The sequence below is a fragment of the Bactrocera dorsalis genome, chromosome 2 (genome assembly GCF_023373825.1).
Source record: "Bactrocera dorsalis isolate Fly_Bdor chromosome 2, ASM2337382v1, whole genome shotgun sequence".
Classification (NCBI taxonomy): domain Eukaryota; kingdom Metazoa; phylum Arthropoda; class Insecta; order Diptera; family Tephritidae; genus Bactrocera; species Bactrocera dorsalis.
Window position 1 is genome coordinate 104441347 of NC_064304.1, and position 72089 is coordinate 104513435.

Genomic DNA, 72089 nt, shown 5'->3' on the forward strand with positions numbered 1-72089 from the left:
ACGACCTTCACTGAAAGCTTTGTGGCACTCAAATATTTGTGTACGCGATAAAGTAGACTCCTCAGTACAATATTCTGCAACATCTTCAATGATTCGATTGAGGTGTTCAACTAATTGAAAATACCAGAAAATACCAGTAACTTAACCACTGTGGACTTGTGTCTTCTTTAATATTTACGAATTTAAAAAGTTCACAATACCACTCTGTAAGAAGTGAAACGCTATAATATCCAGGAATATGAAGATGAATTTTTCCGACGGGGCAGCTCAACGCATCGGCTCGTTACTTCGCTAAGCAAGTGACGCATCGCTATATTAAATAAAAGACGTGCATGCAAAAGCGAAAAAATACAGCGATTCTGCGTTGAATGCGGCAGTGACTAGTCAATGTCGCGCGCTCTTATCGCAACGCGGTTTTAATGAAAAGAACACTTGAATTCTTCTACAATATTCAACAAGTGGCATAGTTTAGTTATTCGTATTCGGTTTACGCCATGCGCATAATGGACCGGAAGCATTAAGAGCTTTTAGTGAAAAAGCATTCAGATCAGCTAAATTTTGTTTTTGATGTTTTTGTCTGCTCTCATTTCTTTATCTGTATCCAATTTTCCCAGGAAATAATGTCATATTTTAAATACAATTCTGCAGAAATCGCTAAGTAAGTTGGTTTAACCACTGTTGTAGAGAAGGATATTAATAAAAAAGTTTCAACTGATATTTCGTGACATGCATCATTTAGACAGTCGAGAGTTGTTCTCAAGACATTTCTTTGTAACCCTTCATGCATTCTTCGAACATTATACTAATTAAAGAATTTCTAGTTGTTTTGTTAAATGGAAGTTTGATAAGACACCTTCTTCAACAAACATTCGCAAGGCATCGTTGCTTATAGTGGTTCATAGGAGCTCCGAACCAAACACAGTTTAGTAGTATTTAATAAAGTTGCTGATTTTTCTATGGCAAATTTGTATGTATAATATTGTAGCTTCGAACATTTTGAAAATTGCTACATCCCAATCAGGAGAGATCAGGTCACTAACAGAGATAGACAGAGATAATACTCTTACACTTCATGGTGATTTCGTTCCCGTTTTAGTACATACTATGATAGTTTTTCCATACATAACTCCACTGCTTTAAGTTTCATATTATGACGCTGATGGGTCTAGATTAGTCGGTGGTAATATAGACGACAACGATTCGGTATACATTTAATCAACTGCTCTTTTCATATCCAAAAATTCTGGTGTCGGTATTTTCGGGGTCTTGGAGCAAAACATCACACGTGTCTTTCGCCAGTTACCAGTCGAAATGGTCGAACGAGTCATCGAAAATTGTTACTACGATGGAACAGCTTTAAACACTCCTCAGCATCATCAATTCGTCGTTGTTTTTGTTTAAAATTGAGCACGCGGGGCACCCTTTTTGCACACAGCTTTCTCATATCCACATACATATTCGTGAATTATATGACGTACACGTTCAGTTGTTTATCTTTGCAGTGTCTACTATCTCGAACAACTTCACTTTATGGACACCCAAAGTTATCTTGTGGACTTTTTTGACGTTTTTGTCGATATTAGCGTCCACTGCCTTTATTGTTCTCGGTGCTCTTTTCGGGTCTTTCAAACTTAACAAACCACTTTTTGATTTCTCTAGAGCAGAGTACAAATAATGTTGATGAATCCAAACCTTGGAGAACATTTGATAATAGCTGACGATTTCTCGAACTGCTCTCTCTACTTTCCATGTATTTTATTACTAGAACTCGGTAGCATCATAGGTAACGGTTCCTATTTTTGTGAAACTCCTTTTGACCGATAAAAAAGTCATTTTTGCCATAAACAAGTTATTTAGTAACACGTTGGTATTTTGATGAAATACATATTATCTGAAATTTAAGATAATTTCACCCATAAAACGATTGTCTCCTCTTATATTTTCCTGTCCCCTTACATGTTTTAAAAACTCAATGATTAAAATTAATCTACAATTATATATGTATGTATGTATGTACCTTAATCTATATTATATTCTCTATCTATTGAGTCGTTTATGTATGAGTATGTACATCCATGACTTAGTCCAATGATATGCGTTTAGATATCTCTTCATTATGTCTAATAAAAACAATCAAAGTAATTAATAATGCTCATTATTTATTTATTATTTATTTATACATATATACACATGTATGTATGTATGTAGGTATTTGCAAACAAGCGGCATGCAGTTGAACCCGGACGATGGGGTTCAATGCGTGCAATTGAAATATTTTATTCGTCATTCATTTACAGTAATGTTTCAATGAATATTTGCACTAAGCACGAATGTAGTTCATGTGTTTGTGCACTCTCTATATTTATTTCATAATTATTTATGCGTGATTGTGCGGTATGTATGTTTGTATGAATGCTTTCATTCGCTGTGTCTAAGCATTAGCTAGATGATTCATAATGACGTTGAATTTTTCTTCAGCAAACAAAGTGCGATATCTGCAGAATACCCTTCAAAAAACAAATAAAAATAAAGAAGAACCAAATACAAACAAATAATTAAAAATTAAACCGGAAAAAGTATTTCAGCATTTAACATAAGTATATACACACCCAAATATAAAGAAATATACAATACAACTATACATAAAGACTTTCTTAGTATAATTTAATAACATTTAAAATATTCATTTCGTTTTGGTTAATGGTTGGGTAATTATAAATACTTTGATTTTTTCTCTTTTTTGGTTTCTCCTTTTTTACTTTTTAACTTGAGCCGCATTAACCCTTACATAGACAAGCATTTAAGAGCATTTATGAACAGTTAAATTTGTTTGTATCACAATTTTATTTAAACATGTTAATTTTTGTACTCTTGCAACATGTTGCTACAGAGTATAATTGTAAGTATCACCTAAAACTAAATAAGATAGATATACATAAGGTTATATAAGTATACCAGTGGCGGATTGAAAGGGGGGTTGCAGTGTTATACTCCCTCCGCAGATAGTTGGTTAAGATATTATGACTTATTCTTCTTGCGATTTTATAACATTCGAGGAGTGTATGCTTTGATGTTTCTGCCACCAGGTCGTAGAAATAAGCCTATTCTGCCGAGTACATCGACAGCTTAAATTGCAGTGACCACACAAATAACTTTCTTTGACGAACGGTAGGCATTATCAACCACTAATTGTCTTCTTCTTCTTGCTATAGCCAGAACCCACTGCAAAAAAAAAGCTTCGGTGCTATTGGCTTGGTTACCATTATCCTAAAATACATCTTAAAACTACTAAAATTTCGCACCCCTGATCGCATATGAGAGATAAGTAGTTCAAAAGCTTTTGAAATATTGAAATACATATGTTAGATCTCAAAGGTCTCGTATTTAAAGTTTTGTTCTCGAAAGTAAGGCTTTTTAAAGTGATGAACCAGACCTCTGAGCGTTGGTTAGAACAACGAAAGCGATGACAAGATTCACCCACCAACCAATTCATAGTTCAATAGTCAAAAAATTATTTCTTGGTGAGTTCTTAAGGTCGCTACAATAAGCGTTGTTGTTGTGAAAGCGACACTGTGAATTTTTTTGTTTTTTTTTGAGTGGAGAAATCGCAAGTGAAATTTATGAGCTTCTCCAAAAAACTCAACATTTCGGAAATGATTGTTTACCGCGCTTTTGATTATATTCGAAACCTTCTACAGGTGATAGTAGAAAGCGAAATGTTTGTTCCGCCATGAAAACTATTCGAGAACGCAGTCGCGGAAATCTGCTTCGAAAGCAATGCCAAGACTTATTCGACATGATCATCGTCCGACAATTGGTGATCTACTAGTACTGACCACGGGCTGGAAACAAATTAAGTTCAACAGGTGCAAGCAGAGTAGAACGCGATCCACGGCCATGAAAACATATTTTATACATATGAAAGAATATCTAAGCAAAAATTTTGCAAAGACGCAGAAATGTTATTCCAAGGCAACGCAATCACTATCCAGCTGCTATAATGATTTGGCGGGCAACCTTCTGTAAAAGGCATACATCTCTTTACTTCTGTGAAAATTAGGTTAAAATAAAGACAAAAATGTGTTTTCAGGATGGCTTAGATTGTTAGTTCTTGAACAATACTCTATTTCATTGGACATTCTAATCCACACACCAGTGGCTTAATGGCAATATTCCTGGTTTCAAAGCTTCAAATGTTTGGTTGTGGGGCAGGCGAGATTTGAGTTTTGTAGTCTAGGACTGTAGAATTTCGAAGAGTTTCAAAAAATCTGTGGTTCGAACAGCTTCGGCAATACCAATAGAAACTTATGATGCTGCTATTGATAGTTTGGAAGCTTGTGCGAAAGCCATCAAGGATTGGTATGCTAAGTTTAGACGTGATGAAATGAGCACCAAACACAGTGGATGCCCAAAAGAGACTGTTGCTGATGAAAACACCAAAAAAGTTCTAAAAATAATTCCAAAACACCTAGTGAAGCTGTTCGAGATAGCAGACCGTTTAAAGACGTTCAACTGAACGTGTACATCATATTATTCATGAATATTTGGGTTTGAGAAAGCTCTATGTAACGTGGGTGTCGCGTGAGCTAACTTTTGACCCAAAACAACAACATGTTGATAATAATGGAGCAGTGTTTGGAGATGTTCAAGTGCAATAAACCCGAGTTTTCGAACCGATTTATGACAATGGATGAAAGATGGCTTCATCAAATCACTCCGAAGTCCAATCGACACTCATTCGAGTAGACTGCATGCAAAGCGAAGGAAAACGCAACAGTCGTCTGGCAAGGTGTCTGTATGTTGGAATACTCATGGAATAAATTTTGTTGACTACGGTAATTACGTAGCGTTATTAGACCATTTGAAGGACGAAATCGTCTAAAAACGGCTGCATTTGAAGAAAAAGAAAGTACACTAAAAGAAATGAACCGCGGCACAAGTCTTTGAAAATGATGGCAAAAATCCATGAATTCGGCTTCGAAGTGTTTCCTCATCCACCGTAATCTCCAGATCTGTCCCTCAGCGAGTATTTCCTGTTCACGGGTCTCAAAAGAATGTTCGCTGGGAAGAAATTTTCGGCAAATGAAAAGGTGAACGCCGAAACTGAGGCCTATTTTGTAGCAAAGGTCAAATCGCACTACAAAAATAGTATCGAAAAGTTATCTTTTCATTATTGGCGAGAGACTACTTTACTTTTTCAGTTGCCTAATCCGGCCGAGTGCGATGACTGTTTGTTTGATGACAATAGCTATTTCGTCTACCCCTCGTTCGCTTCCAGACCCATGTGCATCGCTTCATTATCCAGTCGAAAAGTTGGAGGATGGCAATGATCAATGTATTACAGGGTTTGTCCGGAAAGTAATAGGACTGTGCCAATTTATGCATTGAAGAGCTGCCGGATCTCGATTTCAGGCAAAGAAACAAAATAAGGCCGGAAGGGCCACATCTGCGCTTTAAAGCGGCTGCGGAAGCGTTGGGATGCCGGCCTTGGTTAGGAAACTGTGCAACTTCCAATCGGCTGCGATGTCTTGTCGAACCCGATTGACACTTCGTTTGAGTCTCTTGACGACTTCCGCGTAAAACTTGACGTTGACGGTTTGTCCAGGAGGAACAAATTCTTGGCGGGCGATACCTCTGCTGTCAAAAATGACAATGAGTATTGTTTCACTTCGGGCTTGCTCATTTATCAGCGACCTCTTCCCGCCCCTTCTCCTGCTAAAGGATAATCTGGGTAAGCCTGCTTGAACGCTGCATTTTTGGCTTGCACGACTCACAGAAACGCGTCGGGCGAAAATGTCTATCTTGACTTTCCAGGTGCTCGGAGACAACTGACCAGCCGTTCGCCAGCTGGTTACGCCTTTTTCCGAATCCAGTTGTTGCGCCCCTGCTCCGAAGTAATAACGCTAATATTTATAATGGTATTGAAAGGGTTGAATCGCTAAAATATGGTTTAAGCAGCTTTGTTTTTAATACTTGCTGAGTATATTCAACTCAATTTGCTGTTTCTTGATTTCCTTTTGACCTGCATTCTTCGGCGCAATAAAATTAGGAATAACACGAAAACATCAATATGTAAATGTGTATGTATGTATGCAAGCACTCGAAAGCAAGTTGATTACCCTGCAATTTACAGAAAACAGCTACTGCGCCCATAACACCAACAACAACAAATTCGTTAATTCACCAAATAAGCAATAATTATTGAATTAATTATAAATCGCAGCGCGTTTGAACGCATATTTTGCTAATGACATAACCCAACACCTCGAGTGCTTAGACGCCTTCGCTCAAACATTTTAGGCGCTTGGCATACTATTTCTTGTTTAATATTGATTGTTTTAATTGTAATTATTTTATATGACTACTTAGTCATGGTTTATTACCCTTTCAGCACAAAAAGAGTCAAGAAATATATATGTATATAAATATAGAAGATATTCTTAGGCACGTGCATTCACTTGACTCACCCGCTTTTGTGGCGGCGGACACGCTTTTTAAATGCCGCGCATGCGCGCGCACACAACGCCGGCCAATTTGGCCATTTCAGGGGCAGGAGCAAGTGATTTTTATTGCCAGCATTAAGTGGGCGCTGTACCAGTCGCTAATAGACATTAAAACTTCAAATGTCTCTGGACAATCTAACATATAGAGATGGGCGCTAGTATACTAAAGAAAAATCGATTTTTACTGTTTTTAGTCGAATGTGAGATCATTAATGTTAATGGCGATTTTAAAACCGATTTGTGATTTTATTTGATTTTTTTTAATAGCTGAAGTAAATTTTTTTTCATGGATTTACAAAATAAATTTGCTCAGATAAACAAATTCGTGATAATTGTTATTTAGTGGATTTTTCAGCTTCCTTTTTCACACCTTTGTTTCCAAGGATATAAGTGATATTTTCGCAAAAAAAAAAACGAATTTAGTTCGATCATTTTTTCTCATCGCTTAATGTTAAATCTAATCTAATCTATGGACTAAACATTATCGAAAGGATTAGAACATTTTTCGTAAAATTTATCACCATGTTTGCTTTCAGTCTAGAACTTTTTTAATTCCTTTTAAAGATAAAATGCAATAGAAATTATTGTTTTAGAAAATTTCAGTGAAATTATAATCATAATTGATTTTTATACATATCTCTAATTTGGAGTACGAAAACCTACATAAATCTAAAACCTTTAAAATATCATAATATCAATAATAATATTAATAAAGATAACAATAATTCAAAGAAAATCGATATTTCGATATTTTTTCTGACCCTCCACTAATATCATGTCCATATGTAGTAAGTCCTCGCTAAAAACAACGATAAATTTTCAAAAATGGAAGGCCAGCGAGCCAGCATTGCCATACCGCTAAGTAATTATATGTATGTATGTAATAACATGAGTATAAAACACTTAGTTTAGAATAAAAAAACATTATTAAAGAACTATTGTGAGGGCCCTGTTGGAAATTTTTGGGGAAATTAGGTTCACATTGCGAAGAAAAAATTTGAATTTCTAAAATATTTATGAAAAAATACAGTTTTTTTTAATTTAAAAAAATTTATTTTAATTTAAATTTTATTTAAAAAATTTTTTATATTTATTTTTTTGTAACAAAATATTAATTCTTAAGTAGATCTTTTACAACAAGATTGCTTGTGATAATATGAAATATTATACACGAAAGGACTACAAAAATGTCTGAGGAAGCAAAATGAATAGCTTAAACAGTTCCAACTGTGAGAACTTCAAATACTACTAAGGAGTATTCTTTTTAGACTTGTTATCAATGAGATACTACTTTCTTTGAAGTTTGCATTTTTGACACCTTAATTAATCATTACTTAATTTATACTAAGCTTGAATTGCCATTTAAAGAATTGAAGCCAAACGGCCACATGTTCGGTGAATGAGCCCAAAGCGAGATGTCCACCGTTGCCGATTTTCACAAGAAATTTTTTTAGGTTGAAGGTTATTGAATTTTGCATGTTTACATTTTGTTTTCTCTCTTTGTAGAGTCTAAATCAGCTGTGATAATGTAATAGATCTCCAATGCTGACAAACAGATGACACTAAATCAGAGTCGCATAGGGAGATTTAGAGTAGACTATCTTCAAATATCCTTTGGTGACAAGATTAAAAAGTGTAATTTTTTATGGTGAAATCTTGTTAAATCTAGTAGATTAGAAAGATAATCTACTCAACAGCTTAAATCTGGTGAATAAGTGTCGATTGGAACGTGGTATTAGACAGATATTTTATTGTTGGGTAGAGAAAAATCTTTGATAATAAAAATGACGATTTCAATGACATATGAATAAATCGTTATAAATATACTCATAATTCAAAAATAAACTCTCAAATAAAACGCGGAATACGCAAGCTGGACTGTAGACAATGATAACGTTTTACTTTATTTATTAGATTATGTAGCCATTATTTTTATTCTAAACCAACTGTTAGTCACTGTTAATAATAAAACTTAATTTTTTAAAAATTAAATACACCCATCGCTACTCCAAATTTCCTGCTGGGTATTCACTTACACTACTTATCCATATTTACTTATGCGCAAGTTTACAAGCATTTATCCATTTGGCAAGTGGCTTTGGTCATATTAGTGCTAAACCACTCAGTCGCAATGGCTTAGTACGGTGCATATACCTACATAAGTACATATGCACATACGAATCACTTACATACATACCTATGTATATATGTATATACTATATTTTTTTGCAAATGACCAACAATACTTATTGGCATATAACCACAAGCGCTGGCATTCAGCAGCGCTGTGGCATTGACGTGCTGACAAAGTCAATTAAAAACCAAAAAGGTAAAGCCATCAGCGTGCTAGAAAAGTTCTTAAGAACCTTACTATGGCATATGTACATATGTATGTATATGAGTATGCATGCGCGCACATGTGAGTAATTATAAGTGTAAGTCAAGATCATAATCGCTCGCCTTTGAATGGTGTTAATTTTGGGGCTATAAATGTGATTAGTCCAATTTGGCAACAATGGACTTTTCCGCTTATATGTATGTGGGACCCTATATACTATATATACATACATATGTATTGTATAGTATATATAAATATATGTATATAAATGCGTGCTTATGGATAAAAAGTACACACGGATTATTAATATCACCCAAAATAACTAAGCAGATCGTTTCTATAGATACATAACTTAACCTAAAAATTAAAGGAAGAGAAATTATATTATAATGTCATATTCGGAAGTAGTGTGGTGATTTTAAAGTATTAGTAACTGTTGGAAAGTGCTTGAATCATAAGATTTGGCTTTGTACCAACCAGATACCATTCAAGCCATAAAAGTTGCATCGGTTCATCCGTACAAAGCTTCCCACGCCACAACTTACAATTATTCTATATGTATTGCGGGAATATAGCTCAGTAGTTCATGACCTAGAATAACGAAACTTACCTTTTTGGATCGGTATAATACCGATCTGGATTCTTATCAGACTTCCATCGTACTGACGACAATACATCTGCAAAAGCTTGGAGTTTACATGCCTACTTTAGAAAATCGACTCGGCATCGAGTACAATTCAACATTTTACATAATCAGCAAATAAAAGACTCAGATCTCAGTTTTCGGCTTACGGCATAGGAAAATGACATTGTCAGTTAATTTCATAGTTGTAAATCGAAGACCGTGTGCTTTTCCTAATAAAAAGCTAAACACGCATAACCTGCATTAACGATAATAAAAAATAAAATATAAATAAGCGAGGACTAACCCATAAACTATTCATAATAGAAATAATTCGCTTGTAGATTAGTCTCATCAGTAAAGTGTAGATTCTGGCTATATAAATACGTGAGGAACTTTATATAATACTACTCGCCCAGCGGATGCTTGTGCGGTGGGTTTGCGACCCGCTACGTAGAAATCGCTTCTAATGAATAGGAAACAACAGCCTCGGATGAAAGACTGCACTTTCAGTGACGACCACAGCAAACCGAGGTGCCGATGCCCAACTCTCCGAGCCGTTCAATACCAAGCGAGGTTTCAGATCTCTCCTTTACTACAAGATATTGCAACCTCTATGTTAAGTTAAATTCATTTCTTTTGATTTATTTAACTTATCTCTCAAAACAGTTCAGCTGAGGTGTGTAAGACAAACTTTCTTGAGAATTGCTCTAATGTACCTAATGACATCAGTATAATTGCACTTAGTCGGCAAATGCATACTTACGATTTTCATGAGATCAGCTAACAACACTTGAAACAGCTTCCCAACCTGTAGTAATGCAAATCCAAATATCGACAGTGAACCCCCGATAAGCAACCCCCAAACCAAAGTTTGCAGTAAAACACATTATTTTAAGACACATCATATATTATTTTTTTTTATTTCCGTTGTTTTTCAGGGTTTAGTGCTTCCTTTAGTTTTATGTTTTTTTCTTTTTTTTGAGAAATTTTTCTTCATTTTTCATTACATCGTTTATTATGTAGAATAAATAATTATTATAATTAAATGTTTTTTATGCTTAAACACATTGTTTTGTCACATATTAAATATCACTAAATTAGGTATTAGGTCTGTGGTTTTTCTCATATTCTCGTTTTCACATTTGAAAAAATAAATTATTAATAAAAAAGCTTTCAGTTATCAACAATATGTTACAATTAATAGTTTAGCTTAAAAATATTTACATTATTTCATAGACAGTCATCGAGATAGTTGATTTGCTTACAACTCTTTACATTAGTACTAGTTCATTATTATAAATAATTAGTTGGTAAATTTGTGTTAAAAAAATAATTGTTGTAACATCACATTTGGCTTTTCATTTGACATTTCGTATTTGTATACACGTTTCATACATTTGCACTACTCGAGTCCTACCTGAACGTTTTAATATTTAGAAAAATAATTAATAATTTTTTAGTAAAAAAAAAATTAATTATTCTGTGAAAGAAATATATACAATGAAGAGTACATAGTACTAATAAAATTGTATTTTTTAGTCAATTAACAAAATGTTTTTGTTGTTAAAAAGATAGTAATTATATTATAATTTTCTTATGTTTTGTGTGTTTGTGTTGAACTTAATTGTTAATTGAACTTAAATACTCGTATAATAGTAAAGCTATATGTGTTTTGATATTATGGCTTGAGATGTTTGTGGATTTATTTTTTGTGTGTTTTTTTATTATAATTTTTTTTTGTTTTTGTTAGTTTTGCCTATTTTATTGCCGTTTGAATATTATTATTTGTTTTTTAACTCATATCAGCAATTCAAAGACTATATTGCGCTATATTGTTAAAAATGTGTTATTCAGCGCTATTGAAATGTATTCAGCACATGTATCGTTTAACTTAAATAAAACAATAAAGATAATTGGTGTTATTCAGCGCAGTTCGACATAATTTAGCAACGGGCTTTATTGCTCTAATGTTAAACTTTAATTTTGTTTGCATATTTGACCACATTTATGTACATATATCAATCAGTGCTTGTGTTTTGTTTTTGCTAAACAAATAAGACAAATCGTATGTTTTTCGTAAGCTTTCAGTGCTTTTTAAACAAATTCAGCGCAGTTTTACTCTAACAGTACCAAGTTTTTATGACCAATTCAAGCGCATGAAATAAAATTTAGTGTTTTAACTAGTATTCAGCGCGTTAAAAAAATTCAGCGCAGTTTATTTCAAACAACACTAAGTTTTTTATGAATTTTATGTGTTTTAACTAGTACTCAGCGCCTTTTAAACTAATTCAGCGCAGCTTTATTCAAATAGCACTTAGTTTTTATGACTAATTCAAGCTCATGAAATTAAAATTTAGTGTTATTACTAGTATTCAAAGCATTTTGAAATGACTAATTTGAAATTTTACTGTTTCAGCGCCTTTTAAATTGATTCATTTTTAATACAGCACTAAGTTTTTGGGACCTATTCAAGCATATCAAATAAAATTATAGTGTTTTAACAAGTATTCACTCTTTTAAAACTAATTCAGCGCATTTATTTCAACAGAACTAAATATATCTTTCGTTTCTAATTGAAATTTTTAGTTTTTGCTGCCCTTCAATGCGTTTTAAACAAATTCAGCGCATTGTGTTTCAAACAGCACTACATTTTTCTTATTTACTTAATATGTTTTAGTTTTTATTTGAAATACTTAGCTTCAGCTGCTATTCAGCACCTGTTTAATTTATTTCGCATCTTTAGTATAACTTTAGTGCATTAAATTTCGCTAATTCCAGCTATTATGTGCTAAACTTCTAAGCGCTGTTGTGCTCCATATTTAATTGGGCCTTGCGCTAATTTCTCGCATCAATGAACATTTACTATAATACATAATTTGTATTTATGTGTATTCGCTTCAGTTTATGCATTTTGCTTCATTTGTTTCAATACTAGCGGACAGTTATAATTGCTGTTTCGATTTTTTTTATTTTATTTATTTTTTTGTGTTTTCATTTGGACGAGTGCCTGCTTTAATATAGTCATTCATTGCTACTCATTTGTTTCTTTGACTTTGGTTTTATACACACATACATACATATTTATAACTAATGAGGTATTTTTGCCTTCTGCATGCAATTATTTATTACAATAATAAATATTTCATGATACTTATTCAAATGTAATCACAACAATAAATTGACTATTTCACATTGATGCTAATTACATACAGACATACACTTACATATGTACTTGTACTAATTACACTTGTCGACAAAAGTATGTTAAGTAATATGCATCGCGTGTGCATATTTTTTGTTGTTTTAATTTCTGTGATTTTTAAATGATTCGTAATCGTCTACAAATTGTTCAGAATATAAGTATTTTATTTCAGTTGTGAAATTAAAAACTTTACAGACAAAAAAAATGATTTATTTCGCCCTTAGCGCCTTGGCTAGACTTTCAATGTGAAAATCAAATCGCAAGCTTGGCGAAATTTTGCATTAATGAAAGTTAGTGAGGATAGTATTTAGTGTGTGAGAATGAATGAAGTATGCGTAGTAGGTACAGTGGGCCAGTAGTGATTAAAAATTTAGAAAAAGGCTGTCGTTTGAATCGCAAACTTCGATTTTTCAATAATTATTCTCTAATTAGGATAAACATGTTTAACTAAAATTTTACTGAATGTTACATTTTTAAATTAAAAAATTTCAATTTAATTTAAAATTAAAAAAATATAATTTTTGTTGAAAAATTAATTAAAATTAAAATTTTAAATTTGAGTAAAAAATAATAATCAGTATACGTATAAGCTTTTGAAAAGTTTTGATATGAATATTTTGTACTGCACTTAATACTGTTTGAGTTTAAATATTGTAGAATCATTGTCAGACCTTTTTGTTAAATCATAAACATTTAAGACAAAGCAAATATAAATGAAAATGTTTTTTTAATTCATTTATTGATTTTTTTTAATTTTTTTCGATTTCTTTCTGCTTTTGCTCTTGACCAGCCCACTGTAGACTTGCAAGTCATTGCAACGCACCACTATTTACTTAAATATTAAAAACTTCAGACGCACACCACAAATACGTATCTACATCTATACATACATATATACGTGCATACATAATTTACATACATATGCATATATGTAAATGTTTGCAGACTTGAGTATGCAATGCAATACGTCAGGTGAATGTTAAGTGGCAGCTCGCAGAAAAAGTCTGATGCGCATACATACTATACATACACATACATTTGGTAAACTGTCTGCGAGTTGACTGACAAAACTTTTAATAGTATTTAAGTATTGGAAAAAATATTAATTAAAAGACATACTTCTATCGTAGCGAGTGCGTACGCTGGATGGTGTATGATTTGTTATAATCGAATTTTGTAATTATGGGAAAAATTATAGCAAAAAAATGTGGAAAATTTTTACAAAAGTTTTATAATAGAAATAATTTAAAAAAATGTAAAAAAATTATAGTAAAAATTATAGGAAAATTTATAGGAAATATTATACAGAAATTTTAGGAAAAAATATAGAAAATTTATGGAGAAGGGTAAAGCAAAAGATATAATTTTAGCGAAAACTTATAGACTCAAGTTAAAAATGCACATTTAAAAAATTATTGCAGAAAAAAATTATATTCATAATTTTCAATAAAAATATACACCGATAGTAAAAATTAACAAATTTACATATATCAAAAATCAAACAAATATAGCAAACCCTATAGTGGTAAAAATTGTATGAAAATTAAGCTGCTAAAAATGTTAGAAAGAAGTAAAAAAGTTAAAGTTAAAGAATTATTGTAGAAATTGTGGTAAAAATCATAAAATAAATATTGTAGCAAAAATTATGGGAAAATTTATGGTTATAGTTATAGAAAAATTCAGAGGAAAATTTTACAGTAAAAATTAAAGAAAAATTTATACTTGAAAACTACAGAAAAAATTAGTCAAAATTATAGTAAATATTATAGCAAAGATTATAGGAAAATGTAAATTAAAAAAAAACGGATTAAAAAGTTAAAATTAAAGAATTAACACAGAAATTATGGGAAAAATTTATGAAAAATAATTTTTTTTAATTTATAGTAAAAAAATGTATAAAAAGTTATTGTCTTTTATGAAAATAAAAACAACAAAAAATATAGCAAGCATAAAATATTACAAATTAAAGCTCTGCTGTTTGTGTTTGTTAGCTTTTTTGCTTAAATTCAATTGATCAATAATGGTTTTTGTTAATATTCCTCTCAAATGCCGGAAAACTTTCCATTTCAAGCAGAATTAGAATTTTAATGGATTTGAGTAAATAAATGGCGTGAAAAATTATACTAAATGTTTTCTCATATATTTTGTTGTTTTTATTTATACACTTAAAATGTACTGTTCTCTACTTCGGCGCTGTTGACTTTGTTTCTTTGCTTGCTTGTATGCATGTGTGTGTGTTCGTTCTATGTACACATGTATGTACATATATAAAATAATTTTATGTATATAATATATATTTATGCACATATACAATAAATGTATATTAATTAGCTACGAATTTTAGAATGTTACTAGTTTAATTAAAGCTTTGTTGTTGCATTAAATGGAAAGTTCAATTGAAGTTAGCATTAACAGCGTTTAGTTATTGTAATTAATCATTCGAAAATGAAGCGTGAACTACTTTTCTTCTTCTCTTTTAGACATCCACTACCTTAACTATTTACAGTGCAGCAAAACATGCAAATTTGGTATATATGTATAAGTACATATATAAACATATACGAGTACATAAGTAGTATGAATGTAAATCTGTTCTGCTGTCTATACATTCTTGTGTTACACTGTATTTACCGTTAATCTAGACTTTTACCTATATAAACACATACCTTAACATTAGATTCTAACTTTTCCGCTTGTTAAATATTTTTTCTAAAGAATTTTGCTAGTTAAAAGCTTAGTCGTTAACTTTTTCTCCTCTCACTAAATAAGTATATATTGACTTTTGTTTAGTTCTTGCCATTTAAAACGACTTATATAATTTGACTTTATTTACATATACAAGTAAATTCTAGCTCGCACGGATTTTAATACTCATACATATGTACATGCACGTATATTTGTATATGTTTTTGGAAATTATTTTATTTTTCAATTTTCTAGGTCACTTTCACTTGTACAAATAAGACAAAAAATATACCCAAGCAAAGGTATACAAATAAAAATAATCAATTGAACGCCTTTCTTATGTTTTAAAATAAAATTTACGCTTGACTTTTGTTTTCTGTGTAGCCATAGAAGCACTTGCGTTACAAGCAATGAGTGAAATTATGCAAACACACATAATTTTAAGTATGTATTTTTAAATTTTTATAAAAATAAGTAAAATATTTTTTTTGTTTACCGAATTTCGATACAAATTGGGTATAAATTGGATACGAAATGGATACAAATCGAATACAATTCTGGTATATTTTAGGTAAGGAAAAACATTTGTTGAAAATTAAAATATACTGGTTACTAATAGCAACATCTTCGGTACTGATTCACACCATACGGTACGAAATATATACAATATCTGGCCAATTAAGAGATTTAGGTACAAAGTAGATAGATTTTCAGCACAAACAAATGCAATTTGATACAAAGTACTACAAGTAGATACAATTTCGGTAAAATTTAGATATATTTTGTGTATGAATCAGCCACAATTTGTATACAATTCGATTACAATTTAGGCAAAAATTAGCTACAAATTTCTAATACTCCGTGCTTTGTATGGTTTCATTATTTTTTCACAATTTCAAATCGTGTAATCTGCTTAAGCTCACTTTCTTATTGGCAAAATTTAACATTTGTAACACACTTTTCGCGCTCAAGCCCATATTTTGGCCTTCTTATGTTTTTCATTTCAGAAAAAAACTGTTATAATATAAACTTTAGACACATACACAACTACCTATATATGCAAACTTGCTATGAATTCAGTTGCTGAGCGCGCGCGGCAGCTTAAAACGCCCACTAACAAAGCCCGTGGTTTCTTGTTAGAATTTTTTTCAAACTAACGCTAGCATATTTAGAATCTATTAGCACATAAAAAACATATGTATATATATGTGTGGATAAGTATATACTTAATACTGACTGGTTGCTGCTTGTTTGACTGCAATGCGCTTACCGCTACGCTGTCATTTGTTGTTGCTGCTGCTGCCATTGTGTTGACGACTATGTCGGTGTCCATTTGCGGACTGCTGTAGCACTCGATTTACTGCTTTGTCAGCTGCCGGCCGTTTATGGACTGCACATTCGTGTCTGCGTTGCGCAGACCGCTGTATGCGCCTCTCAATATCGGCTTGGTACATACTCGTAGCATAGCTAAGCTGATGATTGACACAAGCAATGGTGCTGATACGCTGTCGGATGACGCTGTACCTTAGACTTTCGCTAGGCCTTCTGCCAAGGCTGTGTTGCTGCTGCACAGCTCATACGTCGGCTGGTTCCACTTCAGCATCTTTGCCTTGCGCGCATGATTGCGCTGCAGCGCAGCCCAGATTCTTTGAACCTTGAAAGAAGATCTTAAATAGACTGCGCTTTGGCGTGAATTTGCCATTCGCTGCTGGCAGCGCTTCGCTAATGCGCGCGGTGCCATTCGGTGAATTGCCATTCATGTTCAATATGTATGTGGCTTTGAGAGCGGTAGGTGTGTCACATGACTTGGTTGCAGTCTTTGGTGTAGCCTCTACTGCTGTTGTTTGCTGTTGCTGCTGATGCTGTGACGTTGGCAGCGCCTGGTCTTTAGCTGGTGGCGCGCCGAAATTGATGATCGTGCTGCAGCTGCTGTTCGGGCGTAGGCCATGTATGCGCGCGGGACTGCTGTGACGGTTGGCAGCCGTTGCTGCTGGCGGCACAACGGCGCTGCTGAGCGAATTCTGTGGTGTTAGAAATTTACAGGAGTTCAACGAATATGTGGACACTTTGCTGATGTTGCGTCGAATGTTGGCGCCGTTGCGCGTGCCTGCGCAATGACGATTGAGAAAGCCACTGCCACGTCCGCTGGAACTGCTCTGACGCTGCAGCGAACGCTCACGCGTGCTGACTTCGAAACCGAAGAGACGTTTAACGCCGCGACGCACGCGCTTATTGCGATACGCAAATATGAAGGGTGACGTAAGATTGCCCAGCAGCAGCATGAAGATGGCAAGCTGTGTGGAATGTTCAAAGTTGGCGCTGGGCAGTCGACTCTGCAGCAAGACCAGGAAGCCGAAAGGCAAATACGAAACCAGGAACATAATGATCACTAAAATGCTGATGCGCACTGTGCGCGACTCCTCGCGATACTTGAAGAGCGATGAGGCGTTCGACAGGCGATGGCGCAGCGTTGACATGTAGCTAAGCGCTTTCGGTGAGCTATGCGGCAGGCAAGGTATTTGCAACACATGCGAGTGTTGGCGATTGTGCGCGTTCGGTGACACGAAGTGTTGTTGGCGTATGCCGGTGGTGGTGTTGTTGGTAGCGGCATCGTGTGGATGCAACTCTGCATGCCCTAACAGGTGCGGCGAACAGCTGGTCTCCAGCGAATCTTGTGTATACTTATGTAGATTGGGCGAGGAATGCACTTGACGCACACCTTCTAGTCTGTTCGTTTCCAGCAAATCCTGCGAAGATGTGCCGAGCAACGGCAGCTGACGCGCCGAATAATTGCGCTTGATTTCACCGCTCGCAGCTTGTAGCGTCAGTAGGATATTTTGATTACGATCCGCATAGTTGGGTTGCTGTGTGAGTGGCACCAGTGGTTCGGCGTTGTAATCGCCGGATTCGAGTTGCGCCGCCTCATCTGACAAACCATCATCGGAGATGGTGGGCAACAGCACTTTGGCGGCGGAGTCGCGACGCGCACACACAGGCGAACTTTTACGATGATCAATCTGCATTTGCAGGCCGCCGCGTTCACAAGCGCTGCCGCCACCATTCGAAGACGCCGATGAAACGGAGTTGCGATGCGCGCACATATTCGCATATTGCAGCGATGAGCTTTGCTGATGATGTGTCAGATTGAGCGCGCTTTGCAACAACGGCGATGAACCATTCTGGCGCATGCGCAAGCCATTCTCACGCGCTTCACTAAATATGCGCCAATACATGCCACACACGAAGCCGAACGGCAGCAGTATGATGATGACGAAGTAAACGCAGGCGAAGCTGATGCCAAAAATACTATTCGCCGAGCTCAAACTCATTTCCGCAAATCCTTGCTGCTCGTGCAGCACAGTTTTGGTGGTAAAATCGATCTCACGAAAGGCAGACAGCGCGCCAAACATCAAACCCACCACCCAAGTGAGCGCAATAAATATCCACGTCTTCAAACTGGATATGCGCGTATGATAGCGCAGTGGATCGGTGACGGCACACCAAGTATCGCCGACGACAAGCAGCACACCAAGCGCGCCCAAAGCGGCTGTCATATCGATGGACCAGCAGCGTATATGTGGACGCGGCAGCAGCGCTGCCACGACATCCACAGGCGCTGCACTCGCCGTCTCAGCATGATGATTCGCCTCTTCGATTTCGGTGATAACAATCGTATCGGTGCCTTCATCGATTGTCAACTCCTGACAATAAGTCGAATTGCACTTGTAAATTGTTTCGATTGTGCGCGCGTCCTGTGCGCTAGTCAAATTACGCCGCACAATAACGCCCTCCTGCTCCACCAATTTGCCATTATGCTTGATGGTCATCTGACGATTACCCGGTTTGGCCAGTATCTCGATGCGATCATCACTCGCCGTCGCGGCCAGTGACAATGTGGACGCATTAGCGCCGGCGGCGGCATCCTTGCTAGCGACGCGACGCGTTGCCTGACTGAGGAATAGTGTGGGCGCCAGTATGAGGCAGCCGATCAAATTGATCACCAGCAAATTGATGGTAAAGCGATTGGCAGTGGTGCGCAGACCGGGCGTCACCCAGAATGCGCCCAAAGCCAGCAAATTGATGACGAACGAGAACAGCAATAGCGCGAGTATTAGAAAATCTATGGCCATTATTTGTTGTAGCGGCGGGTGTTAGCGTTTAGCATGCGCTGTGCGCTGTGCGATTTAACAAATCAACGGTTTTCTTGTGGACACTTGCACTCAGCTGCACAGAAAATGTTCACTTTTATTTGTTAACGCTCTGTAATGTTTTTGCTTTTCTTGTTTTTGCTTAAATGTTGTAAATCTGTTGTGTGTTGGCAGCTGACGCGGCATTTGTACACGTTTTAACAACAACAATACAGTGTTTATAGAAACAAAGCGTGCGCGCGCGCGTGCGGCGTTCTAAACTGTTACGCGCTGCGCTAGTTCACACTTGCAAATTTTCACTTTCAACTGTTTTTGCTACTGGCACTTAGTCAGCGTTTGCTTGCACGGCGCGCAGGGGCGTGGCGCACTTTACGAGTAACAGGCAAAAACGTTTAACTGTTATTTTTTTTTTAAAATAATCGCACTCTTCTGTTAGTTTTTGTTTGTTCGCGCGGCGGGTTTTTGCTTCGCGATTTTTCACGCCTTGACGCTCCCTTTGAACTGCGTTATCTGTCGAGTGACGCGCGGGCGGTTACACTTTCTTCACTTTTCTTTTTCTTCTTGTTTTTGTAGCGGAAAGTTTTCATGCGCCAACAACTACACTATTGCTTTGCTGTTTTCCGCTTAGTCACTGCGTTTTTTTGTCATATGCTAAAGTTTAGTTTGGCCTTTGTGGCTGACTGCTCTGCTTAGCGTCTGCGCTTGTGAGTTTTTCGCTTTAATTGCACACTTTTTCAGCACTTGTAATCACTTGCTAAACTTTGTTGTATGATTTGCAGTTATTTTTTTTTTTTTAATATTATTTGAAGTTGGAAGTCACTGCCGCGCGTTAATGTTGAAGTTCCTCACTGTCTAGCGCGTACGCATCTGCTTTGTGCGCTGTGACTTAAATTTATACAACTTTTAAACTTTATATATAAGAACTATACATATATATGTATATTTTTTGTTATATTTATAATTTATGTTTATTTTTCAACTTTTTGCGCGCCACACTCAACCTCACTTGGACTGTTGTTGGCTTGCGGGGATTTTATACAAATTTAACTAAAAATCGTTTTTCTTGCGCTTTGCCGTTTTCTTGTTTTCAAATTTATGCACAATTCACAGGCGCGTTCACTTTATGACCAGTTTACTGGTTGCTTTGCGCTTTTTACTTTCGGCCGCGTTGCCAGCGCTTATTGTTAGTGCGAGCGCTTGCGTTTGTTTCTTGCTTTTTTTGTGGCGTTGTCTACACACGCCACAAGATTGCCGAATTTTTAAACACAATTTCACGCAATTTTTTGTTGAACAAAATATAAATTCATTGTTTCACAATTCCAGTTGGCTGTTCGTTGGCTTTTGCTTGGCAAACTTTTCTCAACTTGCAGCTGGCGTTTATGAGTTGGCGCTTTATATTGTAACACTTGCAAGATTATTGGTAAAATTTAACGCTTCAACTGAACGCTGCTAAGCGTTTACACTATATACATTTACATTTACTCAGCATTCAGTTGCACATATAATAAAAATTTCTTGTATTTGTTTTTTGCTTTTGCGAATCGTATGTTTCGCGTTTGACCGTTTTCGAATTTCTTCACTTGGCAACTTCAACGATCTGCACTCCAAAACGTTTCAAGCAAAACTGTAGAGCGGTCGCTGCGCGCCAGCCATGTAATATAACCAATTGCCCAGCGCACAAATTTGCGAGCGGCGCGTTGTTCGTATTTTCAATGTGAGCGCCTCTCTGCGATCGCAGCTTTGGCAAACAGCTGAGCGCGCAAGTGGGTGGCTGTGTGGCATTGATCGCGCTCGCACTCGCGCCCAACAGGTAGAAAGCGCTGTATCACTTGCGCTCACTAGCGCTTTTGTAAAGCGTACTGCTGCGCTGTTACGCAGCACTTTTCGTGATTTTGCGTTTCACTGAGCGCGCTGAGCACATTGAGCAGCAACTTGATGCTCAAAATTTATGCCCGCGCTCTCACAAGCACGCAGCGCTTTAGTATGATACAAGGCGCTCGTATGTATGACGAAGTCCAGTAATTCTTGAAAAATTCCCACGATAGCTTGTATGTGTGTGCTGATGAGTCGACGCACCGTTGATTTGGTTTCTGTTTTTTTTTGATAGTGCGCTAGGCATATATATACATACATACACGAGTATGTTTTGTTTCATGCAAGCTAGCCACTGGTGTTTCCACAAGTCATCATATATTTTGTATGTTGTTGGTGTTGCTTGTCGGCTACTTTGTTGTAAGTATCGCGCGCTGCACGAGTTATCTGCTCTCGCCCATTTATTGTATGCAGCGCTCACTTGCCGCTTGGTTTGTTGGCTGCCGCTTCGTCTCTATTGATATGTGTATACTTTAATTGTACATTGGCGGCGGCGTATCGTTAGAATTTGTTGTAATTTTTCCACTTTTTTCTGCGTTAAAGTTACAAATTGATTAATTGTGTAGTTTTGTACGCAGATATCAGTGTAAGTGGTGAAGTTGTCGCGCGCGCGCTTTCAATTTACATTGGCGATCATGCCTCTTTGGCGTGTTCAGCCTCTGTCTGGGCGCGTCTTTTCTTCTGGTGTCTGTGTTTTTGCTACTGTTTTGCGTTATTCTTTCTTCTGCGCCTCTGGTCTCTTAAAATTAGCTTGCGGAAAATATCGTTGCTTGGTTGGGCTTAAGCGCGCGTTGTTAGTCAGGGGCTGCTTACTCGTCGGTTTTTAGTTTATTTGCGTTTGTAATGTTTGTGGTCTGGCTTTTACGTTATTTGTATTAAGATTTACTTTAAATATTTTTTCTTTGTATTACACGTTTGCTATCACAAAATTATTATTTAAAGAATTATGATTGATTTTATTAAACTAATTGGCATAATTTTTTTATACTAAATTATAGTGTTTTTTTTAATATTATTTTCATCAAATTTAAATTTATAATTTTAAAACTTTATTAAAAGTTTTTTTTTTTAATTAAAGTAATAATAATGCACTATATTTATTTTTTTAAACTATTATTAATTATTTTTTAATTGTTTTGTAGTCTGTGTTTTCTTCTTCAAAATTATTGACAGTTTTTTTATATAATTTTTTTATTCTCTGTCATAATATATTTTAAATAAGGATCAAATATATATTTTTAGATTTTTTTTTCAATAATTATCAATAAATTATAACAAATTTTAGGTTTTTTTTGGCAATAACATAAAACACATAATTTTAAGTTATTTTTTAACACAAATTATTGTTTTTCAGATTTTTTAATTAAAATTGTTTATTGAACATTGAAAGCCTTATTTTTTCCAGAATTTTTATTATTATTTTTTATTATTATTTTTTATTATTTTATATTATTATTTAAAATATTTTTTTTAGTTTTCAATTATTTTTTAATAAAAATTAATTTTTTTTAGAATTTATTTTAATTAATTATTATTATTTTTTAATTATAAAATTAAAAATATTTATGTTTCACACTTTTTAATTTCTTATTTTCATTTATAAATTTTTTATTGGACTTTGAAAGTCTTGTTTTTTCCACAATTTTTTGTATTATTTTTCTTTGCGAAATATTGTGAAAATGCTTTTTTTTAATTTCCAATTTTTTTGTAATAAAAATTAAATATGATTTTTTTTTAAATAATAAATTCTTATTTTAATGTTAAAATTGTTTATGTTTCACAACTTTTTTAATTTAATATTTTATTATAACATTTTTTATTGAACTTTGATTTCAATTCAATTTCTGCCAACTTGGAGTTTCTTCATTGATTTCTTTTTAGTATTTTATTAATCTCATTGAATTTATTTTATTAATTTTTTTTCAATTTTAAGTGTTTTCATAAGTTTTTTAATATCTTATTAATTTAAAAAATTCATATTATTAATTTTTGGAACTTTTTTCCAACTTAAAGTTTTTTGAAGAATTTTTCTATATTTAATTAATTTTTATTTTTAATTTATTTATTATTTAAAAAACCTTTGGCGAAATTTTCTAACATTTATTTGGAAATTGTTTCACAATTTTAAATTATTTGCTTGAACATTTTTATTTTTTAGATTTTTAAATATATATTTTTTTATTTAAAATTTTTTGGGAGTAAAATTTTAATACATTTTTTACAATTTCAATGAATTTTGCCAATTTTGATGCCACTGAAATTTAAATAAATTTTTTTTTATTTTAAATTTATTATTTTACTTTTTGATATTGTTTTGTTTTAAGTTCTGTGGTTTCTTCTTGCCCGCTATAGCTCTATAGCTTTAACTTTAACTTTAGTCTTAATAATAAATTTATTTATTTTTTACTTTTTATACACTTTTTAGTAATTCAAATTTGTCCTGATGACAGTTCAATTGTTTTTGTAATATTTTAATTTTTTGCGTCATAAAATTTGAGCTATAAGCCCATATTTTATAATAATTTTTAGCTTCGGTTTCTTTTTTAGTGTTGCTGTATCTGTTTTGGACAGATTTTTTGTTTTGAAGTTTTCTTGTAATTTTTGGAAAAATATTTATTTATTCTTTATTATATTTTTTAGGTTATGTCTTATGGTTTAGTATTTTTCTGTTATTTTTTGCACGGATTTTTAAGGTTTATTTCTCTTTTGGTAGTTTTTTGTTATTGTTTGAAAGATTTTTTAGGTTATGTTCCTCTTTTAGCAATTTTCTACTAATTTTGGACAGATTTTGGTTGTAACGTTTTATTTCAATTAATTTGAAAATTTTTTAGGATATGTGTTTTTATTATAATTTTATTCAACCCGCTTTTTGAAACTTATTTTGCACAATTTTGTTGTTTAAAGTTTTCTTAACACTTCTCCTTTATTTTATATACATATGTACACACATGTATGTAAATTTGTATTTCCGTTTATTTTTTCAGCAACAATTTTCTTCTTAAAACAATTTAGTTTCTCTCCTTTTTCACCTCACTTTATATTCCACTTTTTAATTGGAATAATAGCCTCTATTTATTTTGGTTCACCGCCACACCCTTGCCACGCCGCTTAAATTTTGCATTTATATAATGCCTTTATTTATTTATCTGCGCTTTGTTTATCCGCACGCCATTCACAAAGTGTTGTTTGCCGCGGCGGCTTTGGTTTCTTTTCCGCACAATTTCGGCACTCAAGTGCTTCCGTTTGTCAATTTCTCCTACGCGTACGGTCTTTCAGAATTCTGCGTACGCTGCGTCGCATCTGGTTTCCATCTAGTCACCGCGAAAAAAAAATAACCAAAAACAAGTGCAACAACAATAACAATTTGCTTGTGTTTCACTGGATTTTTGAGCACCAAAAGTTTTTTATTTTTATTTTGCTGCTTTGCGATTTTCCTCTTCGCGTTCCGCTAAGCCTCGGCCCACTTTATAAACCCATAAAATAACGGTTTTTATTACGAGCACTGTTTTGAAATTGTAAATACGCGTTTCAGCGTTTATTTCATCCGCGCTTGTTTGCCTTCAATATTTTGATTTTCATATTTTTTGACATCGTTGAGAATAACAGCTTTTAGGCGCCGCCTCGGTGGGGTGTCATCTGCAAAGAGTAGCAAACAAAAGAGAAATAGTGAAAATTCAAGAAAAGCCAATTATTAAATGCGATTATCTCTGCTCAACCAGCAGTCTTTGTTTTTGTTTTTTTCTTTTTTTTTTGTTTGATATTGCAGTTTTCTGGCTTTGTGCCGTGCAAATATTTGCCAGGAAAATAATTTTTGAAATGCAAAACAAAATTGCCTATCAGTTTCGGGTTTTCTCTGCGAAGCGTCTGCTGTGTCAATGCATTCGCACTTCGTAAACACTTTAAAGTCAATATTGATCTTTTCAATGTTGTTGTTGTTAATCATTATTATTTACAAGTGCAGTGTTCGCGGTCACCAGCCATTTTGCTTGCGTTGGCGCGTGCTAAGCACGTGATCGGACCACAACTTCATCATCAACACTGATTTTTCGTAAATGTCAAAATACGAATATTTTCTGTACTTATCAGTTAGTTGCAACGCCTACGCTGCCGCTAAGCTGTTTGTGATTCTCTTCATAAGCCCAGTAGGAAAAATAATTCGTTTGAAAGAGGATGCTTGCCTTCGAATACTTCAACTACTACAATTTACTGGCAACAAATCGCTAATTTCGTTCGTTTGACAACTTTGAATTAGCCTGATAGATACATATATAATTTGACCGAAATCTGACTATCAGCAGTTGGTAAAATATCTGTCATAAATGCTGTCAAAATATCGTTCTCTCAAAATTTGTGTGCAGAAAAAATATTTAATAAAAAATCTAAGAAAAGTTTATTAATTCGGCTCTGAAAATTAATATTAGTTTTGATGTAGCTGATACTTGTAACTACTTCATTTTACTGCAGGTCAAAAAACTTCAGATGATTGCTTATAAAATTCGGAAAATAATACAATTCAATATTTTTGAGCTCTCACAAAATCACCCGTTATTGAATTCAATGTCAATTTTCCGTTGCCTATACATTTTCCTACCGACCCTTGACTATCCAATTTAATCATTTAATATAAATACTGTCAATAACATGCACACATAGGAGACGATGATCGATGACTGGTCGATTTGTTTACATAACTTGACATAAATATTAGTGCAGTTATTAAGCAGATGGCCGAAGGGTCCCTGAAAATCTGTCTGGCGGGTCATATGCACAAACATGCTTATCTATATAAGAGGCAGCATGCATAGAGGGGGAAAAGTATGCGAATTTATGATAAAATGTCAAATATTTGACAAGTTAAAGCCAAACTGTGCACATAGCAACACACATTTATATAAATATGTAAATATATACTTATTTACATACCTACATGCGTATTATATGTGTTACAAAACATACATACATATATACGCATACATAAGTATATAGATGCTTACAAAGTTAGTAGTAACTATTATGCAACATACATACTATGTGGTTTTTTATTAACTCAATTTATATGGAAAACCAAAATTACACAACGAGTATAATATTAGTTTGTAACAAACAACTTCTGTGACTCATGGCAACTATATTTTCAAAACTGAAAATTATTTATGCGGGAATTTTGTGGTATACAGTCAACCTTTGTAGCAGCTGATAAAGGTTTTCTACACAAATTTGAATTTTCCCATATTAGACGCCCATAATTTTACCATAATTTCTGGGGCAGTAACTTAGAATGGCATAAGTCGAATTGAGCTGTGGTGAATATATTGATATCTAGTAAAATGCTGATCCCATTCGAATTTATAGATTTTATATAGTAGAGTTAGTTTTTTGAGTCGAGTCTCGAATACTTTATTCAGAATAATGCTGATTTTTCCAACTAAATTAAATTGCCTTAGTATGTAAATACCATTTTTGTACGATTTTATATCAACTTCGGCTTCGAAATAATTTACATATGTGAGGCATAAATCGATTTAATCTTTAGTAGTTCTTTTTTGATTTTTAGCACAAATTTTATATGACATATTTGTGTTAGAAAACAACATCGAGTCTCGAATAAGTTTTCTAGACTAATGTGTATGCTCCTTTTTCGATTAAGTCGACTTATGCCATTTTGACATATTGTCAAAAAAAATATTAATCTCATATGATTACGCCATATTTAAGGATTGCTTACATAATTAAATCGTATTGTGAACGTTTGTAAGTAATATTTGTTCTACGATGACCTGGACTTTCACTGCCTTTAACACAGATAAATAAATAATTCCAAATTTATGTTTGAAAAACGAAATTAAAGAGTTTTCGAAAATAAATATGTATATGGTATTTTAATTAAAATTCTCCGATAGGAGCGTTAACCTAGGCGAAATTGTCGCACATCTACCACACATAGAGCGGAGATAGCTTTTTAATGGCTCGCCAATAAGCTGCACGTGGCCAAGCTTAATCGAGCTAATTGACTTTTAATATAATTAATAAACAGATATTAATAATTATAAATTAATATTTGTCAATAAAGCTTAATGGCTGTATGGGTAAGTTGTAGAATATACATGCGCGATATATGTACATATGTACATATGTCAATCACGAGATTTTAAAAAGTTCACAGAGGTCGGTACACAGTTCAGGTATTTAAATGGTATGGTGACTAATCAACAACAAAGGTCGCGATGAAAAGCTATTAATTATGGCAACAATAGAGGATGATAAAAACTCTATTTTTTTGTTAAAAACCAGTAACGTTAGAAGGATGCCACCTGTTTGAAAATTTTTTTGTACAAAAACTTGTAAGATACTAAAATAATGGAAACTAAAGAAGTTTAGAAATTTTTATAGCTTAAAATTTTTTTAAGCGTTGCCACCTAAATAAATTATTTTCGAGAAAATACATACTATTTATAAAGGTTTGTAAGAAACATAGTAAAGTCAGAATAAAAGTGCTCTAAGAATATTTTCAGTTGAAATTATGTTGGCAGAGTTGCCACCTTTTTATTTATCTTTGAACTTTAATTTAATAAAAATTATAAAGCAATCGTTTAACTATTATATAAATATAAATATATTTAAAAGTGTAATAGGTGGCAACTCTTTTCTGTTTAAACATTGAAATAAAACTAAAATATTTCTTATAAAGCTTCTTAAAATATTTATCACGAAAATGTTGCAATTAGAACTCGAGTTCTGAAAGAACAGAAATATTAATATGATTTCAACTCTTCTCGAAGTTTTTTTTTGTAGACTATGTTGATTCGAGTTAGGGAAGCTTAACTGTAGTTGGATTCCCATAAATTTTAGATTTTCGCCTATTTTTAATAATTTGACATTGACATTGTAGTATCTAACATCTATGTTTTTTGAAAAATGCATAATAAATTAATAAACAGGTGGCAACCTTCCAAAAAAATTTTATTCAATTAAAAACTTTATTAAACATTTTCATTTGGTGCTGGTTTCTTAATAAATTATTTTTACATCAAAAAATCTAATAGGTGGCAACTTTATTTTATTTGTAAACCTTTGTATTTATTTATAATCAAAACATGTAATCAATTATAAGCTTTATTAAACATTTTGCTGTTTTTACATAAAAAAATTTTACAGGTGGCAACCTTCCAAACAAAAATTTGTTCAATTAATAACTTTATTAAAAAATTTTAATCATTGTTGTCTTTTTATTAAATTATTTTTACATCTAAAAAGCGAACAGGTGGCAACTTTGTTTAATTTTTCAATTTTTGTAAATATGAACAGGTGACAACCTTCCGAAGAAAGTTTATTCAATTAAGAACTTTATTAAACATTTAATTTGGTGCTATTTTGTTTTTAATAAAATATTTTTTGATCAAAAAATTTGACAGGTGGCAGCTTTATTTTACCTTTTTAATCCATTGCATTACAGCAAATTATAGAAAATATCAGGAACTCTCTACAACTTTCACTGTGCCGCGCTCTGTTTACTACGAGCGTGACCCATTTTCGTTGCACTCTTCAATTTCGTTGCTCTCAATCCATTTCACTGCCATGTGTCTTATTTTCAGTTTAAGCTAGGCTTTAGCGTAATGTCACATGAGCAAAACACGAGCATCTTTATGCATATTCATATCTCTGAATGTCACCTGTTCCAAATGCCATGTGAATACCCGACTCAGCTCGTAGGTCTTATAAATTATAGGTCTAGTTTGTGGCTAAAGCCCTAAAACCAATTATCAACACATTACAAGCTTATAGCAATTCAACATGTACGCAGTTATGTAGCTGTCAAACAGCAGCGCACGAGTGAACGACACGAGTGACTCGCATGCAACGGTACTTATGTAAAAAGAAACTCGATTTAATTATAAATAATAATTTCTGAAAATCTGAATAGTTGTTCCCAGTTTCTCGCCTCTTAATTGGGCTAAGCGAATTTACGATTCGTATGCAACGTGACTCTTTCTAATAAGTTCGCTGTTAATTTTATTGCCAGCGAAAATACATAAGTATGTTGTATAAGATTCTGATAAAATATCTAAAAACGAAACAAGTGACTTAATTTGAAAAGCAACAACTACGCGCCTGTTGTGATAATTTCTGCGAGATAACTGTCTATGTGACAGACAGGCGATTGATTTGTGCTCGATCCGAAACGGGCCTTATATGGCGAAGAAAATTTAGAATTACATACTTATAAGCATTTTAAAATTGTTATACTCAGTCTATGATGAAAGCCGCGAGTTGTTGTATAAGTTAGTGCGTCGCTAGCTCCATTTTTACTACAAAAGATTCATGACAGTATAAAAATGCATTCAAATAGTTATAGATTTCTCGTTTACCCAGTCCAGCGCTTTCAATTGTTCACCTCTTACGAAAGTATGTACGAAAACCTGATATTGTTTACAGTTGTAGATGAATAGAACCTTAGCTGTTTTCTCACTGTGAATTGGTTTTAAAAGTACATATACATAAGTATGTACATATGTATTTTAAACCATGAAATTTCGTAAAATCCAATTCGAAACCTTTAACAAACCTTCTACGATAGATGAAATTAAGTCTCGGAACCAATTCCCGCGGATTTCACGAAGAACCGAATTCCAGAGTTGAAACACCGTTCCCATGTGATGCTAAAACTACTAGCATGCAATAAGATAACAACGTAGCCCTTTCAGACTAGCACAAACATGTTGTAACTCAGAGCTTCCCAAAAAGCTGATAGGTCATGCAAACCATGAAGTAATGTCATTGTCAAAGCGTAAGGTATTCTAGAGCAAAGGGTTTCTAGAATCCTGCTAAAGTGGCGTTAATCATTGGGTAGTTGCTTGTTTGGATCGGCAGTGTTCCGAAGCTCCTTGGAAGATCCCAGTTGCAGTTTTACAAATCAAACATTTATTCATTTATGTTAGTCTAATCAACTCAGTGACTAGGTAATGGCTATTTGCAAAAAAAAAATTACCTCAAATCATAATGCTGGATAGTGTTTCAAGATTATGTGAACGTGTTTTAGTTAAAACCTTAACTTAGAACTTGGACGAAGGAGAAAATGAAAGTTGGATTTTTGCTAAACACTTCTTTAATAAAACTGAAATTTCAGTGGAAATTTCACGACAATGTTTTTTCAAATAGTTGTAATCGAAAAAAAAATATTTCATCCAAGTCCTTAAGAATTGTATCTCAAAGGCCTGTGTAAAATTTCATGAAGATCGGTTAAGTAGTTCTCGAGAAATCTTTGCCAACCGACTTCAAAAACACAGTTTCGAGAAAAACGTGCTCAAAGACAGGGCACTAAGCCTAGCTAACCTGGAAGGCTGTATCTCCAAAACTCGGATCAATTGATTTTTTGAGACCCGTCAACACATGTGACCATTTAAGCAAAGCTCTCAACTGTGTCACTGTTCATCTTATAAAAGGATATGTTGTCAAGAAATGATCTGCTGTATAATAAATAAAAATGAAGACTCCCCAGCGGAAGTATTTTTGATAAATATTTCTTAAACTAACATTTCTTTGGTTAACATTCTTGGGACCATTTATAAATGTATGTATGTATCTAATTTGTGAAGTAAAAGCAAAAAAGTATTTTTAGAATGATATACATATGTATGTATGTAGGTGGCCTATTATAATGAAAGAGGCGGCATAGCCAGCAACAATAATATTCATTTTGCTTATGACTAATGACTTTCATTTCAATTTCACTTCAACTAACGCGCGACTAATTCCAATGAGTATGCTACGTTTAGTAGCTAGATTCCAGAATATCAACATTGTTATGCTTGAGAGGGCAACATGGAGCCGCTGAAGCTTTCGAATAGCACAAACAAGTAAACAGTGGCTCCAAAGGTTTGCGAAAATTCCCCAGACAGTCAAAACATTTAATGACAAACCACAAAGTAATGATGACTTACAAAAATTTTTAAACAACTCGATTAAGATTTCGGCATATCATAGTACATATGTACGTACATATGTACATACATATGAAAAAATTCCAAGGTGCGCAAAAAAGAAAAAGAAGAAAAAAATAGTAAACAAAACAAACAAGTCAAAGCGTGTAAAATCGGATAAGTGGATGAAAAAGAAATACAAAAATAAAAAAAAAAAACAGAAAATTCGAAAAAAATCACCAAAATCACAAAAAGTGGCACAAAATTAATTAATTAAATAAATAACAAAATTCCACTCAAACGTACATATGTACGAGTACATACATATGGATGGTATGGGTACGTATGTATGTTTGTCGCGAGTAATTTAATCACAGTTGCATAAGTATGTATTAAAATTTAATTATATGTTTGTATGAGTATGTATGTATGTGTGTACATATTTGTGTTTCGCAAAACAAGTTTTGAAATATAGCGGTAGATTTTCGTGTTTCAATAGCAAAGTAATTTAGCTGTTTATGCGTAAAGTTATATGTGTGTATATTTGTGTGGAATTGGCGGTATCGCAATCAAATTGGTAAAGAAGTTTATAAAAATATGCAATAAATGTGACAAGAATCTGTGCATGTTCAGGTATGTCCCCTCTGTCGTCTCAAAATGCTTGCCTTTCATCCGCCTTTTCAGGCAAGGAAACAAAAAAGTCCGAGAGGGGCACACTTCTGCTCTAACTGCTGCATTTTCGGCTTGCACCACTTACAAAAACACGTCGAAAATATTTGTTCTGACTCTCTAGGTACTCGGATACAACTAACCAGTCGCTCGTTTATTAGCTAGGAACGCCCTCTACCGTATCCAGTCGGTCCGGACAAACCCTGTATATAAGTAGAAACTATAATAAATACATACATACATATACATAAGTATGTAATTGCGAAAATAACATTTGCATATTTAATTTATTTTTTTTTTTCATAAAGGACGGTAGTGGAGCGAAGAATAATGGGGAATCCCTTGACTCACAAATACTAGCGCGAACTTTTTATCATGTATACATATATATTTATAGCTTTATGAACAAGTGTTACTAAGATTCTAAAACCGGTTTCGGGTCACGGCCAAAAGCTCAACAGCTAAAATCTGGAAAAAACCGATTTTTTTCTTAAACATTTGTCTCTATGAAGGCAGGGATGCTCAACAATACTCAAATTGCAACTTGTAAACCGACTAAGTATAGCTAGGTTAGAAAGAAGATCTAAATGGAGTCCAATATAACCAAAATAAGTATGTATAGTATAGTATATGGTACTTTAGTAACGTATAACGCAGTTAGTTACACTTAAACGCAAACAATCACGTTTCAAAGCAATGCTTGATTAGTACAACAGTACCGAGTCCAATATTACTAGTTTCGTATAATTCAGTTAGTTACACTGAAAAACAATACTTCAAGGCAATCCCTAAACAAAAAGTTCTTATCAAGCTACAAGTTCGGACATTGCTTCAGCATGCCGCAAACACCGACACAGGCTGAAGATTATTCGTGAAATATCCATATTGAGCCAGGCTTATGCTCTACCTAACCCAACTTTACCACAAAATCGTTATTTTCAGCTGCATTTACTTTTCAAATATATTCTGGACACCGAAGTTATTCACGATCACACAACAACACATAGTATGCGACGGATTCCAGCCTCTTTTCTCGCCAGTGATACATAACACTCAAATACTATTCCTTTTTGGCAATGCGACCAGCCGGTTGGAAAGAGTTCAAGGTGCACCATATCTCAATAATCGAAGAATACTGTCAAGATAACCTTGATTTTTGACCTACTTTAACGTTTTTTTTTCGGCTTTACCTCACCATTGCCATGCTATTTGGCCGATTGATCGGTAGTTTTTGGTTGTAATCATAGATCCAAGACTCATCGCCAGTAATAATATGTTTCACGACATCCTGGTTGCCAGAAAGCATTGTTTTACAGACGTTAACTCGACAATGTTTTTCGAAAAAATTTAGTGGTTTTGCATCCAGACGTGATTTCGCTTTTCTTAGGCCCAAATGAACATTCAAAATGGGTTTCACTGATCTTTCGATATTACAACAATGCCAATAAGATCTCTATCGATTCTCAAGCACTAGTTTCATTATTTTATTGACGTGTTGATCGTCAGTTTATGGATCGTCGTCATAACTTTCCAAAACCCCCCCAAAAATATCGCCAAATTGAGCTCTGCAAGAGACGGATTTCCTGCACATGTCCAGTAGATGTGTAAATTTCATGAGCAGGCAGAAGGTTCTAGCAATTTCCACGCTGTTTTAACTATCTCTAAAAAATGGAACAGGGCCTTTAGTTTGATTGCTTGATAAGATAGGCACGATCTACGTATTATCTTGGCATTTCGTAACTTGCAACTTAGGAGGGTTGGCTTTATTGATGTTATACCACAAAGTAAGGATCTAACTAGTGCTAATATCATATATTTTATATGTATGTATGTCTAGTACTAAGTTGACCCAATACCAAAAAGCCAAATAGCCAACTAACCTTAAAAAGATACCAAATTTAGGGCGATAAACGTCTGTGTAAGGAAGAACTTTAATGTCCAGATACACAATTCCGCGCTTTTGGATAAACGGTTTCTGATGCCGAGCGTTTCAAAGCAGAAAATAAATTCTGTGGTTTCTCGCGACTTGAAAAGATTTAAAATTTGTAGGATAAAGCTTCGGGATCTTACACATTTTGTATGATTTTTCATTTAGATTTGTAGCTCAATACCTGCCGAAGGTCTTACACATGCCTTCAAAAGAATCATTTCTGATTTCTTACTAGAATCTTAATTTATAAAATTCCCACCGATTTCTCTCACTGTATTGTGACCATAAAGTCTAGCTCCGTAATGCATTAAAACGCTCATTAAATGGTCTACGGGTAATTATAGTGCTTACAATTAGCATATCATAAATACATCGGCTGTTTAAAGTCGCGCGACAGCATTCGTACGACGCAATAAAAAAATTCAGAGTTCTCACATGCGGAGACACGCCGTGAATAAAACCAAAACGGCTGAAAAAAATTAATTGCTGAGATGGCGGAAAAAAGTACCGAAGGAAATGATTACGCTGCCAGCTTGTTACGAAAGCAGCGCCAAAGAAGCAGCAGCCGCCTGCGTATGAGAAACTAAAGCAAACAAGTAAAAATATGAATAACGAAAATAAACAAGGCCTGCAAGAGCCATCGCAGTCTGCACGCCATGCCGCACAACGAACACGCCCAAAAGAGCACACTTCGACCAATTAAAGTCGACCAAGTCGACGGCGCAGGCAGCCAAATCAATTATCCAGCAGAAACCACCAGCTCAGCGGTGACAATGTCAAGCGAGTGCGTTACGTCTCGCTAGCGGTAAACATCCAATAGCTGTTGTTTGTGCACCTCTTTCACTTTCGCTGTGTGTATGTGTATGTGTGTTCGTGTGTGTGGGTGAAAACTAATCCGCTGGCGTTGACGAAAATGCTGCTCTGGCTGTCGTACTGATATGTTTACTTAAGCTAACATTTATTTTGTCCTCTGTGCTGATGAATTTTGCTGTTGTTTTTGTTTAAGCGAGCAAAGTTTTCATAGCTAATGTGTGCATACACAAATATACATACATATGTATAACGTATGTTGGGCTTTTAGACCTTGTAGTGACAAGTGTGCATGCAGGCACATATTATTTTCCAAAGCATCATAAATACAAATATTTGTGAAAGAAGTAAGGGAGGGCTAAGTACGCGTCGAATCGCTTGTATTGAAATATTTTTTGAATTTGCTTGGTCTTTGAACCGACCACAGTAAATTCGATATAGTAACTGAACTACTTGTAGATGGATTGTGAGATTGTATCCTAAGAATTGGATATATTTGAAGTCTTCCTGTTTTTTTGTTAAAAAAAAATTAAGTAACCTCGAAATGGATCACTCTATACTAAAAAATATCAAAAGAGTGGAATTTCAGCGAGTATTGACTACAAAAAATAGCTTTCAAAAGCAAGCCAACAGCAGTTCGGAGCGAAACGGGTTTATATAGCCCTGCTTTTGAAAGAAACCCTAAGAAAAAACCACACAAAATTTGAGTAAAGCTCGCAAAAGTAAATATCTTAAGAGGTTGTATAAGTTTCCTCGGGTAAATACAACCTTGTTTCAACAATTTTTTCTCATATAAAAATTAAATATTTTATTAGAATTTTTTATTGTTACAAACATATACTATTAACAAAGAAATTCTAAAATTTTGGAAAAAAAAATATTTTAAACTCGACTTAACGACGCCATTTCCGGTGGCCCCTCGGAAAAAAAGATGCGCACGAGTTGGCAGGATAACTCCTTACATGAACATCTAAAGTGAAAAATACGTGTTTTAGTTAAAATCCCAACTTAGAATTTGAACGCAGGAAAAAGAACTGTAAATTGGATTTTTTGGCTGACATTTTTACAAAAAAATTTAAATTTCAGTGAAAATTTCGCAACATTTTGTTCAAATAGTTGTAATCGAAAAAAAAAATTCTTCGTTCAAATCTTTAAGAATTGTATCTCAAAGACCTGTATACAATTTCATGCAGATCGGTTGAGTAGTTCTCGATAAATCTTGCCAACCGATTTCAAAAACACAGTTTCGAGAAAAACGTGTTTAAAGACAACGCACTAAGCCTAGCTAGCCTCGAGCGCACAAGTTCTCAAGGCTGTATCTACGAAACTATTACTCCGAACAACTTGAAATTTTCGGACAATATTCTAGAGGTGTTGTAGAATTTAATAAAAATATAAAAAAATCGATTTTTGGAAACCCGTTAACCCATTTAACCCCTTAAAGATATACCTCGAGGTATACTTTTTGTCGAATCAAATATCAAATTTTATGAGAACCTACGAATGGATTTCTGTTATGAAAAAGTATACCTGTAACAATCCATTCGCACTCAGAGATTGCGATTGAAGTAAATAAGCTCCTGCTTATAGCCTGCTTTGACTACCACAATTGTGGTCGGAAGTTGTCGGAAATGTAATTTTTTTAACTGTTGATAATGAGTTCAATTTCAGTTTCAATTTGTTTTATGTTTATGTTTGCCTTTCCTAAGGCTAGACATCCACGCGATATGTTATTAAATTATTAGGTCAGGGTTTCACAAGCGACTAAACGATTCAATTTTTCAAGTATAGATGGACCGTAGAAAAGATGAACTCGAACACATATTAAACTATTTCTACACCAGTGCTATTGCGTCAGATAAAAAATTCGGTGAAAAATTATTTCTTCCTTTAGCACACACAGCATAAAGTAATGCGCACATAGATATTTGTGTACATATATAAATAAATATGTTTTTATTTTCTTAAAACGTATTTTTGTTCGTTATTATTTAGTTATTTTCATTTTGTATGCCAACAACAGGCAGGCCATGCGTCAAACGAATCGCGTTAGTGTTTGCCTTAAACTCAGCTCAGCACCGCTCAGTATCGCTCAATTCCACACAGTTCAGCAAAGCGCAAACGAAGCGTGATGTCTTCGCGTTCGTTTTAAACTTTGACGTCAGGCCGCACAGTCGGTCGGTCAGTCAGTTTGTCTGCCGCTCAGTCAGACGGCCGGGTTTGTGGCTTTGACTGGTTTGCCCGGTGGGCCGTGACAGTCAATGAGGCGTTTTAAACATAATTTACGTGCACAAGTTCAATATTCGATGGCGTTAACGGTTTTTCATTCAACATCATAAATAAATATTTAACAGTATATAAAATTAAACATCTCGCGAAGGTATAAATATATACCAACATATGTGGGTTGAATGTCTGGCTAATATACATATCATTATGCCTTGAGTTTAACCCATATTTTGACGTCTGCTTTGCTGCATTTACTCAGTGTTAACGGTACATAACAGCCTTTAAATACTGATGATGACAACTTATGATGCGAAAAATAATTCAGTTTCCTATAAAATAGTTGCGATTTTGGTTGTCACAGATAGCAAATAATAAATAATATAACCTGAAGAACATCACCCCTGCAATAACCACAAGGAATGCCTTTATGTAGGCAAACTTATAAATTATGTAAACAGTTTCCCTAAAAGTATTCGTATATTGAGAGGATAGATTGTGATGGTCCATGGTCCACTATGCCCTCTGATTATTTCTTATTTTTCGTGCTATCGTAGAGCTCTTAGAAAATCTCGGTTGCTTGAGAGATTAATGGAATTAGTGTGACTTTTCTTCGGCTGCATGACTCTTAGACCTGTGTTGGCCTTTTACAATACCTCTAGAATATTACCCTAAACTTTCAAGTTGATCCGAGCAATAGTTTCGGAGATACAGCCTTGAGAACTTGAGCGCTCGTGGATCGGTTGGAAAGATTTCTCGAGAACTACTCAACCGATCTTCATGAAATTTTACACAGGTCGTTAAGATACAATTCTTAAAGACTTGGGCGAAAGATAAATTATAACTTAAAAAAAATTTTAAATTTTCACTGAAATTTCATTTTTTTTCTAAAAATATCAGCCAAAAATCCAAATTTCGGTTTTTTCCTTCGTCCAAGTTCCAAGTGGAGGTTTTTATAAAAACCCTTTCATTAATTTAGTCAATCAGTAAATGAAAACTTATACATACGTCAGTGCAAAAAACACTAATTGACTAAATTTAGGTGTTGCCTGAAATGGCTTCAAAAGTGCTCCATTAAAAACAAACAAATGTCAGTACTTCAGTTATTTGTATTACGAGATCGACATATTGACATCATCAGCTGTTTCAGTGAAATCATATTAGAAAAGCTAATATAGTAGGTGTATTTTTCATTACATAAAACGTATATAAGACAATTTATGAGTCAATTAAAAGAAATGGGGCTTTTAAATTAATGTTTCGGTTAGTGTTGCGCTCACAGAGTATTCACATTTGACGTCACAAAAACAAATTTTGTCAAAAACCTTTATCTAATCACACAATCAATCACGGCAGTCTACAATGTAATATAGTAGATGTATGTACATATGTATTTACAAGTACACATATGCCTCGTTCTCATATAAGTAATCAAAGTACAACGTCACTTGGTGAAACGTCTGGTGAAACAGACACGAAATGAGCAATCGGTCATTATCTAACATAACCACATGCAACCCTCATGCTACTTTTGAACTATTGATCTCAAATACGGGCACTGTGATATGTAAATATTTATCGAACATTAACAGCATACACCCCACATATGTATGATATAATAATCATAAGCATTTATTAAAAACCTACACTGTGTGCATAAAGTTTGTATATTTTCTTATGAACGGTTTGCAAAAACTGCTGAACTTTGCCATTTTGCAATTATCACCATTAAGAAATAATAATAACACCATTACAGTAGACACTAAAAATAGTTATTGATTACTTACGTTAAGTGGAAATAAAACGTTAAAGCTTAGAGATACTAATTTTTCAAATCATATTAATAACATATTGCCGTGTAACGATATTTTTATACCCTGAACAGGTTATATTAAGTTTGCCACGAAATTGCCCATAAGGAATTATTGTTTGTTGTCTGAGCTAATGGTGCAATTTTCGAAGAAATTGTTCAGATCGGTTTACTAAAGTGAGTACCTGCCATACAAACTGAACGAACGGAATTAAGTATTAGTAAGTAAAACTTTTACATTTGACATGATATTTGCACTAAATTAGTTAGTATTAGTTTATGTCTTAAATAATGGTGCCATTTCCGTAGAAATTGTTCACATCGGTTCACTAAAGTGTGTACCTGTCATACAAACTGAACAATCAAAATCAGGTACTTGTATGGATTTTCTGTATTTGTGAAGGGTATTATAGCTTCAGTGCAGCCGTAGTTAATGTTTTTTTTTTATTATTTGCAGAATGAGACTTTGTAGCTAAACGTTTTATACCTATAACTATTTGTATAATCACTATATTTAACATTTATTCATATTTCTGAAACTTATATCGTGATATATTTATTACTGACATTATAAATAAGCTCTCATGTCAATAACCTCAGCAGCGTCTATTATTAAGTGCACTAAAATCATCATTATAATCAATACACTAAATGCTCAAGCTCAAGTTGTTATCTAATATGTTTGAAGCATTTAATTTAAGAGCGTTCAATTATTGCCTTGAACTTAGAGACCCCAGATGCGTACAGCGTATTCTTGCGTGGCAAATGCACAAGATGTGCTCCATTGCTTCCCTGGTACTTTGCTCTAGACATTTCCTGCAGTCTTTTCGTTCTGTCCGTTCTGTCAGCCCCATCCTAATGGTGTGTGTCAGTTAATTACCAGTTAGTGTTCCTATCATGTTCCATGAAGCTCGAAGTGAACCCAAGACTCCAAAATTTGGTACATTAAGGAAGTCTATCTCGGTATTCAACACCTTCCACTAACTTGTCCAGAAAATGCACAACTCCAGTTGCTATTTTAACAGAAGCTACAAATAAATTATTCAAAACTTGTCGCGTGATTTCGCCAACACGTGACTGATTGAAGCGTGTGAAAATTTGTCAGTGCTTTGTCATTATTTATGAGATGCTCTCAAGCTTATCAAATCGCTGCACGCTAAGTGGCAACTTTATATGTCAATAGCCAGATACAGTTATGAAAATACATATATACATATGTATGTATGAACATTTATTAAGGTGGCGCATGATAACCCCATGCCAGTACAAATATTGACAAACAATTTCAATAAATTTGCTAATAACAACAATATGTGGTCCCCTAGGGCTTTGGGTTATTTTTGGAGTAAAAACAAAATATTATATGGAATAAAAATATGTTATTCTGTTTATTACAGGAAAGTACAAATATTTTTTTAAATTATTGAGATGTGATAAGAGTGAATAAAATAAAGTAAACAGCAAGTGAATTAATATTGCGCGAGGTCGGTGATGGGTGGCATGCCATACTTGCAGGTAATTGCGATGATAGATGACGCTTTCTCAGATGAAAAGGTGCGCGGTTTGATAATAGAGATATCTACTAATCTAGATCTTAAACAGGTCTCTTTTTATATAGAGTCAATCATTTCAGAAAAAAATCTTTTTTAAAGAAAGAGGAAGGCTTTATGTACTCTGAAAGTGTGATTTAAAACTAGATTCTCCAAGCAAAGGTTCAGAGTACAATAATACCTGAAAAGATTGTGATTATAATCGGCGGCCCATTATGGTTTACTGAATGGTCGATACTCGTATAATTGCATTGCAAATAATGCCAAAAAGCTCAAATAAAAAGTGGTTAGCATAATTGGAAACTTGGACGTGGATTTTCAATTCATTCATTCATAGATTTTCAAGATCTATAATAACTATCTGTAGAATTTCGTTTGCTCTAAATTAAAATGCCGAAATTTCTGTCATGACATATTTGACACTGACTTAGCAAACTGCTCTCTTATTTCAACCATTTTGCTAAGATTATATTACTTACTAACAGATCAAACATATGGATCCGTGTTGATAAACTACATACAGTTAGTCACAAAAATGAGTACATACAGGAGTTCGTAAAAGAAATACGCAAACTATGGAAAATTTAGAGGACATATTTGAATTTTTTTGATGCACATTTGAAGTTTAAACTCTTATAGACTATATTTGAACATAAATTAATTCATTTATTTAAACTTAAGCAAAAACTTAAACAAAAAACTAAAATTAGAGATAAATTCAGATTACAAAATTTAGTATACACGCCATGGAAAATAACAATTTTATACACTTAACTTTTTCTTTTCATTTATAATAGGCTGTGGGTTCACCTGCTGCATCTATTACCATCCTTGCATCCGCCGAGAAATCGAGTCTACCATTTTTTTTTGTAAAATTAGGTGACATTTTGCCCCATATCATGATAATAGTTCTTCTTTGGTACGGGGACTGGATTTTATCAGCTCAGATTTCAGATCTCCCCATAAGTGTTCTATGGGTTCATATCAGTGATTGTGGGGGAGTTTTAAGCTGTTTTGGAGCATTATAAAGCAACCATTCTTTAACTATCATCGCTGTGTGCTTTGGATCGTTGTCTTGCTGGAACCAAAACACTGACGGAAGCTTTATTTTCTCCATGCTTGGACGTAAATTTGACTTCAGTATATTCAAATAAATCTCCTTGGTCCATGTTGCATTCAATAAAATTGAATGGTGCCCACTCCACTAGCTCCCATAGACCCCCACAAGCATAACTGAACCACCGCCATGTTTCACTGTCCCCAACTAAATTTTTACTTTTTTAGCTCCGTGTTTGGCTTTCTCCACACAATTTGTCGTCCATCAGATCCCCAAATGTTAATCTTTGTTTCGTCAGTGAACATTACACTTTCCCAGAAACTTGGAAGGCTTACCAACGTGATCTTTCGCGAAATCAAGACGTTTTTTTCCTATTTGCACTAGAGATAAATGGCTTTTTACGTGCTGTTGTATTATATACAGTAAATTATTTTTGCGAAAAACACGAAACATTTTTTCAGTTCATATTTGTTTATTTATGGTTTTTGGCACCACAACCGTTAAGTGAGGAATACTTATCTTTGGGTTTAATTCCACTTTTACGTAAAATATTACGCTCATCAACCTCAGTCAAAATTTTTTTTCTACCTCTCCCACCGGAATTTCGCAATGTTCCTTCATATCTCCATTTATTTATAATTTTTTTTGGACTGTGCAATGAGGTCTACCAATAATTTCACCAATTTGTCTGTGCGATTTACCTTCACAGTACAATTTAATCACTAATTCCCTTATTTCCATAGTTGTCTCCTTTCTAGTACCAGCCATGGCGAAAATAATGCACAAAATACAATAAATTGCGTATCTAACGATAATACACGACAAAAACTTTAAAACGTATTTTAAATGTCAACATGATCACATAACTGTAAAAAGATATCCAGAGATGCCACATATAAAATGCAAATGTATACTTAATTTTTGTGACCCAATTTTATCAGTACATTTAGTTTTTTTGTTTAAGAATTTGGTTAACTTTAAAGAAAAAAGTTATTTTATGTAGAATTATAGTTATTAAGATTTTAATTTCCAATATGCATCAAAAAAATTCAAATACATCCACTAAATTTTCCATAATTGTGTATTTCTTTTACGAACTCCTGTGTATACTCATTTTTGTGAGTAACTGTATGTAGTTATTTAGACATATTTGTATTTGTCTAGATATGTATGTAGATATGTGTATAGTCATTATCGATAAAAAGCTAAAAGCTTTGTTATTTGCATTTTCTATGTTGCCAAGTTGCTAATTAGTACCATGAGAGCAAGTAAGCTAGTATATGCACTCTGTAGTAACTGTTCAAGTTAAGTTAAGACCGTTGTTAAGCTTAATCAACCACAATAAGTTTCTTTTGTTTAGAAAACAGGGCAGTTGCGGGGAGGGGGCTTGTAAAAAATTTGTAAAACTATAAAAGATAATTTCGATAAATTAATTATCGATAATATATTTAAATAATTGATAAATTTTAATAATATGACGACAAGTAAAAAATGTCAATAATTTATTGAAATGATTTTTATAATTTGTCGATAAGTTAAAAAAACTATATTAGTAATGCTTACGACCGTTGTCAATCTCAATCAACAAAATTAAGTTTCTTTCGGTTAATAAACCTTAAATACCCATACAAAAAATGTGAAAGTAAGCAGAAAGCTTGTTTGAATGACTATCTATTAATATAATTGGAAATTTCGATGTATCGATAAGTATGAAAATAATCGATAAATTATTATAATTTGCCTATAATTAAATACAAAGAACATATTTTTACCTTTATTAGCGATTAAAGACCGATGTTGGGCTTAGTCAACAAAATTAAGTATATTTTTTTCGTTTATAAAACGGTCTGCAACAATGAGGGTTCATGCAAAAGAACACGTAAAACCATAAAAAAACTATTTTGAATGAATAACAATACTTACCGATAAAAATGTGTGCCAATAAATTTTGATGAATTGATGATTTTAATTGATTTTTAAGATGAGTAAAAAAAACTATATATTTAAGAGTTTAATAGCAATTTAAAACCGATTTTAAACTTAATCAATAAAAGCAGGTTTCTTTCGCTTAGAAAACAGCGTTGTACAAGAGAAAGGTCACGCAAAAAATGCGTGAAACTAGAAAAGAGGTTTATTTCAATAAATAACACTCAATATTCGATTAATTATACATCGATAATATTTTAAATTAATCGACCATTTTATTTTTTAATGCCTGAAACTAGAAAAAAGATACATTTTAATAGATAATATTCAATATTTCAATAATTATCGATTAATTATGTATCGATAACTTTTAAAATTAACCGATACTTTTATTTTTTAATGTGTGAAACTGAAAACCGGGGTATATTTTAATTGATAACATTCCATATTTTAACAATAATCGACTTATCGATTACTTGCGTACCGATAATATTTAAAATTAATCGATAATTTTAATTAATTTGTCATTAAGTAAATATTAGTTCTAATATTGTCTTACTCAAAGTTTCTGTATGTTAAAAAATCTCTGATATTATAAAAGTATTAACAGTATTACTATCATAAATTTCCATTTATGACTTTTAAGCAGATGCCCTAGAAGAGAACTCTACTCCATAAGTAGGGTTACAAATCAAACGTTGATGATATATCAGTCATTTGAGGACTTCATATTTTTTTTTTTTTAAATTGCTATGTAAATAAATGTTTTCATTCTCCTGTCAGTCGGCTCTAGCACATCTCTGCAGACGAGGATTTTTAACTGACAAAGAACTCGATGGTATTATTTAAATACATCCAAGGTATTGAAGTTTGATTGTTTCTTCTAGAAGCTTCAATTTCGAAGCAAGACTCACACCCCGTAATTGCATTTACTCTACACGCACTCTCCACAACTGACCGTTGGAAGCAAGAGCGAACCCAAACAAATTGAATATGCAAATGCCAACAATAAAAGCTGAATAAAACAACGTATAATTAAGCGTTTTAGCTTGAAGCGATTCGCGCCGACATTAAGTCTACGACAATAGAGAAAATCTGTAAATTTACTAGGCCGTGACATATATATTTGTATATAAATTGTATATGGCTGTAAGTGCTGAGTCTAGAGTCAAACTTTTCCACTCACCTTTGTCACCACGCAAACGAGCCACGGCGACAGTTTGACTAAGCGGGAGCGGCCGCCGTCTATTGTCTGCCGAGCAGCTGGGCCCGTTGGTGTGTGATGAATGAATAACTGCCGAGAACGAATGAATGAATTTCTAGTTGGCCGCTTATTGTTGTTGGCTGGTCGACCGGCTGATACATGTGTACATACATACATACATATATATATATTTATAAAGGTAAACACGTGAGGATGCCAAGTGATCCGGCTGATGGCGGCGACACGAAGAAGCTGGCATCTAATAGCCCTCCTAATATACACCTACACGGCAAGTCAATGCATCCCACATGCAATTTGTGGTGAGTTATAAAGAAAGAACCTCGCGGTGTAATGGCGAAATATTTTTTATATAAAAGTATAAAACACGAGCGGAAAATATAAAAACGCGGCATGCCACGAAAAATTCTTATTATTATTGACATTGCTGTTGGTGTCGTTACGCTTTTACTTAAGGCGTTGATTGCGTGTTGTGTGCGCCGATGACGAAAACAACAATAGCAACAACAACAATGATAATGGGCAATACTTACATTTTGAAAAACATATTGACAAAAGTATATTTGTATAGCTGTCCCTTGCGCGTCGCTGGCACTGCATTGCGAAGCGCTGTGAACCTGTCACTCACAGAGTTGCCAAGTGCACGACACTCAATTACATGCGCGAAGGCGACAAGCTGACAATTTCAATGTTTTGTGAAGACGTAAATTTTATGTCAATCATTCGGCTAACGCAAAACGGAAGACATTAACGGTTCCAGGGGCGAGCACTTAGCGGTTATATGGCAATAATGCGTTCACTGCAAACGAGGTACGGCACACATGCATTGCAGCCTATTTGCAAATGTCAATTAGTGGAAATTTTCATGAATAAATGGTAGGCAATTAGGAGAGAATGTGTCATTTTTAGACTATAAAAAAATTCCAAAAAGGAATTCAATTTAGACCGAGCAGTTTGTATGGCAGCTATATGCTTTGGTTGCCCGATCTGAATGATTTATTAGCAGAACGTAGCGCTGCTGTGAATAATAATCTATGCGAAACTTCGTGAAGATACCTTTTCAAATAACAAATTTTGTGTGACTGCTATATGCTATAGTAGTCCGATATTGGCGATTCCAACAAATGAGCAAATTCCTGGGGATGAAAAGATGTATGCCAAATTTCAGATCCATATTTCAGAAACTGAGGGATTAGTTCTTATATATATACATACAGATGGATATGGCTAAATCGACTCAGCTCGACGCGCAGATCATTTATAAGTATGTATTATGCATTGGAACTTCCATAACTCGAACTCGGATCCCCAAATATTATTGGAACAAATACCCGTTTGCTTGAGCATCTGTATACGAGGTATGACAATTAAGTAATGAGACTGATTCCATAAAAACCGTATATTTGAAAATTATTCTACAACTCTGCCATCCCCTTCAAAGTAGTCCCCTTGGGCAGCTATACAGCGCTTCCAGCGCGTTTTTCATGCTTTGTAACATTTCTGGAACGCTTCGACTGGGATGTCCGCGAATACCCTCGTCACGGCCGCCTGGATGTCCGTAACCGACTCAAAATGGGCTCCTTTGACCACCGATTTTGTTTTAGAAAACGCGTGTTGCGGCTGTTGCAAAACGGCGATCCCTTTAGAGGCCAAATACTGGGACACGCTGAGGGCGGTGTGGCACGACGCGTTGTCGTGATGAAGGATCCAGTTACGAGCGATGTCTGGGCGCACCCTGCTGACTCGTTTTCGCAATCTTTCGCGTACTTGGCAATAGTAGACTTGATTCACAGTTTTCCCCGGTGGAACGAATTCTTTGTTGACGTTTCCACGGCTATCAAAAAAGGCAATAATCATCAATTTCTCATCCGACTTGCTGATGCGAGCTTTTTTCGGGCGGGGGGCGCGCGGAAGCAACCATTGTGAGCTTTGGCGTTTGGTTTCGACGACTAAGAGCACTATCACCATACACTCTTACAATTTTAGCGGACGTTTCTGAAGCTCTTTTGCCCAATCTGGCCAAGATTTTATCGCGACGCGTTGCTCTTGATTTCGTTTTTCCATTTTCGTGACGAGAACTCACAGGTTTACCACAAGCGCGGCAATAAAATCAGTCTCATTACTTAATTGTCAAACCTCGTACTATGTTCAATTCGCTAGGGAGTAAAGATTAGCGAATCATAGAGCCACTATTTAATGCATACCACTAAGCAACTGAGAAATGGTCTCTCTAAATTATGATCGTAAGGACAGCTAAGCTTTGCTAGACTCTGACGCGAATTAGATTTCAATTGGAGATAGACTACAGTCTATTTTACTTTTATCGAAAAATTCTGAAAATTTGAAATTTCGAACGAGAAGCTATGGAGAAAACCCCCTTAGATGTATACCTATTTTTTCTGCACTTAAACCCTTTATATTTTGTACCTTGTCATTGTTGTTAAATTTTCGTTGAAATTAAGAGCGAACACTCAATGAAATTGAAAAATATGTCAACACCCAAATCAGCGATCAATTACCACTTCAGCCAACCCTTCCGGCATTTTTTTTATTTATTGATTTTTTTTCAATTAAATCCACCTTATCGCTCATGAGAAATAAAAAAAAAAATAGTCAATTGCGTAGCACCGAAACCTTCTTACGAAAGAAATTAATAAATAATTGTAATTAAGGATCAATAGTAGCGCCAGTCTGCCGGCCATTTGCTGGTTACCACATTGCTTTTTTCAACTTTTTCAATTATTTTTAATGCCTCTCTTGTTCTTGACAGTTACATATGTAGCTATTAGCGCAACTAAGCCCGTCTATTGGGCTATTGGGTTCAGTGTCCGCTTGCCCTATGAGACAGCTGCTGAACTTTGCGTATTTCGCCTTGCGCATAATAATTACACGTAAATGAAAATTGATGATATACATACATACACGTATGTATGTATGTCTACCGGCTTGTGGAAGCAAATAATATCAAATGACGTTTATAACGGCGTATAACCTATCCATCACTATTCAATTAATGGTCGAATATACTTATAAGCGCGTGCACACATGGCTTAGTACGCGGGTAGGCGAGTAAACCAACGGTTAGACTCCCTATTGTGAAATTAGAGGAGTATCACGAGTCTACTGGAGATTACGGTCAGACGTTTGGTTTTTTACAGATACGCGGAGAATTTGTTTGGGGTTTTTCGAATTTAATGTAAAAATAATTATTTTAACATTGTCAGGATTGATTTTTCTAAATCATTTACTTAATTTCATTAATCTTGGTGCTTTCTTGTTAAATGAAACCCAAAAGTATATACATACATACATAATTTAATTGAGCTTAGTCTTGTGGTGAACGAGGGCAAGACAAAGTACCATGAGGCCGCAAACAAAAATGACTCACGTCTTGGGAACCACGTCACTTTGACGGCTATAAATCCGAAAAACTGGACGGCTTTTTCTACAGGGTAGGCCATTTAAAGTTGACCCATTTGTTTCTAAAAAAAAGAACAAAAGAAAACAATGTTTTTTGTTCATTTCAAAAATAATTTATTTTGGTCCAAGGGGATTTGTTTCAGCTAATATTTAAAAATTAGATCGCGTAAATGGGCACCTTTAGCTTTGACAGCTAAATGCACTCTTTTTTCGACATTTTCCATGACTTTGGCCAATGTTTCGGATGATATGGCGGCTGTTTCACGTCAAATGTTGGCTTTCAGTTGAGCTAAGGTCTTTGGCTTATTAGCGTATACCTTGGATTTCAAATAACCCCACAAATAAAAGTCTGGTGGCGTCAAATCTGGTGATCTCGGTGGCCAGTCAACATCACCATTTTTCGATATCAATCGCCCGGGGAAAAATGGTCGCAATAAATTGATTGTTGGTCGAGCTGTATGGCATGTAGCCCCGTCCTGTTGAAACCAGAAGTTATCCATGTCATTTTCGCGAATAATGGGTATCACAAAATCCGTTATCATGGCTCGATAACGCTCACCATTGACTGTTGTCGTGGCTCCATCATCGTCTTCGAAAAAATACGGTCCGATGATCATATTCGCGCAAACACCGCACCAAACTGTTACTTTTTGGTCGTAAAGAGGCTGTTCTTCAATTAATTGAGGATTTTCGGTGGCATAAAATCGGCAATTTTGCTTGTTTACGCCTCCATTCAACGAGAAATGTGCCTCGTCTGACATGATGAGTTTTCGCCAAAAGTCAAGTTCGTTTTCAGCCATTTCGATGGCCCATTTGCCAAAATTAAGGCGTCGCGGATAATCAGCTGGGTTTAGTTTTTGTGCCATTTGAATTTTATATGGAAACATCTTCAAATCTTTATGAATTATGCGTCGGAGAGTGGTGCGAGAGATGTCTAATTCCTGAGAGCGGCGATAACTCGATGTCGATGGAGTCTCCTCAATACTGGCTCGTACAGCTTCGATATTTTCATCAGAACGTCTTGTGCGTTGTCTGGATGCATGACTGGCATTACTGAGATTACCGGTGTTCACAAATTTTGCGTATAAAGACTTAATTGTGTTCTTAACTGGAGCACTTTTCACTTTATTTTTTTTGCGAAACGCACGTTGAGTTAACACAATTGAAAAGTTAGTTTGAATACAAAGCTGAACAATTTCAGCGCGTTCTTTTGGAGTGTACTGTTCCATGGTATAAATTTTCTTCGAATGACGCTTCTAACGCGGTATGACATTAGCCGATTTGTCAGCGCTGTTAAAAGTTACAGCGTTGCCAGATGGGTCAACTTTAAATGGCCTACCCTGTATATACTCGCTCATATCTCAAGAAGAGCGTGAGTTCGCTTGCCGGTTCATTTATGCCTCGTTCTTCTGATAAAATTGTAAAGAAATGTTGAAAAAATGCGCACATAAAAGGAAACGATTTCTCGTAAAGCATCAAATAATGGAATACTGTCTAAAGCTCGTAGAGTACCACTAATTTTATTGTCTATTACTATTTGAGGTAAAAAAAATATATATTTTGTTTTAAAATGATAAATAGCTGATAAATGAGGCGTTTCCCAGCCTGCCGCTTAAAAGTGACAGACTCAACCCACAACGCTACCGTCCTAAACTCCAAATGATTAAAAACCCATGTTGACTCATTTAATTGCCGGCTTAAACCTTTTGTTTATAATATTTAATTATCCACATATATTTACACTAAAATATCTCACTGTGCCTCTCCAATGTTAATATCCAGCTACAAAGTCGTTAACTACCAACTTGCCGGGTACTCGTATAAGGTAGCACGGCCATAAAAATGTAAAAACTTTCCGATTACACTAGACATGTTTGCTTTTATCAAAATGTATAAATTACGCCGCCTTTTTGTTTTTGTATTCATTTAGATGGAAATATTTACATACAAACACATTGACAAGTTGGTGACGCAAATTAATCACACCTCTAGTTTGTGGCAATTTTAATCACTAGACAGTATTTAATCATCATGAATTAAAGATTAACAGAACAGACACAGACAATGAAAGCGGGGCTTGGAGAGGGAGTGAAAAGTGAAAACACAACAAAAACAAAAACTTAAGTCAAATGAAAAATTAACTCATACGAAGTGTTGTTTTTTTATGGGCGGACAATTAGCAATTAATCCAGTGCGAATAAAGGAAAGGGAATGTTTGGATATTAACAAATAGTGTAGAGAGAGTGAGACGAGGAGGAGGCGATGATCAAGCGTAATTACATGCTTACTTTTCAATAGGCTGGCCAATAATAAGTCCATTTATCTAGCATTAGAGATGTGTATGGGCAAGTGCTCTTAATATGAGGTGTTGTCTTATTAATGGTGGAAATTAATTTGCATTTTTAGTTCGAACGAATTAAATGGCTGTTGACACTGGAGCGTAATAAGTGAGAGTACTAATTTTAAAACCTTCTAGATTAGCTGCTGAAGTAGAAAATTTGATACGCAAAGCTTGTTTGAAATTAGCGAAGAGTAAAGATACTCGAACAAGTCAACAAGCTTATGTAAAGCGATCTTTAGTAGATTAGGTACTTCATGAATACCTTAAGAGTGACATTATAACCCAATTTCGCTATCGTTCCATACACATTACGGTATGACTGCTATCCGTTGAACAACTGTTCGAAAATAAAAAGTTTTTTTCTTCAACTGGATGACAACTTTAAGCGTCGCGAGCTGTTTTGATAATGAGAACTTTTTATTAACTCTATCACCGGCTCAGTTAAGAAGATAAAATTGTTCAAATATCTAGAAACTGTTATGGGTTGCATTTTTTGATGGATGCCATTTCTCAGGTTTTCAGGTTCAGAATACATGAACAATTCCAAAAAGATGCTTTGTGATAGAAAAAAATATTTGAAAATCTATTAAAACTTTTCTGCATGTATTTCTGAGTATGGTGTATCGACGAAAATCTTTGAGTCCATCTAAAGTCTGTTACGAATAAGATTCAACAGAAAATGTGCAGTTCAGCTGTGTGGTTGAACAAGGAAACTGGAAGTGGACAAGATAACTCCCATCGATTTCTAATCCTACAACTATGAGTATAAACCGCATTATGGTATACCTACTTATGACCTTCAGCCGAATGAGTCCCTATTGAATGCTCTGCAAGAAACGGATTCCTAGTTTTCATTAAGCTTTAGTTCTTAGAAAATCCCCATTGAAAGCAAGGAAAGATTGCGAAGATCATCAATTTTTGTACAATCAGTAGTCAAGTATTGAGTGATTTTCTCTGCTTTATGAAAATGTAAGAGGTGACTAAGACTGTAGACACTCAACTCAGTTAGTGCGTGGTATGAGCTAAGTTTTCACATTTTACTCATTTAACCATCATTCTAAGCGAGAGAGCAAAGTACGATAAATATGAGTGTTATACGAAGAGAGAAAGTGAACTGTCTCAATTAAAACATAACTGGTTATAAACATATTCGTCAACAATAGCCAATATTTGTCAAAAGGACAACGTCGCTTGAGAAGACTCAAACGGTCGATTAATAGTGACCTAGGAGAGACTAAGCTAATAAAGCTTAACATTACGCAGAGTTTGTGAACAGAAATAACACTTGAGGCGAAAAATTAATGATTAGATTAGAAATTTGTATTCTTCAACTTCAAGTTAGTAGCGACATGGTAGAAGGTTAACTTCGACTAAAGCGGTCAACAATGATCCAAAACAAATTTTTGGTGACTTTTAGAGTTTTTATTAAAATTGAAATATATTTCGATCTATTAGGGATCTTAAACCTTAAGTAACTTGTTTTAAAAATTTCAAAAATTAATAAAATTATGTATATTCGACCAATTTTTATGGGTTTGCATACCGTTTAGTACTTACATATAATACGAATACTAGTTTAGATGTGTTCGTTTCGCCACTACTCTACTTGCTAATTTGTAGCTTGGTAAATGTAAGAATAACAACCTAATTAGCTAGTTGATTTCAATAGTTACATAGTTATGTGGATGTCTTTGTAATATCTCAAAGCTATGTAAATCAGTCTGTTGCATTTTTGTTTGTTCTATTCGCCACCCTTCATATTTCAAGCAATGGGAAAATAGTATACTTCTAAGCGCTTTTAAGCATTCATTATATTAAGATCTTAAGCTAGAATAGACAATATGACTGTGTATGTAAAAAATTGATAACAGTATTAGGGGCAATAACAAATATCAATATAACTTTGCATGGTTACTGTCACTTCACAGTTAAACTCGTATATACTTGTGGCGTCCTTGCAGCTGTCAATATTACGGTTGAACGCCAATGCACTGATATCGATTTGCTATAATACTAATAAATGAGTCGTTTTATTTTATTATTTTCAACAAATGACGTAGGCTCCCTATATATAATATATACACAATATTTATATGGGTCAGACAATGGGCTAGATTTATTTAGCTAGAATGTTAATGAACGCACGCATATATTTGCCTCAATCGGCGCATCTGTCAGATTAGTGTGATTATAAGTATATATAGTATATATAAATATGTATGAATATATATATTACAAATTCATTTCATCATCACATACATATGCATATACATACATATAAACATGATGAAATATTCAACAAATTAGAAGCAAGAAAAACGCTTTCGTTTATCAGTACCAAGTCCTACTTCAAAAAGAAAATCCAAAAAAAAGTATCACATGTGTTAGAACTTATGAATAATCAAAGAGCTTGTGCCAATATAAAGTGGACTTTCAATTTTAATATTTATTTAAGCTTTAATTGTCTTAAAAGCTTACACATATGCATATGTAAAAGCGACTGCATTTAATTGCTAGTAAACTTTAGTAGACTTTTACTGCACTTCACATCGTTATAAAATGCATTAAAAATATTAAGTGCCAAGTGATGCATAACAGGCCCCTCAAGTGATTGTTGAAAACTATTTTTGTGCATAGTTTTTTCTTCTTCGTTTAAGTTAATATCCAGATATGCGATAATAATCGAAATTGATAGATAATTACAAGCACTAGAATACTTAAGGGTTGCACAAATTTAGAAATTGAAATACATATTTATACTTTTCGAAATAAAAAAATGCGAAAAACAAGTACTCCAAAGCACTCTGCCTCAATTACCACTTAATTGTACTCAATTTCAGTTCACGTGGAACATAAATAAATATTTATATTGCAATCATTATCTATGCAAATTGAAATGTCTAATTTATTTTTTCAAGCTATCTTTCGCGGCAGGCTTAAGTTAAAAGATTATATAATGATTAATTGCGTAAAATACTGTTACGTAACATCTAGCTAATTGAGCAAATAATAGAATTTTTTCAATGATGGACATTGATTGTATTCAATAGGCAACGGAAATGCTCGACTACAAGCAGAAAATTTAACTAAACTCTATATGAATATTAATCACTAAATTAGTGATAATTGAACTAAATTTAAACTAATGGTTCAAATGCTTTAACAATCTTTATGTATTATTTCATATAAAATAAAATTGAAGCTATTTTCTTCTAAAAATCTCCACTACTCAATTTGAGCATTAATCGTTCAATTAAAATGTATAATTGTTTTAAAACAGTTAAATTTTTGTACAATCTCTCTTAAATGCAAAATTTTTCGTATTAAAAGATTACCATTAATGTAGTCAATTAAAAAATTTTCGATAGGTTTAATTGACTAAATTAAGACCATGTAAGTTAGGTTAAAATTTTACTCACTGTAAAACACATACACATTTTCAGAAATATATGTATAGCAAATTTTACATACTTGATAGGTACGTTTAATTAAGATTAATTATGCAATTAACTTTAAATTGAGTATTAATTGAGAAAAATTGTCAATAAAATCCTTTTCCGATTTCAATTAAATGAAAATGTTGAGTAAAAAATATCATATTAGAAGTCTATGTACACTTCTTGAGCAGCAAAGTGGATTGCTCGATTCAAATCTTAATTTACTCGATTAAGCAACGAAGTCAAGTAGAGGAAAGACGTATTTAACATATTATTTTAATAATTTCAAAGTTTTACGCTTAATTATGGGTAATTATGACCAATAACATACACAAATACTATATATGGTAATAGGTGTTAGAAAAAATAATTGTATAATCGTTTTCCTCTCTTTATAAAAAAAAAAGTTATGCAACACCCTAATGCGCATTTAATATTTTCAAGGTGAAACTAACTATAATTTAATTCAGACAGACAGACGGCATTTGCTGTGTTGCTATAAATTCTAAGCCGAAAATTTTCCTATTATAAAAATTTAAAATTCACACCACACTAAGAAATAATGCCAAAAAAGGGGGTGTGCTGTCAATACTGATATGGTTGGCCGAGGTGTACTTTCATTAAGTGCTATATAATTTAGACTAAGTGAAGAGAAATAGCTTTGTTTCAAAGTGAAATTTTCAGCTGATGAAAGTGGATTTCCTTAAGTTTGACATTCTCCCATAGAAACATTTAATAAAATTATCTAAATTATCTAATATAAACTGAGAAGGCAATAAAGAATTTTGCTGTTTCACACCAGTTAGCAGCTTTTATTGAAGATGTATTATATAACACTTTTGTGAGATCAAAGCTTAAATACTTGAGAGCCTACAAATATCCCACTGAGCTGGTGGGAATAAAAAGTAAACCCCAAAGCGCATTTGTACCTAGCGAGGTGCTTCATCGACTTATAAGATCGGATACACGTGTTCCATTTGATGGCTTCACAAGGATTACAGTACGATCACCATCTTGAGAATCAGCACTCGAATCGTACCTAATTTCAAGCAACCAAGCGTTGAACAACTAGAGTTTTCTTTCATCTATAGTTAATGATGGCGGGCAAATGTACTATTTTTTGCACCTTAATTTTTTTCTTTATTTTTTTTGAAAATTTATCTCAATAGCTATGAATATTCGTTTTAATTTCTCTCCATTGCGTGAATCATTTGACAATACAAATCGCTTTCACCTTACCAATTGCAGCATACTTCATTAATCAAATTATTAAAAATCAAATAAACACCTTCTAGCATATATGTACATGTTATACTTTATGTATATAAAGGGTCTACCAATAAGAACGACGTGATGTTAAAATGAAAAAACACACACACAAAAGTGATTAAAAGGGTTTATTTGATATGCAGTAATGTTATGCCATTTAGGATTCGAAGAAAATGTTAATGAAATAGCCATCACGGTTCCGTTTGCATATCTCCACCCTTTTTCTATGAACCTGTGCAAAATTGCGCCTGGAATCTCAGCTTCCACGAGCGTTATTGGTTGATTGGCGTTCGCGTGAATTTCATCAATCTGCGGGAAAAAATCAGTCAACGATTGCTATTGATGTTAAATACATTTCCTGCCTCATTTCGAAAGAAATAAAGCCCGATACTGCCGCCTTGCCACAATCTGCACTAAACATTTTTTTTCTGGCGTTTCCTGAATCACACCTCTATTTGACTGACCCCAATAGAGACAATTTTGTTCATTGACGTAGCCATTAAGGCAGAAATGTTTTGTGCGAAGAGCTGTATTCTTGTATATAATTGTAGGAATTTTCAAAATCTTTAGAAAACACGTTACTTTTCTGTCGAAATGATTCCAACCCTTGTAGTGAGACAAATCAAACAGGTTGAAGAACTTCTGATGTCACTATCTCGGACTGACCCTAGCCAAAGAAAAAAAATTCACAAAATGGTGTCGACTTGAAATAAAGTTACTCCCTGTTTTTGATTTTTTCGCATTTTTTTGAAATTCTTAAAAATAAAATTTCCCAAAATCCGAGACAGGCGCAATAGAGAAATATATAACACTTGTTTTTAATCAATATTCAAAAGAATCGATTTAGTGGAACTCGAGGTATCACGTCAGCCACATAAGGGATTACATGGGTTTAGGGATCTAAAAAATTTTTTGATTGTCTCATTAAATGCAACATCTCTGAAATATTGTCCTAAATTTTCAAGTTGATCAGGGTAATAGTTTCGGTTTGTGCGCTCGAGGCTAGCTAAGCTGAGTGCGCCGTCTTTACACGCGTTTTTGTCGAAACCGTATTTTTGAGATACAATTCTTAAAGACTTGAACGAAGAATTTTTTTCGATTACAATTATTTGAAAAGAAAGTCGCGAAATTTTAACTGAAATTATAATTTTTTCAGCAGGCTTGAAAATACCGAAAAATCCAATTTTCAGTTGTGTTCCCTCGTCAAGCTCTACGTTAAGGTTTTAACTAATTTTATTAGTTTTTCACTTTAGATGACAATAAAAATAAAAAATTCCAATAAAATATTTTATTTTTTACATGAGAAAAAAATTGTTGAAAAACTGAAATTGTTGAAGGCTGACAAACTTAGAGGCAAGTCCGTAGCCGGCAACCCTATTGGTGGACGCTCTAAATGTATGTGTGCATAATTTATACGAATTATAACACTTCTGCCGCTCTTTAAGCAGTGTATTACAATTGTCTCCTTTTGTTTAATTAATTGCTGCAAAACGTTTCCAAAGCATTGTTTTTATTATTATTACTTAAATATCTTTGACCTCGTCAAAGCGCTGAAGCTTCAGCTAAAATGTTCAACAGCTAATCGCAAGCGAGGTGAATGCACCAGCTGAGTAAAAACACTTCAAATATATATATGTTGATATGAGTGTGTGTCTATAAGGGGGCAGAAAGCATCTGAAAATATTTCTAGTGCACTTTATATTATACATATATAGGTATAGAGAACATACATATATACACAATTGCAAATAAATATGTAGCCGAGTATTTAGCGTTGACCAAGCGTCTGAGCGCTTTCGAAGACTCGCATTAATGCGCTTGTAAATCGTTGGAATTCAATTGCTTATCATTATAACAATAGACTAACTATAAATGATTTATTGCACGAAATATTTACATGCGAATTAGGGAGGAGAAAGCTCAACGGTTAAAAAGAAGTACCTAGAATTAACTCAGTATATATGTATATATATCGGCTATAACCGCTTAAGCGGTGTCCACGCCAGTAAAGAAGAAGAAATATATATTTAGATATTTCTTTTAAATTTTTTTTTAACATTCAACAGCTCATCTCATCTATTTATAAAATGCCGGCTATTTTGGTACAAAATTTTTGTGGAATAATTCGCAAGCATAACGCAAATTTTTAGGCGACCTTATCAGTTTCGCTCGACTTTGGTAGACATTTTAATTAGGGGATTACACTCCAGGCTTTTATTTGTTTGATTGCTAAGCACAAATGTGCAAAGAAATTGTTCAGCAGATATAACGCACATACATATGTATATATATGTTGAATATGTGCATATATGCAGATAAATAAGTATATTATATAATATTTTTTTTCTTTGAGAATTCACACCCATTTGGAGGCACACAGCCAGTTATAAATTTATGTACATACATATAGTATATAATATATATACAAATATTTGAATAAATACCGTATTTTTCGCGCTTGCGGTAGGCAAGCGTTTTTCAAAGGAAACCACATATAAGAAGCGAGCTAATTACTCATTTACACACTAATACATATTTACACATAAAAAAGCGTATAGCACCTCAGGTTTAATTATCACACTTCACATGCAAATTCAAAAATAGGGAACCGCCGTTGTTTTGCCCACATGGCGCCATTTGCTGTTGGTAACAAAAAATAATATTAAAAAAATAATAATTAAAATTATAATAATAAAAAGCTAATAATAATAAAAAAAATACAAAATAAAATTATAAAAAATTAATAAACAAATAATAATAATAAAAAAATCTAAAACATAATAATAAAATAAAAAAATATTAAGCAGTCATATAAATCACAATTTACTGTTTGCTGTTGTCAAGAACTTAGGTATTCCGGCAGCAAATTGCAGAACATTGTGAAACTCTGCTATCTTCAGATATTTCTGTTATCTCAAAGAAAAAGCCTTTCCGGTAAATAAGCTAAATTAGACTACACGTACATAGACGTTATTTTGATTGATTGATTGATGATAAATTTGTAGGTAAGACACACGTGGAATCGGCAGGACTTAAAGTCGTCTCGTAAAATGAAAACGCTTTTAACAACAATTGCTAGTATTTACTACATCAATAGTTTCACTTTCAAGCTTTAGGAGTGGTTAACAGTTATTGGCTTTTAATTGCTCACAATCGTTTAACAAATTGATTAAAATACTTATTAATTATTAAATATTTAATAGTTGCTTTAAAATGTTTTAAAATTTTCTGATGAAAACTAAACTCAGCCATCCTCTCCTAGAAGCAACACAGCTTTTAGCTTCTAATTAATTTAATCAAACAAACCCAGGAATGCAACTACATATATGTATATAAATTAGAAGTATAAATATGTATATGTATATATGTACATGTCGTTGCACATGCAATGAACTTTATAAATATTTATGTATGCAATAAGTTGGCGCTTTGTGACACAATTTTTTGCGTTTCACGTTTCATTGGCAGAAATTTGCTCTCAACAAACTTGTTGCTCAGCATTAAAATATTTATAACTACAATTATAAAGTTTTTCAATAAAATGTAGACGGATTTGCATTATGCATACATTTTACAAAATTGCATTTCTCAGAAGTGTCTAGATAAAAGAGGTTAGAAAACTGGTTTTTCAGTGTTTTCTGGAATTTATTTGTGACTGCGGAATGATTGCACTGACTTTAAATAATCGTAAAAAACTAAAACATTTAGTAATTTAAAATTACTAAGCAATTTTAGAACAGTTTTAGCATATTAGCCTTTCTGGTGACCTCACATTAGCCACCGAATTCATACCCGACACCGAATTTTATATAAAATTCATGTGTCATGGTCCGTATGGGAACATTTAAGAAACTATTTTCATCCACTAAAGCCAATAGGACGCCATCTTCCAGCATTTCTCTTGGCTTCCCGCATTCCAAACGAAATGAAAATTTAACTTCTGTAAAATCACCGCTGGAATGCGTTGGAATTCAAGCACTTTTACATATTTTAAGACCAATTCAGCCTTGCATACCGGAAGTCACAAGTTCAACAGCCAGTCAGAGTCAGACAGCCAGCGAATCGGACCAACCCTTTTAGCAATGTTGTCTGTCTCAAATTGAGGATTTTTAATGTTTTTCATGCAAATAATAAACTAAACACATGTACGCACATACATACATATGTACACATACTAAAAACAGCTACTGCTTGCTGGTTAATGCAAGTTTTAAAGATTTCATGAATGACTAGAAAGTTCGAAGACCTTTTAGGAAAATAAAAAGTTGAAACAAAATACAAAAAATGAGAAACCGATGGCATCAGCAGTTGTGATAGGTCACTTATCATATAAAATACAGAAGTACTATATAAGTAAGTAGCTATTTTTATATGTATTTATTCAAGTGACATTCACACGAAGCAATACGTTTTCGCTCTCGTATCTGTGAAAAAAACGTGATTTTTTATTAATTTATTGTGAAGCAGGAAAACACAAAGATAAAATTCCGCCTTCAATGAAACTTGCTGAAGTTCAAACATTTAACAGCCAATTTTTAAGACAACGAAACTTTTGTTTTATTTGCACGAAGCTCAAAACCGAGGCAAAAAATTGATAACGGTTGATTATCAGTGGCGATTTCGTGCGTTTGAACAGGCTTTTGATAAATGTTGATATTTGATTTAATAGGTATATATAATTTTATGTAAATATATATCGTATTTTCTGCAAAGTTCTAGTTCCGAGCTTGTCGTCACTTTAATTTTATAGTTCAATAACAACTACCCAGCTAACGAGTATGACTTTCAATACAATACAATACAGAATACAATTTCAACCATTTCCTCAACAGACGGGTCTATATAATCATACCACACTCATATTTTCATTCAAAAAAGGAGTGTCATCTCAACAGCATTCCTCAAAATTATATGAGAAATTATGTTTATCAATACAAAAAAAAAAAAAAATATAGTTTTAGGTTTTCAAAAGATTTTAAATAGAATATTTGAGTGAAGAATTTTTATCTGATATTCTCAACATGCATATAAAGGAAAAATTAATAAAAAAAAAAACCTTGCCTTTTCCCCATTATGCGAGCATTTATGTCTGTTTAAAAAAGAGACTATCTGCATGACGTGGTATCAGCTGAGCTGTCAACTGATGGCATTAAAATTTTACAGTTGCTGAGATTGCTTTATTGCATTCTTTAAATCTAAAGTAATCAACTGCAATTGAGTCATTATTAAGAATAGTGCAGAATATTTTAGAATATAATTATATTAATTAAAGCCCAGATTTCAACCCAGCGATAGCGTTATCGATTAACAAGTTATCTATATAGCGCTTAATATTAATTTTCTGGATGTCTAAAATGATTTTCAAACTCTTAGGTAGTCAATATTGGAGCTATGGTTTTATAATTGTGACAAATATAATAATGATAACTTTTTGCGTGGAAACAAACTGATCTTATCGAGAAATGTGACATATTACGGTACTTTTTGTATCAAAATGACATCAGGTCTATTTTTAAGCGTGGGTGGTAATAGTTCTTTATTTTTAATTTTCTTAACTAATACTAAGAATATTTTATATCAGAGAAATTCAGTGGTCGCATGGATAAATTCGATAAATATAATCGATATTTTATTGTTAATGATCGATTACATTGATAATTTTTAATATTCCTGATTAATACTAAGAATATTTTTTTCAAATGAATTTAGAATAAATTTGATAATAATAATCGATATTTTATTGATAATAGTCGATTACATATGTATATATAATTTATGTTTTCAAGATTCCTGATTATTACTAAGAATATTTTATTCCAAAGACATTCAGTGGTCACATGAATAAATGCGATAATAAAAATCGCTTTTAATTTACAATAATCGATTACATTGATATTTATCTAATTCGATAATGACTCTTGCAGATGAAATCGTCAACTACTATCTTTTTTATCCGAGAATTACTTTTTGTGCTTTCGTTGATAAAAGGAGTTTAAAATTGTGAGATTATCAGCATACCTTGCGCACCAAAATAAAAATATTCAACTTCTATACAGCTGGTTTGAGTATGTTTTGAGATGAGATTCAGGTGCAGTTACCCGGGAGGCTATCGACTTTGTGGAATTTGGATAACGAAATAACTAAGATCCGAAAAAGTTGGAGTCGACATAACTGGAAGGGTCTCATTGTGGCCCTATACTCCCATGCCGAGCCAAAGGAAACTTATTTCTGTCTTTTTTTGTCTCTTAAGACGTTCACATATTACTTAATACTCTAGCTCCATTTCCGAATCTGTATTCATATTAATTTTACTTGTCAATAACAACTACCCAGAAAACTAGGATGACTTTTTCGAACTTTTGTACTTCCTGTAATATGTCTCAGTTCCTACAAATTATAGAGATATTTCATACTTCGCTAGGCTTATCGAGATCTTCGTTTTTTTAATATTAATTCGACAAAGAAAAATAGGAACTTACCTTTAACTGGCCGAGGCAAATGCCCGTTCCCATAACAGGCGTGTCTATGGAGATATTAGTCTTTAATAACTAACAACGTTCCAACCCTTTATTCCATAATCTTTAAAAACCTTAATTTCATGTTTTTCCCCTCCAAACTCCCAAATAAACAATCGCTTAATTGACACTGGATTGAAAAATATAAAAGACTATTTCTATAATTGAAAAAGCTTCTCATGGGTCACAATTTTTGTTATACCGAGCTCTCTTTAATGCGAATCTTAATGAATGTCTAAAGAAAAATTAAAATTAGATTTGTTTGTTGAATGTCTGAATTTCCGTCACGTGCGTCATTTATTACTAGATTGCTCCAATTATTAAGCAAAGTCTGTATATAATCTAATGACAATAAATTCATTCTAAAAACTTTCCGTGCCGAACTAAATTAGGTGTGCGCTAATTGCCATGGAGGAAAGTATTACTCAAACATGTAAAGAGTTTTTATTACTCGACGAAATACTTGGGTGTATGCGCCTTCGCACTTGAGTCACAGTTCGCAACATTAATATGATGTCAAGGGCGCGAGAACTTTCCAAATTGCCTTTAGATAAGATATCTGTCTTCATTTTTTATTTTATCGATTTATTGCCTAGGCTAAACAATGCTCTGATTTGAGCAAATAATTTTAATGATATTTCACTTTCGCATTTTACAACCGTCTAAAACGCTGGTTTGACAACCATAGCATTATGTGAAAGCAAATAAAGAAAGTCGTATAAGCAAACAATGCAAAGGCGCTCACGTAATTCTTAAATGGTAATTCAAAGGCTTAAACTAAAGTGTCTCTAGCGTATAGACAGTTTTGTAAATTTACATAACAGTTCTTCTTTCGAGTGTCTTATACAATTGTCTAGCATTTCGTCGCATAGAAGTCAGATGACAAGTTTTCTCCCTAATAGCACGGCTCAATTAGCTGACGCAATTAAGGTGTGAAGTGATTAACAATGTTTGAACAACGAGCGTACATACAATGTAATTTTGCTTAAATAGATACCATTATATACATACAAAATTATTCGAAAGTTATGCCTAGACTAATATCGATTTTGCTGCATTAGATTTAGCATTTCACTTTCTTCTCAAATTTTTTATCAAATCTCTCCGCCGGCCCAAAACGTAAAATTATCAACATATTGAAACCAAAAGCTTTAATTTCAGGCATCAAAAGGTCGGTTATCATGGCATGATAACGGTCCCCATTGACGGTTTTCCTTATTTACATACACATTGAGCCAGAAATGGGCCTTATCGCTGAACAAAATTTGGTTCGAAAACGTCGAATCTTCTTAGAACTCTTGAATAGCCCATAGAGCGAAGTGATGTCGCTTGAGAAGGTCGAGCGGCTTCAGTTCTTTCTGAAGTTGTATTTTGTAAGCTTTCAATTTAAGGTCTCGACGTAAAATGCGCCAAATCGTTCCATATGTCAGTCCGAGTTTCTGCGAACGGCGTCGAATGGACTCTCCACGGTCTTCGTGTACACTCTCAGCTACGGCTGCTGTATTTTCTTCACTGCGTGCTGGACTTGGTCTATTCCGTCGAATATTATCCATTAATCAATGCGACTCAAGATGGGTGCTGATGTTGCGAATAGTACGCTCATTAGGCCGATTTTGTTGACCATAAGTTGATTGAAGCAAGAGAAACACATTCTTTACCTAACGTGAATTTTCGCAATAAAGTTAAAGGTTTTGTAAACCTAAATTTTGCCATAATGAAATGCTAAACAACACTGAGGAAAAGTAACATGGCAGCTTGTCCCGACTCAAGCGGGATCTCTCAAAATAAGGCTTTTGAAAATTGGCTCTATTTGGGTCATCCGTTTCAAAAAGTTTGAGTTTTTAATAACTCGTTGCTGAATTTTGAACTTTTGTAGCAAAAAAAAGAACAACTTTTTATTTAAAAATATGCAAATGAAATGCTTAAAAGAGAGACTTCCTTCTCAATATACTTAATCTTGTTTGAAAAATAAAAAATGTTTCTGGTAACGTCAAGTATTAAGAAACACGATCTAAACAAGTATAAAAATCTATGAATATTAAAACTACTCTTCTTTTCGATTAAATATATCATAATGAATAATATTTAAATTGAGCTTAGATCACCCTCTACATTAAACGGTTCGTCAGATTTACTCCTTTGAACTCTAAACACTTAAACGTTTTCAAAATCGCCAATACCGCAATCTATCATTCATATTTAGCTGATGACCACACAATGCTTCATGAGAGTCATCGCTTATGCCAGCCGACATTTTAGGACATTTGCATAATTATCCACCGATTGTACATACTTGTATGGTAAGTATCAACTGCTGTCAGCTATGTGGCAGACTAATTAGATGATATGCCAACGCCATGCGTCGATACACTTCATTACACTGCCGAAAGAGGCAGCCAGTCTGGCAGCACGACAGCCAGTCAAGACAAACGCCGTGCTGACAGGCAAGAGCGATGAGGGGCGCGCAAATTTATGGATGGGTGTGTGCATGTGGTTGTGTGAGTAGTGAGTGTGTGGGTGTGCATGGCTGTGATAAATATTCTCGGTTGTCGCGACTTTTGACAAATTTGTGCTGTCGCTAATTTTGGCAAATGTTACGTGTGAGTGAACGCTGTTGGGGGTGTGCTGCTGGGGCGGTTCGTTGGTGGATTGTCACAGCTGTTGCCGGTGTTGGCTTAAATAGTATTGCGGTACTTGTTGCTCGTTGTTTAAGGCATCAAGCGCTATTAGTGAATAATTTTGCAATTTTTTTTGTTTCTTTTCTATTTGAATTTTATTTTCCTTTTTTTGTTCGAAATTCGAATTTATTTTTCTTTCATTACTTCTTTGGTGCCGATTTGGTTGTTTGGGACTCATATTATTTCGGGTTTAATCGTACTTGTTTTGTTGTTTTAATATTTTATTTGTTTTTGTTTTCTTTTTGTTTTGTTTCTATTTTTGCAGTGATTTATTTCTTGTTACCGCTATATGTGCCAATTTTCGACATTTAGTATATACTTCAGTACGTGATTTGTCATTCGCGTGTGGATTTATTGACAACAAAAACAAAAAAGTAAATATATATGCAATAAATCAGACCGGCATGTATGAGCACAGTGTTTAAAAACGATTGAAATGTTCGATACTTTTATTATATTTTTTCTTGTGGTATTTGACATAATTTTTTTTTTTTGTATTTTGACTAATTTTTTAAATATGAAATTACTTTACTTTACTTCTTTATTGAAAATCTGAAATATTTTAAATTCAATTTTAAAGCTTTCAATATACTTTACAACAAAAATGCACACAACGTCCTTAGTCATTCCAGGTTTATCGTAAAATGCGATCCGTTAAGAGATCGAGGTTTTATTTCACTAACTTTGACGAAACGAAAGAGATTTTATTGATTCCAAATCCGCTTGGCTATCTGTGTATATAAATAAATTTTTTATTATAAGCACACTTTTTCTCAGAACAAGAAGGCTTTCTTTAACTGCTGTGATCTCCGACGAACAGTCATCTTGCTTACATTGTTCAAGTGTTTTTTATTTTGCTCTGTAGATACCTACACACCCAAAACCAGCAATTTCGCTGGGAGCAGAGAGCGAGTGAAGTGTGAAATCGAATAACACTTAGTAATATGTCAGTCGAATTTAACGTTATCAGAGAGTCAATCTACGTAACTTTAAGGTACATAAGTTTTGAAGGACTCAAATATAACTTGCTTGATATTAGAATGGAATACTGTGCAGAAATGTTTCGAACGAGTTATTGGAATTGGATGGAGCATCTGAGACGTAGAAGCGGCCAACATTTGAAAGAAATAATCTTCAAAAAATAAATGCCAAAGAATTTTCTTTCGAATGATCATAAACATTTTAGATTAAATTTGAAGCTTCTGTGAGTTTTCATTAAAAAAGTAAAGAACCTCGAAATGGATCACCCTTTACATACTATATTGGAGAGGTTAAGATTTTGAGAAAATCATCGACATTAAGCTCGATTACTATAGGTAATGCTTTCAGTTTCATAATTGGCTTTCAGAACTATTCGAGTGATTTTGCCATTATTAGAGGTCATGATTCAAAGATCTCGATCTTAAGTATTTCGATGATATAGACGTTGTTTAGTGAAATTATTCATTCGAAAAAGGAGCGGCATTCCTTTACAATTATCAGGTCCCAGTATAACGATCTATTTTGTCTTACAAGATCGCCTTACGAGAAGATCAAACTATAGGGGAAAAAATTAAAAATTCGACGATTGAAGGATACACTTTGGATAGTTTGCCAACTGGCCCCTAAAAAAATCAGTTAAACCGCCAGGGTATATTTACTTTTAATTTACGTTAAAAATCAGCATTCCTAAGTTCTCTTAGAGCAATCACAGCAACATTTAGCTATTTTATTGAGTCAGATATGATAGCAACCGTTGCTTGAGTTAGACTGTGCTACGCTTAAACACGGTATCCGACGACAAAACCCTTTACATTATATAGTTGACAGGAATACATACAACTGTACATATGTATGTATATTTATATAAACAATTATGCATTTCTATAGCAACTGACCGGTGTGGTGTCTCATGGCGCTGCTGCGATTTGACTTTTGTTTCTATTTTTGTAGCTTTTTCTATAACTTTGCCGGTGATACTGCTGAGCTCCACATTACCATGTACTTTACACAAAAAACAGGTGTACATAAATGCATATATATTTAGTTATAAGCACTTGCACGTTTCGCTGCAGAGATTTGCTTAGTGCGAGATATCCAATTAATCCATATTAAATTCGTGAGCATTGAAGTGTAGCAGCAGCAATGCAAAAAGCAAAAAAAACAACAACAACAGCATGATATTTCAATTTGTTTAGTATGTAAGAATTCAAGTAGATAAACGGTGATACCTGAAACGCGGAACAAAACACTACAATAAAATAAAAAAAATAACAAAAACAACAAAAATGAACAAATAGCATAGTTCAAGCAACTACAAAGCAAAAACGAAATAAAAGCAACCAACAACAAATCGCCTTGGGATACTTGAGCGTATGCCATCCACAATGGCTTAGACGAGCTTCTTATTAGCAGCGAAAATTATCACGCGTTCACTTGTCATTATTGCTGAAAATATTTCGGATGTTTTTTTTTTTATGCAGCTGCAAATGTCGAATATTAAATTGTTCAAATATAATTATATCATTATTTTTTATACAATAAACAATCGTGCTTTTGGCGCATTTGCAACATGTGCTCTTCTTCATAAAATTGCTAGATCACAGTCGTTGCTGTAATGAATTCAGCGAAACGTAAACAGTGCTCGTTATAAATGGAGAGACAGACAGTCAGTTTGACAAAGTTTGTTGTTTGCAGTACTAAGGCTAGCTGCAGCCTTTCCCCCACCATGCGCACACGTGCACATATGTTGCAACGAAATGTGGCAAGGCTGGCAAATGGCAAGCAATAAGCAATATGAGTTTTCGAAAAGTTTGTTGCTCATGGCACCGTATACCTTCAACCTCCCCCACCACCCTGCATACTTTGCTTTCTTTTTTTTTTTGATTTTTTTTTTTTTGTTTATTTTTTGGAAATGCCGGTGACGAGACTCTCATTGGCATTCCGTGAGGCGCGTCGCCGTCGACAGCACTTCCCAAGTGTGTAATTTAATACATATATTCACCTATATACATACATACAGTCTGTCTGTATATACATGTTTGTTGAAGTAGATATATTACCTCTTCGCATTGAAAGTAATTGCCTAAAGTAATATCGTTTAGCACACAATGACATATGAAAATGGCAAAGGACAGACAGTTTTGTGACACTGAGACATTTCAAATGGCGCAAATATGCAACCCTGTGGTATATCGATGCATTTCAAACTCAATCACAACTATTTTATATCTAACTAGTACTATTAAATGAACATTCTCCTTTATTGCACCAGAAAAGATCTTCAAAATCAGAAGCTTTTTCTAACTTAAACTATAAACCATCAACGATGAATAGTAGTAGACCGAGAAATTATGTAGGAATTCTCTTCGCAAAAAATATTCTTTAGTATGTAAGAACTGGATGTGCATAAAACGCGACTTTTCAATGACCTTAGGTAATAAAATCATGCGATATAAATGATAAGTTCCAGGATGACTGACGGTTTTTCGACTTCGAGTTTGCTTTATTAGCATAAAGTATCAAAGGACAACAACTTTTAGACGAAATAAGTATTCAATGATGTGGAATTCTATGTTAATTTTAATTACCGTTGTACAAGGTGCGTTCCAAAGTAATCTAGCGCCCCTATAGAATCTGCTATCTTTATCGATTGTCCAGGGAGAATTTCATGACATTTCATCTATTTGAAGTGAAATTATTGCATTTTGAGCGTCAACATGTTTGTGCTATCGGTGCGAAAATGAGCCTCGAACAAAGAGCAAACAATAAATTTTGTTTTAAAATTGGTAAAACTTTTCCCGAAACGTTTCAATTGATGAAATAAGTTTATGGCGATGATTGCATATCCCCTAGCAGAGTGCACGAGTGGTTTCAACGTTTTCAAAGTAGTCGTGAGGGCATAAATGTCGATCAATATGTGTGCCAATAAAAATCCATCATAACCGGAAATTCCATCGAAACTGTGCGTGAATTCATCAAAAATCAGCCGAAATCATTATTGAAATTCATAGAAATGGAATTGAACATCTCCAAAACATCGATGTAGCGCATTTTAACCAAAAATTTGGGCTTTCGCTGACGACCAAAAATTTCTCAGAATCCAATATTCGACGGACGATTATTTGAGCAAAAATCACATTTTAACCATTAACCACTATCCGTATTCACCTGATAAGGCACCGTGCGACGTCCTCCTATTCGGAAAAATGTATTTGCCCATGAAAGGAAAGCGTTATGCAGACGTACAGGCCATTCAGACGGCTTGCACTGGCACTCGACATGCTTTCGGACGGTGCAAAAAGCTGTATTGAAGCAGAAGGAGACTATGTTAAATAAAATTAATTGATTTTGCCAAAAATAATCATTTGTTCTTTTTTTTAAGTCCTGTTTACTTTGGGAGGCACCTTGTATGTCAAGGATCAGCGTGTTGAGTTGAGTAGATCAAACTCTAGTCTTTATATGGAAAGCTTTGTTATTTGATAAGGTATCATCACGAAATTTAGCATCAATTATTATCACAGTCATTGCTACAATCTCCGAGAATGCTGTACAGATTGGATCACTATAGCTTATGGCTACCATGTAAACTAATCGATCAAAATCAAATTCATTTTATTTGAGGAGGGTATGACAGCTTCGTTGCAGCTGAATTTAAGGTGTTTTTTCGCTTTTATTTAATTTACATCATAATGCAACAACAAGTTATAAGATTAGAAATTTTTTAAATGGGATTTTAGCAACTTTTTAGCTTTTTTATGTTGTATTGTTATCTATTTTTAAATTTGGTAATTAAATTAATAGCATATGCCCATAAAATTTACCTTTTTGTATACAAATTAGAGAATTCAACGCTGTTGCCAGCTGACTTCGGCCATAATTTGCCTGAGTTAGCGGGTTGTCTATACATTTAAGCACAAAACCACTATAAAGAATAATAAAAATATATACACTTTTTTTTTTTAATTTTAGAAGTATAGAATATTCAGTTTAACAAAGCCATTAGATGTTTCCGCCTCCGCATACAAATTCGCACGCAGATACCATAATTGAAATTGTATATAAATCATTAGCAGCCGTTTGTTGCAATATCACAGCCAGATTAGCGCTGTTGGAATTGTTGCTGCTGCATACCGCACCGCGCCACGCCACGCCGCACCTTATGCAATTCAATTTGTTTCGACACACACGCACGACTGTGCTCAGTCAGCGCAAAGCAGCGCATATATGTAAATATAGGGTGATTTTTTAAGAGCTTGATAACTTTTTTTTAAAAAAAAAACGCATAAAATTTGCAAAATCTCATCGGTTCTTTATTTGAAACGTTAGATTGGTTCATGACATTTACTTTTTGAAGATAATTTCATTTAAATGTTGACCGCGGCTGCGTCTTAGGTGGTCCATTCGGAAAGTCCAATTTTGGGCAACTTTTTTCGAGCATTTCGGCCGGAATAGCCCGAATTTCTTCGGAAATGTTGTCTTCCAAAGCTGGAATAGTTGCTGGCTTATTTCTGTAGACTTTAGACTTGACGTAGCCCCACAAAAAATAGTCTAAAGGCGTTAAATCGCATGATCTTGGTGGCCAACTTACGGGTCCATTTCTTGAGATGAATTGTTGTCCGAAGTTTTCCCTCAAAATGGCCATAGAATCGCGAGCTGTGTGGCATGTAGCGCCATCTTGTCGAAACCACATGTCAACCAAGTTCAGTTCTTCCATTTTTGGCAACAAAAAGTTTGTTAGCATCGAACGATAGCGATCGCCATTCACCGTAACGTTGCGTCCAACAGCATCTTTGAAAAAATACGGTCCAATGATTCCACCAGCGTACAAACCACACCAAACAGTGCATTTTTCGGGATGCATGGGCAGTTCTTGAACGGCTTCTGGTTGCTCTTCACCCAAATGCGGCAATTTTGCTTATTTACGTAGCCATTCAACCAGAAATGAGCCTCACCATAAATCGGACGTAAAGCGCGAAACACATTTCGAACCGAACACTGATTTTGGTAATAAAATTCAATGATTTGCAAGCGTTGCTCGTTAGTAAGTCTATTCATGATGAAATGTCAAAGCATACTGAGCATCTTTCTCTTTGACACCATGTCTGAAATCCCACGTGATCTGTCAAATACTAATGCATGAAAATCCTAACCTCAAAAAAATCACCCGTTATAATTTTATAAATACATGTATGTATGAAATATGCACTTGTATGCTTGTGTATGTGAGTATTTGTGTGAGTGTCTGTTTGCTCTTTGTGCTTTTCCAACATCGCCAATTTGTCTAACCGCTTCGCAATTCATCTCAGCGACGCGAGTCTTCCGCGATTCGTGTTAACGCATTTTAATTGGCCTCTCATATAATATACATAGTTGTTTTTGTTATTATCGTTTTTTCTTCTACTACTTCTTGTGCCTATGAATATATAATCAGCATAAGCCTCTATTTGTGCTATGGATAATAGCTTTCACATCAATAATGACAGCAACTGTTATGAGCGCTTATAAATCTTTTCGGTGTGTCAACGACGGTTGGAGTTGTTGTTGTTGGCGGCACGAATCCCATCGCTAGATCAAGCCGATAGCACGCGAATATGAGTGAGAAAATTTTAAATGAAGCACTGTATGGAGAGTGCCATATGGGCACATAAGTACCTAATATTTATTATACAGGGTTACTCAGTTGGAACATATCGCTGTTGACAGTTCGTAGAAGATCTGTGACGAAAGTAATATTTACTATTCCGGATAATGGGAGTGTAAAATAAAATAAGAAAAGCGATCCGAACACAAAATTTAATCATACAATTTACCGTCAGCGTGGAATTTGATTCTGGAAAAACGAACAATGAATGGACCAGTTGACAAACACATATAACTCTTAAAGTTGAGAGCACTGAGTCCGAGTTTCGGTAGTAAATTTTAATAATTTCGACTCATTGTTGGAACGTATATCTTTCCACGATGAAATGACAAATCTTACTGAAGAGAAATACTAAAAGAGCGTAAAAAATATGGCGTCATTTGCTGTCCCTATCGGCCTACTTTTGTAGTGTCCTGAACGTCTCTGCAGTGCATGTCTGAACGCCTCTGCATTAAATAATGTTGTTAAAATCAAAGGCATGAAATGAAATTTGGTCCCAATGTCACATTAAAGGAATCCGCTGATTCTGATTCAATGCTAGACCCTAAAGTCTATTCAGCGGAGTTTTGAAAAACTTTACTACTTGAGTCGATGAGTTCCCAGACACTGCCCCAGGAAAATCAACCATAAAGCATGGCTTGCTAAGGTTAGAAGTGGTGAAATAAGCACCGAAGACGCTGAACTCTGTGGACGCTCAAAAGAAATTGTTACCGAAGAAACTTCAAAGGATTGTAGGTTTTCTTTTTAATTTTGGATGACCGTAAACTGACACAACTGAACGTATGCATCATATTATTCACGAAAATTTGGCTATGAGAAAGATCTGTGCAAAATGGGTGCCGCGCGAGCTCTTTTTGACCAAAAACAACGCCGAATAGATGATACCGAGCAGGGTCAAGCATAATAAACTCAAGTTTTTCCGTATGGTATGTGACAATGGATAGAAAATGGCTCCATCATTTCACTCCGAAGTCCAATCGACGGTCATCCAAGTGGACTGCACACGATGAAGCCGCTCCAAAGGGAGGAAAACGCAACAGTCGGTTGGCAAGGTTACGACGTCGGCATTTTGGAATGCGCTTGGAGTAATTTTTATGTAATATCTTGAAAAAGTCATGACCATCAATGGCGAATATTACAAAGCGTTATTGGACCTTTAAGAGGGCGAAAGTGTTATTTCACCAAGGCAATGCTCGATGGCAAAAATCCATGAATTAGGCTTCGTATTGCTTCCGCATTCACACCGTCCCCCCAATTTTGGCAACCAGCGACTTTGGTCGGTTCTCAGATCTGAAAAGAATGCTCGCTAGGAAGAAA

General features: G+C 34.2%; 1 protein-coding gene across 1 annotated transcript; it reads right to left on the reverse strand.

Annotated features, from left to right (window-relative positions):
• Window positions 1-14271: 14271 nt before the first annotated feature.
• On the reverse strand, window positions 14272-22558 carry LOC105222989 (uncharacterized). The gene has a single exon (XM_011200569.4). The coding sequence runs from the start codon at window positions 19481-19483 to the stop codon at window positions 16928-16930; it is 2556 nt and encodes an 851-aa protein (XP_011198871.2). The 5' UTR covers window positions 19484-22558; the 3' UTR covers window positions 14272-16927.
• Window positions 22559-72089: the final 49531 nt, after the last annotated feature.

Bases quoted from the DNA above. Each gene is read 5' to 3' on its own strand.
- LOC105222989 (XM_011200569.4), bottom strand. From the start codon at position 19,483: ATGGCCATAGATTTTCTAATACTCGCGCTATTGCTGTTCTCGTTCGTC.